General features: G+C 42.6%; 1 protein-coding gene across 2 annotated transcripts; it reads right to left on the bottom strand.

Moving 5' to 3' along the window:
* Nucleotides 1-38,930: 38,930 nt before the first annotated feature.
* Nucleotides 38,931-66,012, bottom strand: edn1 (endothelin 1). 2 transcript variants are annotated; one of them, XR_009507115.1, is made up of 5 exons: nt 65,288-66,012; nt 64,043-64,214; nt 62,651-62,806; nt 57,075-58,773; nt 38,931-42,036 (listed from the first exon to the last, which is right to left on the bottom strand). XR_009507115.1 is itself a non-coding variant. In XM_059945599.1 (4 exons), exons 1-4 carry the CDS (start codon nt 65,346-65,348, stop codon nt 58,635-58,637), a joined length of 528 nt encoding a protein of 175 aa, XP_059801582.1. In that variant the 5' UTR covers nt 65,349-66,012; the 3' UTR covers nt 57,029-58,634. The 2 variants fall into 2 exon arrangements, 1 of the variants encoding a protein (XP_059801582.1); XM_059945599.1 differs by lacking the exon at nt 38,931-42,036 and having other exon boundaries at nt 57,029-58,773.
* Between the last annotated feature and the right edge of the window lie 6,077 nt (nt 66,013-72,089).

The raw sequence follows: 72,089 nt of genomic DNA, 5'->3' as shown, positions 1-72,089 counted from the left end.
TGACTTGGCCTCCACAGCTGCTGTTGGCAACAAATTCCACAGCTTTACCACCCTCTGACTAAAGTAATTGCTCTGCATTTCTGTTCTAAATGTTTGTCCTTCAATCTTAAAGTTGTGCCCTCTTGTCCTAGACTCCCTTACCATGGGAAATAATTTTGTCATGTCTAATCTGTTCAGGCCTTTTAACATTCAGAGTGCTTCTGTGAGATCCCCCCTCATTCTCCTGACCTCCAGGGAATTCAGCCCAAAAGCTGCCAGACATTCCTCATACGGTAACCCTTTCATTCCTGGCATCATTCTCGTGGATCTTCTCTGAACTCTTTCCAATGATACTATATCCTTTTGAAAATAAGGAGCCCAAAACTGCACACAGAACTCCAAGTGTGGTCACACGAATACCTTATAGAGCCTCAACATCACGTCCCTTCTCTTATATTCTATACCTCTAGAAATGAATACCAACATTGCCTTCACCTTCCACTGACTCAACCTGGAGGTTAATCTTTAGGGACTCCGAAGTCCCTTTGCACCTCTGCATTGTGTATTCTCTCCCCATCTAAATAATAGTCTGCCCATTTATTTCTTCCACCAAATTGCATGACCATACACTTTCCAACATTGTATTTCATTTGCCACTTCTTTGCCCATTTCCCTAAACTATCTAAGTCTGTCTGCAGGCTCTCTTTTTTTCCTCAACACTACACACTCCTCCACCTATTTTTGTATCATCAACTCCATTAACCCCATAGTCCAAATTATTGACATATGTCGTAAAAAGCAGTGGTCCCAACACCGACCCCCATGGAACTCCACTGGTAACCAGCAGCCAGCCAGAATAGGAGCCTTTATTCCCACTCTCTGTTTTCTGCCAACCAGCCAATGCTCCACCCATGCTAGTAACCCATGCCTGTAATTCCATGGGATGATATCTTGCTAAGCAGCCTGATGTGCGGCACCTTGTAAAAGGCCTGAAAATCCAAGTACACCACATCTACTACACCTCCTTTGTTAACCCTGTTTTCTACAAAAAAAATTGCAGTAGGCTAGTCAGACAGGATTTTCCTTTCAGGAAACCTTCCTGGCTTTGGTCTATCTTGTCATATGCCTCCAGGTACTCTAATCTCATCCCTAACAATCGATTCCAACAACTTCCCAAACACTGACTGTTCCATATTTTCCTTTCTGCTGCCTCGCACCCTTCTTAACATTTGCGGTGTAACATTTGCAATTTTCCAGTCATCTGGTACAATGCCAGAATCTATCGATTCTTGAAAGATCATCATCAATGTCTCCGTAATCTCTCCAGCTACTTCCTTCAGAACCTAACACTAGTTGGTTCTTCACCTACCTTTGTATCATTGGCAAATTTAGCCACAATTCTATTAATCATTGAAATCACTGTGACCTGCCTTATGTTATTCGCTAATAGTAGATCCAGTATTGCACACTTTCTCATTGGGACTTCTATATACTGATTAAGCAACCTTTCTGGAACAAATTTGACAAATTCATCTGGAATAAAAAGCTGTGTTAATTTTCCATCATATGCATCATGATAGGGCTTTTTAACATTTGTTTTTTAATACAATGCTAACTGACAGTTTAACCCTCTCACTGGACTCGTATACAAACTCAGCTCATTAGTTAACTCTACTAACAACCACATAACTCAGCGATGAGAAGGCTGCCACAATATACGTCTAGTGTCCGTATGATCACGGGTTCAACCAAGCAGGAAAATTGGGATGTGCTGAGTAACAGAACCTTAATTTGAATGAATGCTGTGTAAATGCTGCCTGTACACTATTATCAGTAGCCCAGAAATGGCAGATCGAACACCAGCATAGGTTTATAAAGTAAGCATATAGACCAAATTTTCAACTTGAGAAGAAAAATAAAAGGGCTCATAACAATAAAACCAATCCAATGTGCACATAATGTTGGAACTCATACTGGAGTAATACAGAATTTAATGCATTCTTTAGATCTGTCTTCACCAGGGAGGACACAAGCAATCTCCCAGATGTATGGATGGGCCAGGGTCATAAGATATCAGAGGAATTGAGACAGATTGACATTAGGAAAGAAACTGTGATGAGTAGACTGGTAGGACTGAAGGCTAATAAATCCCCGGGTCCAGATGGTCTGCATCCGAGGGTTCTAAAAGAGGTGGCTCAGGAAATTGCGGATGCATTGGTAATCATTTTCCAATGTTCCTTAGATTCAGGATCAGTTCCTGAAGATTGGAGAGTGGCTAATGTTGTCCCACTTTTCAAGAAGGGAGGGAAGGAGAGTCGTGGGGAAGATGCTTGAGTCCATTATTAAGGACAAAATAGTGGCACATCTAGATGGCAGAAATAGGATTAGGCCGAGCCAGCATGGATTTACCAAGGGAAAATCATGCTTGACTAATCTGTTGGAGTTTTTTGAGGGTGTAACAAGGATGTTAGACGAGGGTAAGCCAGTAGATGTTGTGTACCTAGATTTTCAGAAGGCATTCGATAAGGTGCCACATAGGAGATTGGTGAGTAAAATCAGAGCTCATGGCATTGGGGGCAGGGTTTCAACATGGATAGAAAACTGGTTGGCAGATAGAAAGCAAAGGGTAGCAGTGAATGGGTGTTTCTCAGACTGGCTGGAGGTGACTAGTGGGGTACCACAGGGCTCTGTATTGGGACCACAGCTCTTTACGATTTATGTCAATGATTTAGATGAGGGCATTGAAAACTATATCAGCAAGTTTGCTGACGATACTAAACTGGGTGGCAGTGTGACATGCGAAGAGGACGTTTAGAGAATACAGGGAGACTTGGATAGGCTGAGTGAGTGGGCAGATACTTGGCAGATGTCATTCAATGTGAATAAATGTGAAGTTATCCACTTTGGAAGCAGGAACAAGAGGGCAGAGTATTGTCTGAACGGTGTCGAGTTAGGTAAGGGAGAAATGCAAAGAGACCTAGGAGTCCTAGTTCACCAGTCAATGAAGGTGAATGAGCAAGTGTAACAGGCAGTGAAGAGGGCAAATGGAATGTTGGCCTTTCTTACAAGGGGAATTGAATACAAGAGCAAGGATGTTCTTTTGCATTTGTACAGGGCCCTGGTGAGACCACACCTGGAATATTGTGTACAGTTTTGGTCTCCAGGTTTAAGGAAGGACATTCTGGCAATTGAGGAAGTGCAGCGTAGATTCACTAGGTTGATTCCTGGGATGGCAGAGCTGTCTTACACAGAGAGATTGGAGGGATTGGGCTTGTACACGCTGGAATTGAGGAGATTGAGAGGGGATCTGATTGAAACGTTTAAGATAATTAAAGGATTTGATAGGATTGAGGCAGGAAATATGTTCCAGATGTTGGGAGAGTCCAGTACCAGAGGGCATGGATTGAGAATAAGAGGTCAGTTATTTAAAACAGAGTTGAGGAAGAGCTTCTTCTCCCAGAGAGTTGTGGAGGTGTGGAATGCACTGCCTCGGAAGACGGTGGAGGCCAATTCTCTGGATGCTTTCAAGAAGGAGCTGGATAGATATCTGATGGATAGGGGAATCAAGGGATATGGGGACAAGGCAGGGACTGGGTATTGATAGTGAATGATCAGCCATGATCTCAGAATGGCGGTGCAGACTCGAGGGGCCGAATGGTCTACTTCTGCACCTATTGTCTATTGGAGTATCCTTTTATTCACACACTGGACCCACAGTCTGCATGAAAGCACCTGCCACATTCCAAACTCCCCTCGAAGTCCATCTCAAACGAAGTGACTGTCTCAGGAGTATTGGCACTTCCTCTTTGGAGCCATTCATCTGCACAAAGCACTTCTTACAATAGGGATGCTCCTTCCAACAGCATTCTGAGGCATCTACCCTTGAGCCCTTCTCTGCAGCTTCTGCTAAAAGACCACAAACCAGACAACTGTCCTTAGAAAACTGTTCCCCACAGTTCTCTAAAACCATCTCTCACATCCTACAATCCTGATTGGCTGACACACATTCCCAAGTTGGACAACATGGATCCTTATCTTAGCAAAAGCCAAAACACACTTTCCAGTAGGGCATACTGCTTTTACAGAAAACTGCAAATATAAACTACCTCACAGCATAACAGTAGAAATCTTAACCAGGGCATTACAATAATATAAAGTCTAATATTATATTTCAGTGAATCATTAAAGCTAACAGGAAAGATTAATGTTTAAATTAGTTAGGAGTTCACATGACAACAGATTTGTTTTCACATTTGGTTTCTGTGCTGTTCTCCTATTTTGTACAAGTTCAATGCTTTGATTTAAAGTGCATTGTTTACCAAAAAACATCTGGAAAATCCTTTCAAATATTTCAGACATTTTTGCATGAAATAAAACTGACAAACAATGTTTTCTCTTTTAATACAAAAATAAACCAAAATTTCCATGAGAATATTTTCTCTTTTGTAACCTTTGAACAGAAAATCCTACAAAAAGTAATGGCTACGGCCCAGCCCATCACAGGTAAAGCCCTCCCCACTAAAGAGCACAACTGCATAGAGTGTTGTCACAGGGAAGCATCATCAATCATTATGGACCTCCAACACCATAGTCATACTCTCTTCTTGCTTCTGCCATCAAGAAGAGGGTACAGGAGCCTCAGAACCCATACTACCAGGTTCAGGAACAGTTATTAACCCTCAATCATCAGGCCCTTGAACCAGAGGGGATAACTTCACACAACTTCATTAAACTCCATCACTAAACTTCCCACAATCTATGGTCTCACTTTCAAGGACTCTTCACCTCATGTTCTTGATATTTATTGTTTATTTATTAATTATTATTATTTCTCTTATTCTTTTGCTTTTGCACAGTCTGTTGTATTTTTCACATTCACTGTTGGGTACAGTCTTTCATTGATTCTATTATAGCTCTTGAATTTACTGAATACGTCTGCGAAAAAAAAATGAACCTCAGGGTTAAATATTGTGCCAGGTACATACCTTGAGAATAAATTTACTTTGAACTTTGGAGACTATTTCTCAGAGAGGAAATGGCTAATGCAAGAAGGCATAATTTGAAGATGATCGGACTAAGGTATGAGGGGGGTGGATGTCAAAGGCAGGTTTTGCAGATGGAATGTTGTGAGTGCAGAATTGGTGGTAGAGACAGAGATAATAGAGAATTTAAGAGATTATCACATAGTTGTAACTTTCCCCCTTGCTTGCTGCTGCTCCATCTCCTACTGGGTTTCATCAAAATAATTTGGTGTTGCATATGAACATACACAATGAGATCAGAGGACAGGTTGCTGAAGAGGGAGGGACTTCACAGCTCTACTCTATGGAAGCTTCAAACATGTATACCAATGATCCAGCAGGGGTTCCTACCTGCTCTATACCTCTATACTTCATATAGGAATATCATGATGAATTATAACACCTAATCTGATGTTTTGGCAGGGATATCAACTTTTATGCACTGGCAATCAAACCTCTATTCTGTTTTAGTTTGATGCTTCATCACATGGTACCCTTCCTTAAAGAATGGGAATTTCCTTGGAATGCTGATAACCTAATGCATGGGGATTGCTTTAAATTGTACAATACATGCATAATATGAAATTTTATCAAAGTTTTTAAATGGGTTCAAGTAAGAAATACAAATAAATTAAAAATTTATTGCAATCTCCAAAAATGACATGTATCTTAGGAAAATAGAAACATAGACACATAGAAAACCTACAGCAAAATGCAGGCCCTTTGGCCCACAATGCTGTGCTGAACATGTACTTACTTTAGAAATTATGTAGGGTTACTCATTGCCCTCTGTTTTTCTAAGCTCCATGTACCTACCCTATCATATCTGCTTCCACTACCGTTGCTCCTCCATCTGCTCCTCGATGTCTCTGTTACTATTGGGTGGTCTATAAATAAACCCAGTAGAGTTATTGACCCCTTCCTGTTTCTAACTTCCACCCACAGAGACTCAGCACACAATCCCTCCATGGCTTCCTCCTTTTCTGCAGCCATGACACTCTCTGATCAGCAGTGCCATGCCCCCACCTCTTTTCTCTCCTTCCTTGTCTTTTCAGAAACATCTAAAGCCTGGCACTCGAAGTAATCATTCTTACCTCTGAACCACCCAAGTCTCTGTAATGACCATAACGTCATAGCTCCAAGTATTGATCCATGCTCTAAGCTCATCCGCTTTGTTCATGATGCTTCTTGCATTAAAATAGACACATCTCAAGCCATCAGTCTGAGCACATCCCTTCTCTATCACCTGCCTATCCTCCCTCTCACACTGTCTCCAAGCTTTCTCTATTTGTGAGCCAACCTCCATCACTTCAGTTCGGTTCCCACCTCCCCAGCAATTCTAGTTTAAGCTCTCCCCAACAGCCTTAGCAAACCTCCCTGCCACGATATTGTTCCCCCTCAGATTCAATTGCAACCTGTCCTTTTTGTACAGGTCATGCCTGCCCCCAGAAAGGTCCCAATGATCCAGAATTCTGAATCCCTGCCCCTGCTCCAATCCCTCAGCCAAGCATTTATCCTCCACTTCACTCTATTCCTTTACTCATTGTCACGTGGCACAGACAGTAATCTTGAGATTACTACCTTTGAGGTCCTGCTTCTCAACTTCCTTCCTAACTCCCTGTAGTCTGTTTTCAGGACCTCCTCCCCTTTCCTACCTATGTCATTGGTACCAAAACGTGCCACAGCCTCTGGCTATTCACCTTCCCACCTCCGGATGTCATGGACGTGATCAGAAGCATTCCGGACCCTGGCACCTGGGAGGAAAACTACCATCTGTGTTTCTTTCCTGCATACACAGAGTCTCTCGGACTTCCCACATCTGACACCCAGTACAGAACACAGGCCTCACAGACATATTTCCTGTTTTTTTTCTTCGCAGGTAACTTACTTCATCTTGGCCCATTATCGCCGAAGCCCCATTGAGCCAAAGCCCTCCAACCCTGTCTATCTCTACTCTGTCGCTCACTCTATAAAGCTGTCTCCTTTTAAACTCTTCATGCTGATCTAACTCGCTGACATCCACGCACTTGCGCAGTCGTCACTTTGCATGAGTGAGGCTCCATATCTATAAATGTCTCCTACCTGGGTAAGAGCGGTCAATGAACAATCTAATTACTATTACACTGATCACCACAAGAAGGCTACAATGGGATATCGCCAGGATACAGAACGGGTGGAGAAGTTGTGGAGAAGTGGCAGATGAAGTTCAATCTGGAAAGACGAAGTGATACACTGTGTAAGATTGAACATGAAGGCAGAGCACAGGGTTCTTTCTTTAAAGGAGGGCATCTATGATGTATGAGGAGATATCTGAGACTTGCCACTAGTCCAACACAATACAACAGAACCCCTTTTGTTTTGGGTCCAAAATATTAACTCGGATTCTCTTTTCACAGATGCTGAGTGCGTTCAGTGTATTTTTAAAAAAATTTATTACAGGGTTTCAGAGTTTGCATTTTTTTGTGATTTCCACATCTTGCTATTCTCAGGCCAGACTGAGGTCGTAGAGTTTGAAATCAAGCCTTCAAATCAAGTAATGTTTAATACCATGTGAACAGGTGTGGTTATGTACAGGTACAAAGAAAACCCTGCAGCAGCATCATGGGCACATGCAGTAGGTACAACAAACCAGATACAGAAAATAAACTACACCCCAATTATGCATTGGGAAAGAGAAAAGGAATGGGCAAATGCAAGGTATGAGTACAAAGCAACCACAAACAGAGACAGGTCCATGGTGGTGTACCATTGCTGAGGTAGCATTATGATTTTGCAGCTTGTTTTGAGGATGGCGATAGTAGGAAAGTCACTGATCCTGAACCTGGTGGTGTGGGACTTCAGCATTCTGTACTTCCTGCTCTACGGTAGCAGTGAGAAGAGGGAAAGACCCAGATGGAAGGGATCTTTGATGATAGATGCTGCATCATTGAGGCTGAAGTCCTTGTAGATGCTGTTTATAGTGGTAAAGGCCCTATTGGACCACGCTATGTCCACTCCACTCTATAATCGCGATGTGCTGTGGAACTCCTGTACCAGCGGTACTGTTTATTAGGCTCCAAAGACACCAGCAGCCAAACATGGAATACATGGAAGGCCACAATGTGAGTGCTCTCTACTCCACAGCCAGACCACTGTGCCCATCACACTGTTCTCCCTCATGATTGATAAGCTTCTTCCCTCAGGATAGTATAGCGCAAAGCTCACTCTTACTGTGGGTTGCTCCTGGACGCTCCCATTTCCTCTCACATCCTGAAGAAATACATTCTGTTAAGTTAATTGGTTGTCCATAGTTTGTAGAATCTAAAAGGAGCCAAATGGAATGTAGTGTGAATATGAGAGGGAATATGAATAGAAATAGAATTACCCTGTAAACCAGTAGAAACTTCATGGACTGAAATGGCTTTCTTCTATATTGTGAAGAAATACAGAAAGCAGGTTGTCTGGGCAATGGGAATGTTGCTTGAAGAGCTGATGGAAGATTCTGTGGCTCCAATCCTCTGTGATGAGATTTGCCTTAGAAAGGACAAAAGAAGACTTGTGGAGATGACAGAAGTTCACAACTACCACCACACTGCTGCATGGAACAAGGGTTCTCTGCCGAACTTCTGCAAGGGATCAGGTGGCTTAGCCCCATACATGGTCCCATGGGCCTTCTTAGGAAGCAGGGCAATGGTGCATTACTGACAAGGCTGAAGGTATCAAAGTCTTAGCACAGAGGAGAACTTGGAGTTGGGATGACCAACACAGCATTCTCCAAGCCACTGAAGATCCCTTTACAGAATATTGTAGCCTTTGTGCCCAAGGAAAAGAAATTAATGGTTAGTTATTTAAGTAGCTCCTGTACATTGACTGATCATTTGACACAGTTGGTCATTGACTTTGAGTAGAGCATACATCCCTGTATGAATCAATGGTGCTGAGGTGGAGATGGTTGAGAGTTTCCAGTTCCTAGGGTGTAAACATTGCCTTTGCACTTTATTGTCCACCTGCACTGCACTTTCTCCAATTGTAAAACTATATTCTATATTCTGCTATTGCATTTTCCTTGCACTACCTCAAAGTACTGATGTTGTGAAATTATCTGCCTGGATTGCTTGCAAAACTAAACTTTTCACTGTACATGTGACAGTAATTAGAATAATCAATTACTGGTTTGGATACTAAGACAATATTCTAGGGGTGAGGAGGCAAATCGTTCTGACCGTGGAAAGTAGAATTTCTGATGTTTATAGTTGAGCCCTACGTTGTGAAGTAACACTCATAACCGAAGCAGAAACAACAGCACGTTTTTTCCAATATGGTCAGATGCTGCCTTGTCTAATGGAACAGGCTCCAACTGAATTATTTAACACAAATGTTCAGGTTAAAACAGGTCAGGCTGCAATTATGCAAAAGAGAAAAAAAAAATTGCTTCCCGCTTGCCTACTGTTGACTGCTGGTGTTAGCATGCAAGCTCAATACTTGGTCAAAATGTTATTGTAAAGCTTTTGGAATGTGCAGATAGACCTGTTGATTTAGAATTAAGGACCAGCTACTGTAGCTTGTAATGAGAAACATGATAATATTGTGTTACTTGGCTGCTACTTCCTTAGTTAACCATTCCAGTTGCTTAATATAGGGCTTTTATATTGTGGATCAGGTCTTGGGAGAGCACGGTTCTCCAGGTGGACGTAAAATACGAAATAACCTGTATGTATTACCAGAATGCTGTCTGGATTAGTGGGCATTATGTTATAAGGAGAGGTAGGACAAGCTTGAGTATTTTACTCTGGAGTGTTGGAGGCAGAGAGTTGACTTGATTAAAATTTATAAGACTATGAGAGGCATCAACCAAATGAACAGTAAGCAAAATGCTGGTGGAACACAGCAGGCCAGTGCCATGGGAGGGAAGGGTTAGATTGATCTTAGAATAGGTTAAAAGTTTGGCACAACATCATGGGCCAAAGGTTCTGTACTAGGCTCTAATGGTCTAAGTCCCATGTTCCATGTTCAATCTTCATTAAGAAAAGAAAACTTCCATTTCCTTCTACCATGTGGGTTGTAAGACTTGAACTGACAAAGAGCTGAAGCAATACAGCTCCCAAACTACAACTTGAGGAAAGATTTTTGTTTGTCCAAGCGAACCAATAGAAAAATGAATCTTTCTCCATTTTCCTTTAAACCAAATGAACATTATTTGATTATTATCAGTTTAAAATTCTGATGTTAAATGAGTTTAGAATATTGTTAGAATAAAATGGTGCAAACTTGGTTTAATCTCTTTACAAGTTACTTATTAATACATAGCAAACTTTTGTTGGAGAGGTATGAGTCACAGAATGTGAGTAAACAGAATGATTATAGGACAAAAGAATGCAAGGTTATCTTAAGACTTAAAGCTTTGCTTTGAGCTGGAATGCAACACCTTTGAAATGTGTCCTTTGAATAACTTGCAAATTTCTCATGATTATGTTATGACTGACTACAGGCAGGGACAATTTGTTTCACCTAACTTGTTAGGAGGTTCTCTAAAGAAACAAACTTCTCTAACCTGGTAATTTATTTTCCTTTCATCCTCCTTTTATCACTTTCTTCACCACCCCTGAAACATTCACCGATACAGTCCAAAGGAGAAAAGGCAAGGCAATGTCAATAACCTTACGTCTCTGGTCCATTTCAGTTGCACACAGTTATTTCATATAGATATATTGTTCTAATGACAGAAACTCAGCATGTAAAGTGACTTCAAAGAAACCGAGTTAACAGATGTAATGTCATTGAGTTAAAGCACTAATGCGTTTTTTCTCCTCATGGAAATTGCTCAACTAGATGAATATTTACAATTTTTATTTGTTTTCTAGTACCTGTATATTATTTTGCTTGACATGTACTAACAAAGCCATTTGTGGTGAAGATAGGAGTACTTTTAAATCTCTGCTTCATTTTTCCAAGCTTGCAGTCATTAACATAAGGAGCTTCTGAAGAGCAAACATGAGGAAATCTGCAGATGCTGGAAATTCAAACAACAACACACACAAAATGCTGGTGGAACACAGCAGGCCAGGCAGCAATTATAGGAAGAAGCGCTGTCGACGTTTCGTGCTGAGACCCTTCGTCAGGACTAACCAAAAGGGAAGATAGTAAGAGATTTGAAAGTAGTGTGGGGAGGGGGAAATGCAAAATGATAGGAGAAGACCGGAGGGGGTGGGATGAACTAAGAGCTGGAAAGGTGATTGGCGAAAGTGATACAGAGCTGGAGAAGGGAAAGGATCATGCGACGGGAGGCCTCGGGAGAAAGAAAGAGAGGGGGGAAACACCAGAGGGAGATGGAGAACAGGCAAACAACTAAATATGTCAGGGATGGGGTAAGAAGGGAAGGAGGGGCATTAACGGAAGTTAGAGAAGTCAATGTTCATGCCATCAGGTTGGAGGCTACCCAGCTGGTATATAAGGTGTTGTTCCTCCAACCTGAGTTTGGATTCATTTTGACAATAGAGGAGGCCATGGATAGACATATCAGAATGGGAATGGGACGTGGAATTAAAATGTGTGACCACTGGGAGATCCTGCTTTTTCTGGTGGACCGAGCGTAGGTGTTCAGCAAAATGGTCTCCCAGTCTGCGTCAGGTCTCACCAATTTATAAAAGGCCACACTGGGAGCACCAGACGCAGTATACCACACCAGCCGACTCACAGGTGAAGTGTCGCCTCACCTGGAAGGACTGTCTGGGGCCCTGAATGGTGGTGAGGGAGGAAGTGTAAGGGCAGGTGTAGTACTTGTTCCATTTACAAGGATAAGTGCCAGGAGGGAGATCGGTGGGAAGGGATGGGGGGGAACGAGTGGACAAGGGAGTCGTGCAGGGAGCGATCCCTGTGAAAAACAGTAAGGTGGGGGAGAGAATTATCTGGTCCATTTCCGACACCTCCCTCCCCTTTCTTGATCTTTCTGTCTCCACCTCTGGAGACGGCCTATCTACTGATATCTACTATAAGCCTACAGACTCTCACAGCTACCTGGACTATTCCTCTTCCCACCCTGTCTCTTGCAAAAATGCTATCTCTTTCTCACAATTACACCATCTCTGCCACATCTGCTCTCAGGATGAGGCTTTTCATTCCAGGACGAAGGAGATGTCTTCCTTTTTTAAACAAAGGGGCTTCCCTTTGTCCACCATCAACTCTGCTCTCAAACGCATCTCTCCCATTTCCCTCACATCTGCACTCACCCCATCCAAGTGCCACCCCACTCGGGATAGGGTTCCCCTTGTCCTCACCTACCACCCCACCAGCCTCCAGGTCCAACGTATTATTCTCCATAACTTCTGCCACCTTCAACAGGATCCCACTACCAAGCACATTTTTCCCTCCCCTCTCTTTCTGCTTTTCGCAGGGATCGCTCCCTACATGACTCCCTTGTCCAATTGTCACTCCCATCCCTTCCCACAGATCTCCCTCCTGGCACTTATCCTTGTAAACGGAACAAGTACTACATCTGCCCTTACACTTCCTCCCTCACCACCATTCAGGGCCCCAGAGAGTCCTTCCAGGTGAGGTGAGGCGACGCTTCACCTGTGAGTCGGCTGGTGTGATATACTGCGTCCAGTGCTCCCGGTGTGGCCTTTTATATATTGGTGAGACCCGACGCAGACTGGGAGACAGTTTTGCTGAACACCTACACTCGGTCCACCAGAAAAACCAGGATCTCCCAGTGGCTACACATTTTAATTCCACGTCCCATTCCCATTCTGATATTTCTATCCATGGCCTCCTCTATTGTCAAAGTGAATCCAAACTCAGGTTGGAGGAACAACACCTCATATACCGGCTGGGTAGCCTCCAACCTGATGGCATGAACATTGACTTCGTAACTTCCGTTAATGCCCCTGCTCCCCTTCTTACCCTAGCCCTGACATATTTAGTTGTTTGCCTGTTCTCCATCTCCCTCTGGTGTTCCCCCCCTCTTTCTTTCTCCCGAGGCCTCCCATCTCATGATCCTTTCCCTTCTCCAGCTCTGTATCACTTTCGCCAATCACCTTTCCAGTGCTTAGCTTCATCCCATCCCCTCCGGTCTTCTCCTATCATTTCACATTTCCCCCTCCCCACACTACTTTCAAATCTCTTACTATCTTCCCTTTCAGTTAGTCCTGACGAAGGGTCTTGGCACAAAACATCGACAGCGCTTCTCCCTATAGATGCTGCCTGGCCTGCTGTGTTCCACCAGCATTTTGTGTGAGCTCCTGAACTACCTGGGTGGACCTTGAAAAATGACAAGGATTGTTGAAGTTCCAAGGCAATCTGGAAGCTGAACAAAGATGTATGCAGTGATAACCTTTACACCGTTCACCCTTCAGCAGTTTCCAAGTGTTGGAATACTTATCTGCTAGCTGGAGTTGTAAGTGACTGGCCAAGATCCAGACACAACCTCACCTCACCATCAATTTTTTTCAGGTACAAAGCTTGACTCATTTTGTGGTTTAATTGTACTGTGTGTAAAGATCTAGGGAAACTAACCAAGGAAGTAGCAGTGGATCCAGGACTCGCTGATCATGGGACTCCAAACACTAGGCAATGAATTCTGGTCTCACCAATTTGTGAATGCAGAGAGCTATAGAATCTCATTCCTCCTGCGCACACAACTCCAGCAACAGAACCCACTACTGAATCATACAACTGAGACCATTCTTTTAATGTGAGTGCCTGTTCAGAAATGCATACACTTGTTAGGGTCTATCCCAGATTTTACCTCAAGCATTGTCCTTCACTCACTTCTGGCTTGAAAAGTTCATCAAAACAACATTTATTTGCAAGATTAATGGTTAAGTCTTGGTTTTCTGACCCTAAATAAGTACCTTCTTTTGTTATGATGGGCTTACTAGAATTTTTTAACTTGTAACCTTCCTTTGCATTTGGCTGGAGTGGCTGGAAGTCAGTTTATTGGATCCCCTACAGTAAACCAGTGCACACTATCTACTGAAGGCTATGAGACTCAGGACAGTTCTGGGAAGACAAAGGTTAACCATGTTGCACTTTATTAACACTGATCGCAAACATCACAGTCTTGGCCAAAAATGTATGGCACAAACACAGGAAAGAGCTGCTTGGCAACATTGTGAGGATCCAGTACTCTCAGCCCTCCCTCAGGTAGGTTCAAAGAATTGGGTCATTGATAATACTGGTCAGTGGACAAGGGTCATTTGTTGAACCCAGTGGTTAGGTTGAGTCCACCAATGGGATACGGTCATTTCCATTCATTACCAAATGCTTTATCTTCTTTACTATTGGTCCATCAGAGCCATCAGCCTTTCCATTGGTAGGCAGAATGGAGTTGGTGTACTACTTGAATGGCAACAACTGGATCACTGGTCAGAATGATTTCAGACTCTTGACATTCTGCTTACTGCCATGTCATGTTTATAAGCATCTGGAATAATTGCCAAGTATGTTTTTTTTTGTTATCATGATTAATGTAAAGAGGGATGATAGAGGACTTGCTGGCCAGCTCAAAGATCCTTTGCAGGGTCCAGAGTGAGCCCTTGAAATATTCCCCAGTCTTATGTATCAATTTATAATGAACATTGTGAGGCACTACCACCATGCCAAATGGGATAGGCTTCAAACAGATCTGGCAGCTCCAGACTAGGCATCTAAGAGGTACTGTCGGCCATCAGCAGCAGCAGAATTGTACTCAACTGCAATATGTAACCTTATGGCCCAGCATATCCCGCACTCTAACATTACAACTAGACAAGGAAATCAACCCTAGTTCAATGAAGAGTACAGGAGGGCATGCCCAGAACAACACCAGGCATACCTCAAGATCAGATGATTGGTACTATATTGGTACCAATGACATAGGAAGGAAAAACAACGAGGTCCTGAAAAGATAATTTAGAGAGCTAGATAGAAAGCTGAGAAGCAGGACCTCCCGGGTGGTAATTTCTGGATTGCTCCCTGTGTTAAGTGCCAATGAGGGTAGCAACAGGATGATTTGGCAGATAAATGTGTGGCTGAGAAGCAGGTGTAGGGGGCAGGGCTTCAGGTCTTGGATAATTGGGATCTCTTCTGGGGGAGGTATGACCTGTAAAAAGTGATGAGTTGTATAGGAACCCGAGGGGGACCAATATTCTCATGGACAGGTTAATTAGAGCTGTTGTGGAAGGTTTAAGCAAACTTGGTAGGGGGTGGGAACTGCAGTGAAGGGAATCAGGATAGGACAGATGGTAAAAAAGTAAAGATAGCATCCAGTCAGATTGTCAGGAAGGGCAGACAGGTGATGGGACTTAGTGACAGCCAACAGGTTGAGTTTCAAATCATTAGGGATGCAGAGTCAGAAAGGACAGCAAATATGGTACTCAAAGTGTTGGATCTAAATGCGTGTAGTATAAGAAATAAGGTGGATAATCTTACAGGTTGCCAGGTGTGGTGTTGTGGCCATCACTGAATCGTGGCTGAAGGATGGTTACAGTTGGGAGCTGAATGTCCAAGATTATATGTTGTATTGGAAGGGTAGGAAGTAGGCAGAGGGTCTGGTGTGGCTCTAATGGTAAAGAATGGTATCAAATCAGTAGAAAGATGTGACATAGGATTGGAAGATGTTGAATCCTTGTGAATTGAGTTAAGAATCTGCAAGGGTAAAAGGACATTGATGGCAATTATATACAAGCCTCCCAACAGTGGCTGGGAGGTGGACCACAGGAAATAGAAAAGGCGAGTCAAAAGGGCAATGTTATGGTAATCATGGGAGATTTTAACATGCAGGTGATTGGGAAAATAAAGTTGGTAATGAATCTCAAGGGAGTGAGTTTATTGAATGCCTAAGAGATAGCTTTTTAGAACAGTTTATCATTGACTCTACTGGGAGATCAGCTGTACTGGACTGGGTGTTATGTAATGAAACAGGCAATTAGGGAGCTTAAAGTAAAAGAACCCCAAGCAACCAATGATCACAATATGATGGTGCTCAACTTGAAATTTGATAGGGACAAAGTAAAAATTGATTCGACAGTATTTCAGTAGAGTAAGGGAAATTATAGTGATATGAGAGAGGTGTTGGCCAAAGTAAACTGGAAGGAGTTACTAGCAGGGATGTCAGCAGAGCAGCAATGGCTGTGTTTCTGGGAAAAATGAGGAAGGGGCAGGACATGTGAATTCCAAAAATGAAGAAATACTCAAATGGTAAAATAGTAAAACCGTGGCTGACAAGGGAAGTCAAAGTTATTGTAAAAGCAAAAGGAAGGGCATACAACAAAGCAAAGATTAGTGAAAAGGTAGAGGATTGGGAACATTTAAAAAACCTATTGAGCAACAAACAAAATCATTAGAAGGGAAAAGTTGAAATATGAAAGCAAGCTAGCAAATAATATCAAAGTAGATAGTAAAAAATGTTTCAAGTATTTTAAAAATAAAAGAGAAATGAGAGTGGATATAGGACCACCAGAAAATGAGGCAGGAGAAATAATAACAAGGGAGAAAGAGATGGCTGCTGAACAAATGAGTATTTTGCATCATGCTTCACTGTGGAAGACATTAGCAGTATGCCTGATGTTGTAGTGTGTGAAGGAAGAGAAGTGGGTGCAGTTACTGTTACAAAAGAGAAGATGATCAAGAAGTTTAAAGATCGAAAGTCACCCAGACCCAGATGAACTGTACCCCAGGGTTCTGAAAGATGTAACATTAGAGATTGTGGTGGCATTAGAAGTGATTTTTCAAAAATTGTTAGACTCTGGCATGGTGCCAGAGGCCTGGAAAATGGCCAACATTACTCCACTCTTTAAGAAAGGAGGAAGGCAGCAGTGAGGAAATTATAGACCTGTTAGCCTGACCTTAGTGTTAGAGATGTTAGAGTCAATTGTTAAGGATGAGGTGATGGAGTAGTTGGTGACACAGGACAAGATAGTACAAAGTCAGTATGGTTTCCTTCAGGGAAAATCCTGCCTGATGAACCTGTTGGAATTCTTTGAAGAGATTACAAGTAGGATAGATAAAGGGGATGCAGTGGATGTTGTGTATTTGGACTTCCAGAAGGCCTTTGACAAGGTGCCACACATGAGGCTGCTTACTAAGAGCCTATGGTTTTACAGGAAAGTTACTGGTTGCTGGTTGGTAGGAGGCAGCAAGTGTGAATAAAAGGAACACACACAAAATGCTGGTCGAACACAACAGTCCAGGCAGCATCTATAGTACAGTTGACATTTCGGGCCAAAACCCTTCATCAGGACTAACTGAAAGAAGAGATAGTAAGAGATTTGAAAGTGGGAGGGGGAGGGAGAGATCCGAAATGATAGAAGACAGAAGGGAGAGGGATGAAGCTGAGCTGGGAAGTTGATTGGCAAAAGGGATACAACACTAGAGAAGGGAGAGGATCATGGGATGGGAGGCCTAGGGAGAAAGAAAGGGGGAAGGGAGCACCAGAGGGAATTGGAGAGCAGGCAAAGAGTGATTGTGAGAGGGGCAGAGAGAGAAAAGAGAAAAAGGGAATAAATAAATAAACAAATAAATATATAAACAAACAAATAAATAGATAAATAAGGGATCGGGTAAGAAAGGGAGGGGGCATTATCAGAAATTAGAGTAATCAATGTTCATGCCATCAGTTTGGAAGCTACCTACTCAGAATATAAGGTTCCTTCAACCTGAGTGTGGCTTCATCTTGACAGTACAGGAGGCCATGGATAAACATATCACAATGAGAATGGGATGTGGAATTAAAATATGTGGCCACTAGGAGATCCTGCTTTCTCTTGTGGACACAGCGTAGGTGTTCAGTGAAACGGTCTCCCAGTTGGCGTCGGGTCTCACCAATATATAGAAGGCTGCACCAGGAGCACTGGATGCAGTATATCACACCAGCCGACATAGGTGAAGTGTCGCCTCACCTGGAAGGACTGTCTGGGACCCTGAATGGTGGTGAGGGAGGAAATGTAAGGGCAGTTGTAGCACTTGTTCTGCTTACAAGGATAAGTGCCAGGAGGGAGATCGGTGGGAAGGGATGGGGGGGACGAATGGACAAGGGAGTCACGTAGGGAGCGATCCCTGCAGAAAACAGAAAGTGGGGAGCGGGAAAGATATGCTTGGTGGTGGGATCCCGTTGGAGGTGATGGGAGTTACAGAGAATTATATGTTGGACCCGGAGGCTGGTGGGATGGTTGGTGAGGACAAGGGGAACCCTATCTTTAGTGGGGTGGTGGGAGGATGGGGTGAGAGCAGATGTACATGAAATGGGAGAGATGCTTTTGAAAGCAGAGCTGTTGGTGGAGGAAGGGAAGCCCCTTTCTTTAAAAAAGGAAGACATCTTCTTCATCCTGTAATGAAACTCCTCATTCTGAGAGCAGATGTGGCAGAGACAGAGGAATTGCAAGAAGGGGATGGCATTTTTGCAAGAGACAGGGTGGGAAGAGGAATAGTCCTGGTAGCTGTGAGAGTCTGTAGGCTTATAGTAGATATCAGTCAATGAGCTGTCTCCGGAGATAGAGACAGAAAGATCAAGAAAGGGGAGGGAGGTGTTGGAAATGGACCAGAAAAGGATCCTTTTCTGGTTGGGTGCTAGTGACTAATGATCAGACCATGATCTAAATGCCCATAGATCCTATCTCTAAGAATCCTTTCCAACAGCTTTCCCACCACAGACGTAAGGCTCACTAGTCTATAATTACCCGAACTGTCCCTACTACCTTTTTGAACAATCCCATCTAATCCTCTGGTACCATTCCCGTGGACAACGAGGACATAAAGATCCTAGCCAGAAGCTCAGCAATTTCTTCCCACGCCTCGTGGAGCAGCCTGGGGACTTATCCATCCTAATGTATTTTAACAACTCCAACTCTCCCTTAATATCAACATGCTCCAGAACATCAACCTCACTGATATTGTCCTCACCATCATCAAGTTCCCTCTCATTGGTGAATACTGAAGAAAAATATTCATTGAGGACCTCGCTCACTTCCACAGCCTCCAGGCACATCTTCCCACCTTTAACTCTAATAGGTCCTATCTTCACTCCTGTCAATCTTTTGTTCTTCACATAATTGAAGAATGCCTTGGGGTTTTCCTTTACCCTACTCGCCAAGGCCTTCTCATGCCCCCTTCTTGCATTATCGTTTCAGTTTCACTCCCAGTTTTTTCTGACATGTCCAATCCTGAATGCTTGATACTGCAGAGAGAAAAATAGTTCTAAATTGTTTTACTACTTATTTCTTCCTGAGTATCAGTAATAGAAATCACAGATTTTTGAACACAAGCACACACAATTGATGCTAATTAAAAATGTTCACTCTAAGCATTGTGTAGTCTAACAGCCACAAAATGCACACACCTGACACTAGTTAGTCTTCTGTCCCAATTAACAGGCTAAGAGGCTTTCTGTCCAAGTAAACAAAGGCTATCCCAGCTGTTTTCTTGATTAGTTTTTCTTCTTTAAGAGTTAGCCCAAATATATACATATAAATAAAAAAAAAATCTCAGTGATATACACATATGTACTTTGATAGTAAATTTACTTTGTACTTTGACTTAGTTTGGGTCCCTTCTTACCTCTCCTCTTCTCCTCACCTGCCCTGGTACTCCTCCTTCCCTTTCTCCCAAGGTTCACTCTCCTCTCCTATGAGATTCCAACATCACCAGCCATAGAACATTACAGCACAGAAACAGGTCTTTTGGCCCTTCTTGGCTGTGCCAAAACATTTTTCTGCCTAGTCCCACTGACCTGCAGCTGGACTATATCCATCCATACACCTCTCATCCATGTACCTGTCCAAGATTTTCTTAAATGATAAACGTGAGCTTGCATTTAACACTTCATCTGGTAGCTCATTCCACACTCCCACTACCCTCTGTGTGAAGAAACCCACCCCCCCAATGTTCCCTTTAAACTTTTCCCCCTTAACCCTTATCCTCTGTTTTTTGTCTCCCCTAGCCCTTTATCTTTTCTACTGACTACCTCTTAGCTTCTTAATCATCCTCCCTCCCCCACGCATCTGGCTTCAGCTATCACCTTCAAGCTTCCCTTCCTCCCAACTTCCTGTTCTGTCTTCTTCCCCTTTCCTTTCCAGTCTAGATAAAGTTCTCTCAGTCCAAAACATTGACTGTTTATTCATTTCAATAAATACTTCCTGACCTGCTGAGTTCTTCCAACATTTTGTGCATGTTACCAAGGATTCATTTTCCATGCTGTGTGATTCTGTGTCTTTGACTTGATGACTCTATAATTAGTTTATTATTGTCACATGTTTGTGTGCCACCCAGACTACACAAGTATACCAAGATACTAACAAAGGAAGCAAAAAAAAAGCATAGTATAGAATATAGTTACAGAGAAAATGTAGTGCAGGCAAAAGTGTAAAGTGGTAGATGAGGTAGACTCAGAGATTAAAAGTTCTTTTATATACTAACAGAGCTGTCCTTGAGTATTATAATAATACTCAAGCTTTCCTTGAGCCCAGTGGTGTGTGGTTTCAAACTTTAACTAATTCTATCTGATGGGAGGGGAGGATAAAAAAGAATGGCCAGAGTGGGAGGCATCCTCACTAATATTGGCTGCATTCCTTTTACATTGCATAACTTTGAAGAGCGCTTTAAGATAAAGACTCTAAACTTAGAAGAAAACTCAAAGCCTCCTGGGGAGCAATGATCCCTCGGAGTTATGGGCACACCTCAAACCATTAGAGAGATTCCGGTAATGTTGACTGTGCAAAATCCTCAGACCCACTGGCAGTAAAGGCAAACCAACATCAATGTCCTCTCTCTGGCTCATCCAGAGTGTGTCCTCTGCCCCAGCATCATTGCACTACTTAGTTGGCTCTGTTGGGTAGATGTCCATTATTAAAACAGACATTCTGTTTAACCCTTTGTGAAGTAAGATTACAAGGTCGATGGAGAGCACAATTATAAAGAGGACCCAGATGTGGGAGTAAACATACACTGAGGTAAATGTAAAACAAAATCGCAATGTTCTCAATGCTTCCATGAGAATGTCCAGTATCTTCATTGACTCCTGCGAATATCTGCCCCATTGTGGGAATGGAGCATTTGAGATAAGGTTCAGAAGCATCAGCCCATTTATTAGCAGTGCAGGAAGCCCAGTGTAAATGGTAGAAAGAGCACACCATCCTTCAAACTATCCACAGCCCAGTACTTCAGACACCTCCTACCCTACACTGACAGATCCCACAGGCCCCACTTTGGCCTCATCAGGAACAGAACTGGAGCGGACGCAAAGTTATCTTAGAGCAAAGAGGTGTCTGGCACCTGGTATTTGTGAAAACAAAATAGAAGCTGTGAATGCAATAATCCGTACAAGTATAATTGTTTTCATGTCATGTACAGCAGCAGATACTCGTTGCTTAGGTTACAGGCCCTCCTGTGGCCATAGGATAAATATGCAGCTGGTTCTAAGCAACATCACTGAAACCCACCAGATATACAGTATTCTTATCTTAATTTAAATCTGCTCAGTCTTAATTCAAGTACAAAACATGTTCTCTATCAGTGGAGTTCATGCCCCTCTCCAGCTAGCTAAGCAGGGATCAAGTACAACTTGGAGTGAAAACTATCATACCAATTATCTTAGGTAAACTTTGCTTTAGTTGTTGAGTGTTATAGCTTTGATCTGCTGATTAAACTTTTGTCATTATTTCAATCAATGCAATTATTTGGTCTGGATATATGAAAGAAAATGTGTTCCTAAATATCAGGTGGATTACCAGATCATACGATACTAGTTACCACAGAATCACCGACCATAAATCATATACTTAGCACTGTTTTCCCGAATAGCCAGGTTTAATCTGCCTCACAGTGTAAAAGGTTTTTCTTGTGCCAGTCTTGTTCTTTACCTTCATTCTACATTCCCTGTGACATCTTTCCATCAGTCTCTGCAAAAGCTCCTTCTGTCAGATCCCCAATTCAATGTTTCTTTCAATGCAAACCAACTGCACTCTGATCACTTACCTGAAGTCCTTTGCCCTTGGAATCTTGCTTGTATAGTAAATATCTTCTGAAACCTTTCCTGAAGTGCACTGCTGACAATGGACACAATACCCCAGTAGTGCCTGAACCAGCTTCTTATCAAAACTCATCATGACTTCCTTGCCTTTGAATTCTTAGACTCTGTCTATCCTCGCTGCCTCAGGAAAGCAACCATCAGAAACCCCACCCTTAATCTCTCTTTACTCCCTTCCCATCGGGCAGAAGATTCTGAAGTCTGAAAGCATGTATCACCAGTCTCAATAACAGCTTCAGTCCACAGTTAAAAGAGTATTGAACAGATCTCTTGATGATAATATGGACTCTTGACCTCACTTATACCTAATCAGGGCCTTACAGATAATTTTCTACCTACACCTCACTATCTTTCCAACTACAACACTTTATTCAGGACTGTGCTATTGCTTTTGCTATTGCTATTGCCTTGTACTACCTTGATGTACTGATGTGTTGAAATTATCTATATGGATGGAATGCAAAACAAAGTTTTTCACTGTACTTTACAACGCTACCGTTTCCTCTCATGGTCCAAAGATGTACCAGCTGGCTGGTTATTTGGTCATTGTAAATTGCCCCATGAATTAAATTGGGGGATTGCTGTGCAGTGTAGCTTGAAGGGCCAGAAGGGTCGATTCCGCACTGTATCTCACTAGATAGATAAATAAATAAAAGTGATAATAATAAACCATTACTACTTGTGTGAAACCCACCATGAAGACTATTAAGATCTGGCTGGAGGGTGCTGACTCCACTCTTCAGCACCAACTCCAGCACACAGACTGGAGTGCGTTTGCTGCACCACAGACTCTCAGATTAACATTGACTTATATACCAACTCTGTCCTTGAGCACATCAACAAGTGTGTAGATAGAGTAACATCACAAAAACAAATACAGTTTTCCTCAATCAGAAACCATGGATGAACAGAGAGGTTTGCCTCTTGCTCAAAGCCAGAGAATCAGCCTTCAGGTCTGGAGACCAGGAGGCTTACAGCTCAGCCAGGGCCAACCTGAGGAGGGGAATCTCTCAGGATAAACATACATACAAACAGAGAATCGAGGAGCATTTCAACTCTTCGGACCCCCGGCGCACATGGCATGGCATACAGATCATTACGGACTTCAAACCACCTAGTACTCCGCCCCCTTCCAGCTCTGCTTCCTCCCTGATGAACTCAATTACCTCAATGCTCGCTTTGACTGAGAGAACAGGGAGTTCACCCTCAAAGCGGATCTCCCACCTGGTGAACTGTCTCTCTCACTTTCCACCTCCGATGTTTGTGCCACCCTGAGCAGGGTGAACGTACGGAAGGCAGCTGGTCCGGATGGAATACCTGGCCGAGTGCTCAGAATCTATTCAGGGCAGTTGGCCGGGGTCTTCATGGACATTCTCAATCTGTCCTTGGCCCAGGCAGTTGTCTCCACAAGCTTCAGGATCACCACCAGCGTGCCAGTGCCAAAGCATTCCACTGCCACGGGCCTGAATGACTTCCGCCCAGTTGCACTCACCCCCACCATTGCAAAGTGCTTTGAGACACTGGTTCTATCACATCTAAAATCCTGTCTGCCCACTAACCTGGACCCCCATCAATTTGCCTATGGCACCAACAGGTCAACAGAGGATGTCATCTCCACGGCACCTCACTCTGCCCTGACCCACCTGGACAGCCCCGACTCTTATGTCAGAATGCTGTTCATTGACTTTAGTTCGGTATTCAATATTGTGACCCCCTCCAAGCTGACTGGCAAACTTTGCCAGCTTGTTATCAGCTCATCCCTCTGCAATTGGGCCGTGGACTTTCTGACTAACAGACTCCAATCTGTTAAGTGAGACAACCTCTCCTCCTCCACTCTCACCCTGAACACCAGCGTGCCTCAAGGCTGTGTGCTGAGCCCTCTTCTGTGCTCCCTTTTCACCTATGACTGCGTTCCTGTACATGGTTCTAACTCCATAATCAAGTTTGCAGATGATACCACAGTGATTGGCTTGATCAGAGGTGATGTTGAGATGGGCTACAGGGATGAGGTCCAGCACCTGGCCATGTGGTGTGCCGACAACAACCTGGCCCCTAACACCCAGAAGACTAAGGAAATAATTGTGGACTTCAGGCATGCTAGGAGCCACACTCACATCCCCATCTACATCAAAGGAGCTGTAGTGGAGCATGTATCAAGCTTCAAATTCCTTGGTGTCCACATTTCCAAGGATCTCACCTGGTCCCTGAACTCCTCCATCCTGATCAAAAAGGCACAACAGTGTCTTTATTTCCTGCGGAGCATCAAGAAAGCTCACCTCTGTCCCAGGATACTGACGGACCTTTACCGCTGTACCATTGAGAGCACACTCAACAACTGCATCTCAGTGTGGTATGGCAACTGTCCTGTATCAGACTGCAAAGCACTCCAGCGTGTGGTGAAAACTGCCCAGTGGATTACCGGCACCCAATTGCCCATCATTGAGAACACTTACCATAAACGCTGCCTGGGTAGGGCGAAAAGCATTATGAAGGATGCCTCTCCCCTCACCATGGACTTTTTACTCTCCTCCCATCTGGTAGGTGCTACAGGAGCCTCCACTCCCACACCAGTGGGCTCAGGAAGAGTCCTGACGAAGGGTCTCAGCCTGAAACGTTGACTGTTCATTTCAACCGATGCTGTCCGACCTGCTGAGTTCATCCAGCTTGTTTGTATCTGCTGATCAGGAAGAGCTTCTTCCCTGAGGCTGTGACCCTGCTGAACCTCACATCACAGCACTAAGCAGTATTGCACCCACATTGTACTTTCATATTTGTGTGCCGTAGCACTTAATTTTTATTCGCAGTTATTTTGTAAATAACACTATTCTTTGCATCACACACAAAATGCTGGTGAACGCAGCAGGCCAGGCAATATCTATAGGAAGAAGTACAGTCGATGTTTTGGGCCGAGTCCCTTCGTCAGGACTAACTGAAAGAAGAGATAGTAAGAGATTTGAAAGTGGGAGGGGGAGGGGGAGATCCAAAATGATAGGAGAAAGCAGGAGGGGGAGATCCGAAATGATAGGAGAAAGCAGGAGGGGGAGGGGGAGATCCGAAATGATAGGAGAAAGCAGGAGGGGGAGGGATGAAGCTAAGAGCCGGATAATTGATTGGCAAAAGGGATACACAACTGGAAAAGGGAGAGGATCATGGGACAAGGGGGCCTAGGGAGAAAGAAAGGGGGAGGGGAGCACCAGAGGGAGATGGAGAGCAGACAAGGAGTGATTGTGAGAGGGACAGAGAGAGAAAAAAGAGAGAAAAGAAAGAAAAAAAAGGAAAAAATAACAAACAAACAAATAAGGGATGGGGTAAGAAGGGGAGGGGGCATTAACGGAAGTTAGAGAACAATTCTTTGCATTTCTGGTTAGATACTAACTGCATTGTATCTGTACTCAGCACAATGACAATAAAATTGAATCTAATCTATTCTAGATTTCTTATCACTTTTTATCTACTTTCCGAATATGCCTTGACAGCTTCAATCAATCATTTGCGTTTATCTTTACTCTCTATTCCTGTACCTGGTTTTGAATTGTGCCTCTAGTTTCTACTACCTGTCCTTGTACTTCCTACTGAAATATAACTTCACGCCTTTCAGTTAAATTCCATCTTGCACTCATTCACCCAGTGTTGTCTGTAACCACTTGGAGTTGATCATTCATCATATTTCTAAGTGTTGTGACATCTGCAAATTCAGTAACTGTGCCTTGTACACCCAAGTTATTTATATATTTTTAAGAAATACAAGGATGTATTGCTTGTTAGGTATCAACCCTGGGGAACTCCACTGAACATATCCCTTCAGTCTTAGATTCTTGAATGATAAACATTGTTTCCTGCACCATAGCTGTTTGGTAAATCAGTGAATTGTTCATTATTGTCACATGTACATAGTGAAAAAAATTGTTTCAGTTGCAAAGGTAGTGCTGTGCAGGCAGACAATAAGGTGAAATGTAATGATGTAAATAAGGTTAAGAGTCAATCATATTGTACTAGGAAACTGTTGAACAGTCTTATAACAATGGAATAGAAACTGTCCTTGAACCTGGTGGTGAATGCTTTCAGGCATTTGTATCTTCTCGCCCAAGGGAAGGGAGAAAAGAGAGAATGGGGTAGGTGGAGACTTTGATTATGTTGGCTGCTTTGCTGAGGCAGCAAGAAGTGTGAACATAGTTCATGAAGGGGAGACAGTCTTCTGTGATGTTCCTAGTTGTCTCCACAACTCTCTGCTGTTTCTTGTAGTCACATGAAGAGCAGTTATCATATCAACACATGATATACTTGGATTGGATTATTTCCATATTTCTACAAAAATTGGTAAAGGTCAATGATATGATGCCAAACTTCTTCAGCTCCTAAGCAAGTGTCCATATAGTCCCTTTTATTCTAAAGCCTTCTTTCTAGATCACCTGCCTATCATATATCATTTGCTTTTGGAAAAAATCGACACATCAACCACATTTAACTCATTAGCCCTCTGTAACTTCAAACTAAACTGAATCAAGTTACTTATACACAATTTGCCTTGAATCTGTGCTGCCTCATTAATACATGTCCATGGGGCATTTAATTCTGTCCTGATGCATGGCCTCAACCTTAAACAGTGACCAGTCCTTTCACCCCACCCTCCTGTTGCTTGATCTGTTGAGTTCCTCTGGCTGTATTGTTTTCTGCTGTCTCATGAGTCTCTGACTGATTCTCTGCCTATTGTTACTGGTACTTTTTTACCTTTAACCAAGCTGACCTAGATTTACTGGAATTATCCCTGCACCTTTTTTTTTGACAAAGAGGTGCAACATCTGTAGCTAGCTCTTCAGTTTGTTGGCACCACTATTGCATTAATATGTGATGCGCTATCAATAATTCTAGGAGACTGGAAGTAGAGTACAAAATGATAGGCTTTTATTAACAGTGAAAACAGACGACCATGTTGAAGACTGAAGGAGGTGCAGTGCCCCAATCACCTTTATACAGGGGTCTGTGGGAGGAGCCACAGGAGCAGTCAGCAGAGGGGCTTGTCCAGACAGGTATACATGGTTTACCACATTCACCCCTCCTTTTTTTTAAAAGAGAGTCCCCACAGGGCCAAGTTCCTGACAAGTATATTTACAGGTCAAGTCTACCAGGTGGTTGAGTCCGTCACAGCAATCTACGTAGCACCGGTGACGGTGGTTGTGCTGGCTCCGGCCTGACTTGAGGTGCCAGCCCGTTAGGCATCAGTAACCCCTCATGCGTGTGCGTCTGCGTGGCGCCCGGTACGTGAGTGTCGTGAGGTGTCCGTGTAGGGCTTGGAGTGATTGGTGTCTCCTGGGTATATACATCGGAGGGTATGGGGTTCATAGTCACCGCGGAGTGTTCAGGGTAGGGGTCTGGTGTTTCTGTGGGCCCCAGGTCACGGATGGAGACCGTGTCCTCCCTCCCATCAGGTAAGCCCAAGTAGGCACACTGGGGGTTCGCATGAAGTAGGTGAACCTGCTCAACCGCCGGGGAGTATTTATTGCTCCTCACATGTTTCCGGAGCAGCACTGGCCCTGGGGACATCAACCAAGCTGGTAGGGTGGTCCTGGTAGTCGATTTTCTGGGAAAAGAAAAGAGTCGCTCATGAGGGGTGGCATTGGTGGATGTGCATAACAGGGAGCGGATGGAGTGGACTTCCTCGGGGAGGACCTCCGGCCAGTGTTAGACCGGCAGCCCCTTTGACCTAAGGGCTAAGAGTGTGGCATTCTCCCTCTCCACCTGTCCATTCCCCCAGGGATTATAGCTCGTGGTCCTACTAGTTGCAATACCCCAAGCCAGCAGGCATTGGCGCAGCTCGTCACTCATAAACGAGGACCCTCTGTCACTGTGGATATAGCAGGGATATCCAAACAGAGTGAACAGCTTGCGCAGGGCCTTTATGATGGACGTGGCAGTGGTATTGGGGCAGGGGATGGCAAAGGGGAACTGCAAGTACCAGTTGATTATGTTAAGAAAGTACACATTGTGGTCGGTGGAGGGAAGGGGGCCCTTAAAGTTGACACTCAGTCGCTCAAAGGGGCGGATGGCCTTGATTAGTTGTGGCTTTTCGGTCAGTAGAAGTGTGGTTTGCACTCAGCGCAGACTTGTCAGTCCCTGGTCATCGTCCTGATCTCCTCAAGAGAGTAAGGCAGGTTCCAGGATTTCATGAAATGGAAAAGCCGGGTGACCCCTGGGTGGCAAAGATCTGCATGGAGGGTGTATAGCAGGTCGATCTCTGCGCTGGCACATGTTCCCCAGGATAGGGCATCAGGGGGCTCATTGAGCCATCCAGGCCGGTACAGGATGTCATAGTTATAGGTGGAGAGTTCGATTCTCCATCTCAAAATTTTATCATTTTTGATTTTGCCCCGCTGTTGGTTGCTAAACATGAATGCAACTGAGCACTGGTCGGTCAGCAGGATGAACATTTTGCTGGTGAGGTAGTGCCTCCAGTGCTTAATAGCTTCCACTATGGCCTGGGCTTCTTTCTCCACCGCAGAGTGCCGAATTTTGGGGCCTTGAAGGGTATGGGAGAAGAATGCTACCGGCCTTCCTGCCTAATTGAGGGTAGCAGCCAGCGCGAAGTCAGAGGCGTCACTCTCTACTTGGAAGGGAATGGTTTCGTCTACTGCATGCATCGCTGCTTTGGCAATGTCCCCTTTAATGTGGCTGAAGGCCGTGCGGACCTCGGCAAAGAGGGGAAAGGTGGTGGACTTGACCAGGGGGCGGGCCTTGATGGCGTAGTGAGGGACCCATTGTGCATAATAGGAGAAGAAGCCCAGGCACCTTTTGAGGGATCTGAGGGTGTCAGGGCCAATATCTCCATTCTCCACGACATACCCAAGGATAGCGAGTCGGGTGGTTCCGAACACACACTTGTCCCTGTTATAGGTAAGGTTAAAAGCCTTGGCCACCTGGAAAAATTGTTGGAGGTTGGTGTTATGATCTTGCCATTTGTGACTGCAAATGGTGATGTTATCCAGATATGGGAATGTGGCCTTCAGTTGGCACTGATCCACCATCCTGTCCATTTCCCTCTGGAAGACAGAAACACCATTTGTGACACTGAAGGGGACACGCAGGAAGTGATAGAGCCTGCCGTCCACCTCGAAGGCAGTGTAGGGGCAATCCTCCAGGCGGATGGGGAGCTGATGGTAAGTGGATTTTAGGTCTATGGTCAAGTACACCTTGTACTGAGCTATCTGAGTGACCATATCCGTGATGTGGGGTAGAGGGTACCCGTCAAGCTGTGTGAACCTATTGATGGTCTGGCTGTAGTCCATGACCATCCTGTTTTTCTCCTCGTTCCGAACAACAACTACCTGGGCCCTCCAAGGACTTGTGCTTGCCTCAATGATCCCTTCCCTGAGTAGCCGCTGCACCTCCGACTTAATGAGGGCCCTGTCCCCCGCGCTGTACCTCCTGCTTTTAGTTGCCACAGGTTTACAGTCAGGGGTCAGGTTGGTAAACAGCGGTGGGTGAGGGATCTTGAGGTTGGAGAGGCTGCAAGTGGTGTCCGTAGTGTGGCTGTTGGCATGGTGTTGGGTGGGATGCGCAGGTACGGTGTGTGTGTGTGTGGTCAGTAGCGGGGTATGTGATGAAGTCCTACAGAACTGGGGATTTCTGACAGTGACTGGTGGGAGGGGCCCATCATACTCCATTGTCACACTTTTCAGGTGGCTCTGGAAGTCGAGCCCCAGTAGCACAGGGGCACACAGCTGAGGCATGACCAGTAACGCAAAGTCCCGATATTCTGTGCCCTGCACCACTAGTGTTGCTACACAACCCTCCCCCCAAAGTCTGTTGTATGCGACCCAGAAGCCATGGCGACCCTCTGGCTTACCGGCAGTGTCACAAGTCCGCAGCGTTGCACCGTGTCCAGGTGAATAAAACTCTTAGTGCTGCCCGTGTCAAACAGGCAACTAGTCCTGCGAGCTGGTGTGGAGCACTTTAGTCATCGTTGAATCATCGTCTTGGTCTGGCGCAGTGGGTGCCCGATAAGTACCATGGGTCGTAGGCGGTGCAAGGTTGCACCAACCAATATGGCTGCCCCCATGCTTTGCACGCGGTGGGCAGGCTAGATGGCAACCCCCATACCTCGCACATGGCGCTTGCGGTTTGGACTTACAGGCCTTGGCCAACTGGCCCTTCTTTCTGCAGCTGGGGCAGGTAGCTTCTCAGGCTGGGCAGTGTTTTCGGCGGTGCTTCTCGAGTCCGCAGAAATAACACTTCGCTGACTCGTGAGTGGCAGCAGCCGTGGTCAATTCACCGGCGGGTTGCAGGGTCTGCAGCATCCATGAGGCCGGCGGGAGATTGCGCGCCTGGAGAGCGTTAGAATTGTGCAGAGCGGCCTCCAGCGTGTCGGCCAGCTCAAATACTGAATCTAAGGTAAGATCAGTGTGCTCCAGCAGCCGCTGGTGCCCGTACACTGACCTGATCCCTGTGATTAAGGCATCTCTTACCAAGAGCTCCGCATGCTGTTCCACCGTCAGCCCCCTGCAGTCGCAGGGCTGCATGAGTGTCTGTAGGGCCCGGACAAACTCAGCGCTCGACTCTCCGGCCCACTGCTGCTGTGTCGCTAAGCGATGTCTTGCATAGACAGTGTTCACCAGCCGCAGGTATTGTTGTTTGAGGGCATCCATCGCGCCTTGGTAGCTCGGTTGGTCCCTGATCATCAAGTAGACCCATGGACTGACCCTGGAGAGGAGAACTCTATGAATCATGGCAGGCTCGGTCACTTGAATTTCCTCAAGGTATGATTCGAAGCAGAGTTCGAAAGCGTTGCCAGCCTCCTGGGATTGAGGGTCGATATCCAATTTGTCAGGTTGTAAAATGGATTCCATGTTTTAAAATCGCTGTTAATAAAATTGATGCGCTATCAATAACTCTAGGAGACTGGAAATAGAGTACAAAATGATAGGCTTTTATTAACAGTAAAAACAGACACGACCATGTTGAAGACTGTGGGTGGTGCAGTGCCCCAATCACCTTTATACCGGTGTCTGTGGGAGGAGCCACAGGAGCAGTCAGCAGAGGGGCGTGTCCAGACAGGTATACATGGTTTACCACAATATGCCTTTGGAAGTTAATGCCTGGGGTTTTTATAATCTCCTCCCTTTCTTCCACAGATAATGGTAGAGAGGAAAGGAGTACAAAAATCTGGCAGAGCATTGGAAGGTTGAGCCTGGTGGGGAGAGTGAATTGGTACTGAAGTGGATGGGGTGTTGAATGAGAAAACTGTGAAATGGACAGACTGCCACTGATGGAGACATCTCTAAAAGGTCAGACACGATCATTTTAAATGGTGGATCTAGTGTGAGTAGCTATATACTCTCCTTCTGCTCCTATCGTTTACATTCTTCTATTTCTAATAATAAAAGGGACGGGAGAATTCCTCTGAATCCTTCTCCCTCTCCTTTGTCTGTACCATTTCCCTTTAATTGCTTAATTTCTAATTCTTTCCAACCTTCTGAATTCCCCATCTCTGTCTGACACTTCTTTTTTTTCCCTTCTTTTCTTAATTAAAATGTCTATAGTACAAACATTTCCCAGTTTGGATAAAAGTTCATTGACCCAAAACATTACACGCATTAGCGAGAGCAGCATCTGCGGAGGCATCATTAAACTTAATAACACCCTGGGGGATGTGTCATGAGCTCTTGCAGTTTTTTTAGGCCAATATTATAAGTAAAATCTTGACTAATGTGTATGAGCGCATGAAAATTCCTTTCCCCACATGTCTTGCAAAATATAATCTGCATGATTTACTTTTAATTTTACTACTGAGTTGTAAGCTGGCCTTGCATTTAATGTCAGGAAGATATGGAGAAGGACTGTCAGTAGTAAAGCACAAACACAGAAGAGGTATACATAACATTTTCTTATTTTGATATTTACTACAGTGATACATAAACGGATAAAGAGATCATGGGTGATGATATCCCATGTGGCAGCCTATGAAGCTGTCTATCCAATAGTAGACAACCTTATTTTGCAGAGTTTAGGAGACTGAGTGGAAACCTCATTGTAACAGACAAGTCCAGTGAAGAGTCTTCCCAGCTGGATATGGAAGGGATGCTTCCTCTTATGGAAGAACAGGTGTGTCACAACTCCAGAGACAAATTCTGAACTTGGGTCCTATCTGTGTGGAGTTTGCAGATCTCCGTGTGCAAGTCTACCCCAGCTGCTCTGATTTGCTCCCACTTTGCAAAGTCAGGGGGTTATAAGTTGCCCCCTGTATGTAGGTGAGTGGCAAAGTCTGGGTGGGGCTGATAGAAACAGAATGAGAGTAACAAAAGACTTCACTAGGACTAGTGTAGGTTGGTGCTTAATAATCCAGATGGACGGTGGATCAAGGGATCTTTTTTGTGCTTCATATATTGAGGTTGCTGTTAACAATATTTAAGACAGAGATGAAATGATTTTTTTTTGCTGCCTCGAAGAACAGGCTATTGAGATGCTGAAACAATATTTCCACTCCTGGGATGGTTCTGGGCAGTCCCTGAACAGTTATTTGTCCTGGTATTAGTCTGAGATGTTCTATGTTGAACAGCGTGACTCTTGTCAGAGAAACTGAAGAGAGAGAATACAAAGAAAGGTGGGAAAGCAGGAGGTGAGAGGAGGAAGCAGAGTAGGACGAGCAGGTGAAGATGAGAAAATAGTGGAAGAAAGGAGGAGATTTAGCCAATGACACTGATGTTGTCAGAAAAGTCAAATATGGCATTAGCCATTAGCTTCACAGTCATAAATATGAAGTGAGTAGGGCAGAAGGCTAACCACTTAGCTTTGCGGTGCACTTGTTCTGATGGTGATTGTGGGGATGATGGGTTGCCAATCTGAACTGACTGAGGTCTGCAGATGAGAAAATCAAGGATCCAGTAGTACAAGAAGATTGTGGACTATGTCTTGGAACTTATTGATTAGTTTTGAGGGAATGAAAGCATTGAATCCAGAGCTGTAGTCAATGAAGAGCATCCTGATGTATGCATCTTCACTGTCCAGATGTTCTAGGTTTGAGTGAAGAGCCAATGAAATGGCATCTGCTGTTGACCTGTTCTGACAGTAGACAAAATGGAGCAGATCTAAGTCGCTCCTCAGACAGGAGATGACACATTGCATCAACAGCTTCTCATAGCACTTCATCACAGTGGATGTAAGTGTTACTGAACCATAATCATTCAGATATCCCTTCTGGACAGATGCTTTCCTTATATTCACCCCCGTGAAGGATACTTTCACGTCAGCCTCATAAACTGAAATCACTGGATAATCAGGGGCTGTGGGTGTTCATGAAGGTGCCTCCATATTTTGTCAGTCAAAGCAAGCATAAAAGGCTTTGAGCTCATCTGGGAGTGGAATCTTGTTGTCACATATGTTGCTTGGTTTTACTTTGTATGAGGACGTTCTTATGGCATGCAAACAGACTATTCAGTCCAACTCATCCATGCTGACTAGGTTGCCAAAGGAGCTAATTCCATCTACCTGCCTTTGTCCTGCAGCCCACTAAACCTCTTGTATCTATGGACTTCTTGAGATGGCTATTCAACAGTACTAATATGTCCTTCTCAACCACATGATGGTAAATTTCAAGCTGTTTTAACAAGTGCGAGAATTTCAAAAAATGGAACATAGTGACAAGATTAAGGAGCAGTTATTTAAAACTAAGGTTTGTGAAAACTTCTTTTTACAGAGAATGGTGAATCTCTGCAATTCTGAAGTATATACATTTTTGGAAGATCAAGGAATTGTGCCTATGGGGAACGAGAAGTACAGGACAAAAGTCCTGAGGCATAGTGTCAGGGTCATATTGAGTAGGGAGAAATTGTTGAGAGGCTGAATAGAGTACTCCTGCTCCTATTTAGCACATGTGTCCTTTGATGGTACCTCCTTCTGTACATCTCTATGCATAGTAAAGTTAACTAAGTCATCACAATGTAAAAATGAAAATACAATAATTTATTCAGTGAAGTGTTATTTCTTCAAAGGAGACTCTTGCCTGGAATTGGCAATTATTTAGATGCAGATACAGGGAAAAACTTTGCAAGCCAATTTACATTTTATTTGCAGGGTTACAGCAGCAAAGCTCTATGTGTTGTGGTCTGCCAAGCAAGACTCAGAGAAGCAGATCTTGCATTTGTGTCCTTTGCTTTTGATGATCACTCTAAGGGAAACAACTAATTCTGTCCCAAAATAGGGCTAGCTGAGGAGAGAAACTGGGGAGGGATGGAAGTCTATAGATGTCAGTTGGTTGCAGCCTGCCTATGTCTGCATGAGAGATCTATACCTTCAGCAGACCACACAGTGAAAATCTCTGGTGTTACGTTGACATTGGTGCCACTTCATATGACCATGTAGATGGATGACTTGATGAAATACTGTGGCTGTTGTGTACTGGGCAAGTAAATTGACAATTTGTCTGCCCTAGTTATTTCTCATTGAAACTAAATTGTGTTGTACATGATCCACTTTATAAGCATGTGATTTTCATGACTCCGAACTTAACCTGTTCCAGTGGCTGCTGGGAGCTTGCCGTTTGTGCTCTGTTTCAATTATTAAAATCTGCCCTACTGCTAAAGCAGACTTTATCCTGTCTTTTCAAGTGGTTTTCAATCTCCATTTAAAGGAAACATGCAAATTAGGCTTGTTTACTTGTTGGGAAAATATCACACTATTGCCGTTCACAATTCCACTACCTACTTTCACAGAGAGTGAAATAACTTAAGGATACAAACATTTATATCATATTGTGTTATGTTTATTTGATCCCAAGTATTACATAAAATAAATTATTTTGACAAACTAACTAAAAGTAAATTTACCTGATATTCAGTGAAATAAATATACATGGATTATACACAAGCATGGATTGATAAGAACAAAAATATTAAAAACATAATATTGTCAGGTAATGATTGTCTTCAACAAGTGAGAAAGTCTAACTATCTACTATTGATTACCTTCGATGATTTTCCCCCCATCTTCTGCCATCACCATTAACCAGATACTTAGTCTCACGCTGTCTCTCCTATGACTTCTATGGCATTTCAGAAGTACAACAGGAGCATAATGGAATACTCTCAATTTGCCATAGCACTAACAACTCCAAGAAACTCATCATCATCCAAGTTAAAGCAGTCCATATGACTGCCACCTCATCTATCTCCCTGAACATTTATTCTCTCCACCACCAGCACAGTACCATTGTAGGGCTGTCAATCCCTAAGCAATAAAATCCTTTGCAGCCATGACAAAAGAATCCCTGTATTATGTGCTGTGCTAATTAATAGTATTATTCCTATACCACTCACTTAGCGACTCCCACAAAGGAGGATTCACATACGATACAAGCAGGGTTATCAATAAAGTTCAGGAATATCCTGTATGCTGACATCTTGGTGTGCTCTGCACTTTCCCTCACTATCAAACGCAACACCATAAGCTCCCATGCTCCAACCTGAGGCTCTCTAAGGCTTTGTGATTTCCAATGACAAGACACAATAGCAATGTTGAGATATGGTGAGGTACAGTTATCAAATGAAAAACTTGCTTACAGCAGCCTCACAGGCCCATCAGTTCAGACAACACATAGATGTAAACTATACAAAAATTGTATAATATAATGAAGAGAGAATAAAAGAGACTGTAAAAAAGACATCCATGAAAAAAGAGATGATCTATAATAATGCAAGAGGAGGTCCATGGTGTTCCATTGCTGACATAAGTTTATAGTTGTGCAAATACCTGATGGTTGTAGGAAAGTCGGTGTTCCTGAAGCTGTTGATGGTACCACTTCAGGCTTCCGTACCTCCTACTAGATGGTAGCTGTAAAAAGAGGGAATGATCCAAATGGTGGAGATCCTTAATGATTGGTGCCAGCTTCTTGATGTAGTTACTTCCTGAAGATGCTGTCAGTGGAAAGGATGTCCATGCCTGTGATGAACAAGACTCTGATTATGACTTTCTACTTCTTTCTGTGGAAGACTGTTGCGCTGTGTACACGGTGCAAGTGTTTTAGAAGATTAAAGCAGAAAATGATGTCCACCAGCTAAAGGTTGTTAGTTTCCACAACTGTGCATGGAATATTGCCAGTGTGTTACATTCCAATGTTGCCTGTCCATCTCCCAGACAAGGATGCTCATGTTTAGGATTCTTCTCAAGTTCAGGCAAGATCGAAGCATGTCAGCTAAAGTCCTGTATCTGCCCATTTGTGCGCTCCTCCGAACAGCAATCAGACATGATTACTGGGTGCTATGTACAATAGAGAGAAAGTTGACAGCCCTATTCTTGCCTGTCTGAGTGCAGGTCACAACAGAAAAAAAAATCTGACTATTCTGCAAGATACCAAAAAAAACATTATAAATTCAGAATTTTGATCCAGAGTCTCAATCCAAAATGCTGACAATTCCTCCACTCCACCTCACCCCTACTCAATGTAGAGTTTTCCCAGCAGATAGTTTGTTTTGCCAGATTCAAGTGTCTGCAGACTCTTGTATCTCCTGTGATACCACTTGAGGTGGTTGATGACAAATTCACCAGCTACCTAAGCAGGAAATGCTAGAAGTAATCAGCAGATCAGATAGCACTTGAGGAAGAAGAAGCAGAATTGACATATGAGCTTGAGGACCCTTTGACATTAATGTATTTTCTATTCACAACTTTTCCACCATCTGTTGTTGAGGGCAAAGCCCCAGAACAGAAGAGCATCCATTCAAAATAGAGATGTAGAGAAATTTCTTTAGCCAAAGGGTAGTGAATTTGTGGAATTCGTAGCCAGATGCAGCTGTGGAGGTGTGGTGAACTATGTGCCTGTCGGGACACGCCCCTGCTGACTGCTCCTGTGGCTCCTCCCACATGCCCCTGTATAAAGGAGATCTGCGGCCTGACGCTCGGCCTCAGTCTCCAAGACCTTGTATGATAGACACTCACTCCTGGTTCCTTCTTCCAGTCAATAAAAGCCGATATCTCGCCTACGTCTCAGTGTGAGTTATTGATGGTGCATCAGGAGGCCAGGTCGCTGGGTGTATTTAGGGCAAAGATTGATAGGTTCTTGATTGGACATATGGGGAGATGGCTGGGAATTGAGGTTGAGGAGGAGGGAAAAAAAGGATCAGCCATGATTGAATGGCAGAGCTAATTCTGTTCCTTAAGTCTTATGGTTTTATAGTATGGTGGTAGAGTTAAACATAGTAGAGGCATGAAGAGATGTCTAGATAGGCACATAAATATGAGGAAGATGGAGATATGTGGACACTGTGTAGGTAGGAGTGATTCCTTCTTAACTGGTTCTGCACAACATTGCAGGCCAAAGGACCTGTTGCTGTGCTGTACTGTTCTATGTTCTAATCTGGAACATAGAACATAGAAGACAGGCCTGTTGTGGTTGAATTCAGATTTTTATAGCGGCACTCAAAGGACTTGGGCCTCCAGCTATGGGGTTGCTTGCTTTTCAGCCGCCAGGTGAGAGGCATCCGAACTGTCACGCTTTACCAGTGGTGGCACAGTGTAATTGTGGTCGACTGAAGATTTCAATTGTATTGAGGGGTCTGGCTTGGTCTGAAGGAATACTTGTGTCAAGCAAAATGGGCTTTGTCTTAATACAAGCATGCTGCTATTGCATAGAGAGCAAGTGGGCTATCACTGGACTCTGCATCAAGGTCCCTTTTGGAGGAGGGCTTTTGCTATTGCTTGCATGGTGGGGGTGTATGTGGGGTTGGTGCTTCTGCTGCTGTTTGTGGAAAGGAAATGGGGGCTTCAGGGCTTTGATGTTTCTATCATTTATTCTATGGGGCTTCTTGTGGATGTCTGTGAAGAGTAAGAATTTCAGGTTGTAAACTGTATACATTCTCTGATATTAAAATAAACCTTTGAACCTTTGAGTAAGCAAACTCAGCCTTTGTAATTTTTCCTCATAACTACTGTCCTTCAATCCAAGCAATGGTCCTTGAGCAAATTTTTTGCCTTTCACAAATACCACTTACATTGTTTCAAAAACCTCTTCTTGAGTGTTATATATCTAGTTTTGTCTCTCAATTTTCTTTTTTTAGTTTTCTTCTCAGTCACAAGGTGAACACTTTGGTTATCGTCTGCTTTAGATGATAATCTTCCTTTTGCCACAGGTTACTCAGTTTACCAGAGATGCTTTGATTCAAAGAGCAGCATCCCTTGATCTCATAAACAATTTAAATGTATCTGTAGAAAGATTTTGTCAAACACAGTGATTTACCACCATCAAAGACTAGGAACACCCATTCTGTTTTCGAGTTTGTTTTTAGTCGTTCAGGTTCAATAGCCTACAATGCAATGGTAATTGATGCTGGTAAAAGAAAATGCTAACACTGCAGCTCAGGTTGCTTGCTTGCTCGCGTTACCTCTGCTCACTTACATAGGAGACTGACAGCTGCAGTGAAAGATATTAACTGGTGAGGTGTGTTTTGCTAGGAGACAGGGACTCCAATCATCCTGGGAAAGTGGGATTCTTTTGACAAAGTGAAACACCCAAGGGTAATTTTTTTGTTAGAATTCAGTGAGCAGGTTTCTCAAATCTCTTCACAGATCTACACAGCAATGAATCATTGGGCTTTTGTTGGCAAGGGTATAGTTGATGAGGTCTCAAATATGGCACCCTTATAACCTAGAAGCCTGGAAGGAGATTGCCCAGCAATATATTTATGCTTGATCCTCAAAACTCTCTTGATTGTAAATTAATCCTCTTCAGCTACATGCAATTTAATAGGGGTTATAAAACATTTTCAGAGCATGTACCTAATCTAGTGATGATGTTCTTAAACAAATCTCTTGTGTCGTGGTAATTTTCAGCAGGGATTATTAATGAATAATGGAATAGTAACAATAATGATGAATTTTTTTAAAGAAATAGGTTGTTCTATTGCTCTTCCTTTGTTTCCTTATCAATAAAAGTATAACAGAGACAAAATGAAATAAATGAAGCACTTTGGAAAACCTGTTCCAAAATTATTAATATTCATCTTTTAAAAAGACAATTGATTTATAACATAATTTCTAAATAACATTATTAGTATAACTGTTTACTACCCAAATATTGATGTGTACAAAAGATCTGCAAGGATTTGAAAATATCTTGAAAATAAACTGTCACATATCTTGCAACTGTCTAACTCAAGATTCAAGATTGTTTAACGTCATTTTCTGTACACAAGTGTAAAGTAGAATGAAATAATTGTTACTCCAGATCCGATGCATCACAAGCAGCAACACAAAGGATAAAGAATACAATAATAATAATAAAAACACAATAAATATCAATAGAGAAGATAGCTTCTATACATACTGTAGATTGAGTGTATGTCCATAAAGACTGTACATAAATGAGTGACAGGAAACAATAAATTAGTGGTGGAGTAAGTGGGTGAAGGTGTTGATCAGCCTTATTTCTGGGGAAAGTAATTGTTTTTGAGTCTGGTGATCTTGATGTGGATGCTACGTAGCCTCCTCCCTGATGAGAGTGGGCAAACAGTCCATGAGCAGAGTGGGTGGGATCCTTCATGATGTTGCTGGCCCTTTTCCGTATATGTCCTTGATGGTGGGTAGGCTGGTGTGGTGACACGTTGAGCAGTTTTGACTACCCATTGTAAAGTCTTCCTGTGCTGTTTCCATACCAAGCAGTGATGCAGCTTGTTGGGATGCTTTCTACTGCACATCTGTAGAATTATGTAAGTATGAATGTGCAAAGTCCAACTTTCTTTAGCATCCTCAGGAAGTAGAGGCATTGGTGAATTTTCTTGACTATATAGAATGTGTTCTAGAACCATGAGAGGTTGTGTGTGATGTGCACTCCCAGAAGTTTGAAACTGCTTATAATTTGTGTTGCCAGTGTAAAGAGCGATTTGAGCTGTGCAACCATCAATAACCAACTCCTTTCTTTTATTAACATTAAGGAAAAGGTTATTTGCCTGGCACGAGGCCTTGAGCTCTTCCACCTTCTCTCTGTAGGCTCTCTATTTTGCTGCTCACCTAGCTGACACCAATCCAGCATGAGACAATTCCTGTGAAAATATCTTACTGCTCTTAGGTTGTAAAAAGGGCATTCATTGTTTCATTTGGCAGTAAAGATAATAATGGGGAGGGTCTGGAATCAAGGAGTAGCACTGTATGCCACATGCAAACAAAAATTTTGCACAAGTCATCTTAGTCACACCTGCTATACTTCTTGAAAGTTCCACTGCGCCTTCAGGTACTCTGTTCTGGACCCAAGCATCCAAGATGAAAATTATGCATCTTATTTCTGGTCTGGGTCTGTGTCCATCAGTGGTGGCTTAATAAGTCTCTGAAAGGATTTGATGGAGTAGAAGCAGAGAGAACATTTTTATGTGCTCAAGAGGAGATGGGTCAAGCACATGAAGAAGTAGAGCAAGGGACTGGTTTTTAGATGAAGGTAAGACAAGAAGTTTATAGTTGTTTAGAAGCTGTCACACACTGGTTAGGTCAGATTACTTGCATTTGGGCTCGATATACTGTGTACAGTAGATTCTGATGTATTGGGACATATTGGGACCAGTACATTGTGGCCCAATTTAGCGGCTACCCTAATTGGCTGGTTTCATGGGAATAGTTAAAAATGTATAAAAAAGACAAACTATTATTTAATTGAGTAATAAATTATGTGTTTAAATGGTGTCAGAGATTGATGAATGTAGGGCTGTGGATGTTGTCTAAATAACCTTTTCTCATTACTACCACAAGAGCATGAAGACCCACACTCATTGTTCTAAGAACAGCTTCTTCCCCTTCACCATCAGATAACTGAATTATTTGTCCCGCTACCTTCAGGGAGGAGACTACGTAGCAACCACACCAGATAACTGAACACTATCGGACTCCTCACAATACTGCATTATTTAGTTATAACTTATAATAAAGTTTTTTGTCTTGCAGTATATCACTGTCACAAAGCAACAAATTTAATGACATGCATCAGTGAAAATAAACTTGATTCTGAAATCTCCTTTTGCATTCTTAACTACTTATTGAACCTGCCTGTAAACCTCTTTGCACTTCAAGCACTGGAACACCTCGGTGTCTTTAGGTATCATTCATTTACACTTTCTCTCCATTTAGATAATAATCTACCTTCTGATTCTTCTTACCTAAGTGCATAGCCTCCCACCTTTACACATTGAACTCTATTTGTATCATTCAGTCATTCAATCTGGTTATATCCTGTCCCAGAATCACAATGTTATCTTCACAACCAGTCCTCCAATCTATTTTCAGATCTTTGGCTGACTTGGAGATTTTGCATTTTATTCCATCCTCTGGGAGATTAACATACAGGAAGTAGAAACATTTGTAAATGAAGGTGAAAATAAACAGAGTGGAATTCTTGCTGAGTTTCTTCACTGTGAGCATTCTTGGAAGAGCAGCAACTGTGAAAACTCTCTCTAGAAGTCAAAAGACTGAAGAATGCTGGAAAGTTGAAAGAAAACAAAAGTGCTAAGAATAACAGAAGTTCAGACAGCATCTGTGGAAGTGAGACAGAGTTATTATTTCAGTTTGCTGTTCCTTTGTCAGAACACAGAACCATATAGATTTTACTGATTCCTGTTCCCAAAGAGCACCTGTGCACATTAACAGTGCTTGCAATAAATTTCAATGCCCATGCCTGTGTTAACCACACATTCTAGGTCCTTCTCAAACCCATTTCCCTCATTTCCAAGTTTTGTAACATCTACTAATTTCAGCTTGATACTTCTTATACCAAAATAACAGTCTTTAAACTGACTCCACTTTACTCATCTCACTCTATTCTCTCTACTGGGTGAAGGAAAGATATAATAAAACAAAAAGAAAACTGGGAGATGAGAAAGAGGTAACATAAAATAGTTACAATAGGAAGTTTTAAAATGGAACAAGCAGTGAGTATTTTGAATCCACAAAGACTCAAATTGAGTTAAGCCTTTCTCTCTTCACCAATAGGATCTCAGCTCACATGCAACATTCAACAACTGAAGATCAAGACAATTGTAGATGCTGGAAATCTGAAGTAAAAACAGCAGCTGCTGGATTCACTCAGGAGGTCAAGCTCATCTGTGGAGACAGAAACAGAGTTAATGTTTCAGGCTGAAGACAGACATAAAAGTATGTACTATACACACATGCTTAAAAATAAAGCCAAAATTAAAAAACCTCTCAAAAATGCATGTTAACAAACACACAAACTATATACATATATACAAATCACATGAATACACACATACACAAAACAAAGGAATGCATACAGAAGTGTATGTGTACTAAACACGAGAAATTCTGCAGAAGGTGATAATACAAAGCAACACACAGAAAATGCTGGAGAAACTCAGCAGGTCAGGCAGCATTTATGGAAATGAATAAACAGACAGCATTTTAGGCTGAGACCCTTCTTCAGGACTCAACAGAATCAGAATCAGATTTAATATCATCGGCATCTGTTGTGAAATTTGTTGTCTTTGTGGCAGCAGTACAATGCAATACATAATAGAAAACACATGTATATATAGTGCAAAAATAGAAATAAAAAAGGAGTGAGGTTGTGTTCATGGGTTCAATGACCATTCAGAAATTGAATGGCAGAGGGGAAAATGCTCTTCCTAAATCACTGAGTGTGTGCCTTCAGGCTTCTGTACCTTCTTCCTGATGGTAGCAATGAGAATAAGGCATGAATACTCACAGACACATATACTTGTATAATATCAAAACATATATACACAAGCATACAGTACATATGCACATGGCATATATGATCACACACACATTTAAGCATACAGTACACTCACCTAGATATATATCTGAATACAGATGCATACACACATGCTTTGTCAACTAGAGAATTCAAACTGAAAGCTGAGTTGAGAGATAAGAGGAATTAAGTGAATGTGAAACAGTAAGATATAAGATTCTGTTCCTTTGGTAAAGATTTACATTGACAAACATTTAATACAGCAATGTGCCTATGGTGAACTACATATACCTGTCTGGACACCCAGCTGACTGCTCCTGTGGCTCCTCCCACTGACTGTGGCTCCTCCCACAGACCCCGGTATAAAGGTGATTGGGGCCTGAGCCCTGCCCTCAGTCTCCAGGATGTAACATGGTGGTCAATTGCTGCTTGTTCTTTCTTCCAGTCAATAAAAGCCGATAACTTGCCTCATGTCTCAGAGAGTTATTGATGGTGTATCAGTGCCTTTATTAATTTGGTGTCAATATCTCTGAGCCCACAGAATAAAAAGTGAGTACTATTTAATTTTAGGGTAAACCCATACACACACACACACACACACACACACACACACACACACACACACACACACATTCTCTCTCTCTCTCTCTCTCTCTCTCTCTCTCCTCCTCCTCCTCCTCCTCCTCCTCCTCCTCCTCCTCTCCCCCCCCTCTCGTCCGTCTCTCATTGTCACTCTCACCCACCCAACACCTCCCCACTTGTCTCTCCTTCTCATTTCAGAGCTCTAAGCAGAATTTCAATTTCTGAAGAGAAAACACTGGCAAGTTTTTGTAGCTGTGAATATGTTGAAAAGGAAGTATGAAATGGATGCTTGGAAAGGGAGAACCATTTCCAATATGGCAATGTTATTGGTCTGTGGAGTGTGTATGGGCGTTTAGGTTTTTAATAATCAGTGTTCTCATATCTCATGGAAATCTGTTAATGACCATTGAGAATTTATGGAATGAAAGATAAATCAAGATCGGCAGAAATAAATGATCAGACTGCTGAAAATGCACTTAGGAAGCTTTGTGCAAATTGCAATCATCTCCTGGAATGGGTTAACATGATTTTAATGACTCTGTTAAATTAAAGATGATGCCTGAGCTTACCATAATGCAAATTTAAAGTGCACGTGATCTCTATTCCTCTATTCCCTGCCTGTTAAAGTACCTGTATAATGCCTCCTAAGTATTGCTAACATGCCTGCTTCCATTCCTTCCTCTGCCATCCCATTCCAGGCATCTACCTCTTTCTGTGCAAAACAAAAACTTTCCTGGCATATCTCCCTTAAGCTCTCCCCCAACTCACAGTAAATCTATGCCCTCTAGTATTTGACATTTCCATGCTGAGAAAATTACTTACCATGCCTCTCATAATTTTACATACTCCTATCAGATTAACCCTCAGCCTCTGATCCTCCAAAGGAAACTTGCCAAATCTAAACAAGCTCTTGTTATAGTTAAATACGCTCTAATACAGGCAACATCCTGGTAAACCTCTTTCTTTACATTTTCCAAAACCAACATATCCTTCCTGTAATGTGGCAACCAGAACTGCACTCAATACTTCATATGAGGTCTATTGAAAGTTTTACACACCTGTAGCATAGCTTCCCATCTTTAAAAATCCAATGCCTTTATTAGAGAAGGCAAGGATCTTTTTCACCACCTTATTCAGTTGTGTTACCATTTTCAGGGAGCTATGGACTTGCACTGCAAGATTCCTCTGCTCAAATACTCCTAAAACTCCTGTCTTTTATTGCAATGTACAGTAGATAAGAACAGAACATTTTGTTAAGAATAATTAGATGGAGAAAATCAGCATGAATCCACATCATAGCTGAATAACGAACAGTAATTCTTTGAGGATGGGACTCAAAGAATACTTAGGAGAAAGCCAGTGGATGAGATTCAAGATGACTTGAAACTAGAATTACACAGGCATGGATTGAGAGTTGGGTAGTTATCAGGCAGAATGCAAAAAGATTATTCCTGGACTGTGGTGTATGGGCTAGCCAGGGATCAGTGCTTGGGCTTTCACAACCTAAATCAACAATTTGACCAAGGGAAGGAAAATATCACATTTCCAACCCTGCTAATGATGTCAAAATGAGTTAAATCATGCATAGGGGCTTCAGGGATACATAAACAAACTAAGCAACTTGGCAAGAATGACAGATAAAATATACAAGGGCATCACTTTGGGCACAAAACAGAACAGTGTGTTTTACTTAAAGGGCCAAAGTATGCTTGTACACAAGTCACTAAAAGGCTAATACATACTGTAAGTATAGCAGGCAATTAGAAATTATATTGGCCTTCTTTATGGTGGAGTTTGGTTACTACAGTAAGGAAGTTGGTGAAACTACACCAAGAAATATTTTGCATAATTTAGGCCCTATTATTTAAGGGAGCATATAGTTGCTACCAGGGACTGCAACAAAAAATCGCTAAGTGATTGCCAAGGATGACAGGTTTGTCATATAAGGAAAGGTTGAGTAGATTATGCCTGCCATCTGTAGCATTTAGAAGTTTAGTTTAGAGCAATAATCTCAGTGAAATTCATAAGACTTTTACGGGGGTTAACAGAGCCAGGGTTGGGGTGAGATAAGCAGAAAACTCTTCACTCAGTGGGTGGTGAATCTTAGGAATTATCTACCCTTGGTAATTGTGGAATCTCAGTGAATACATTGGAAACAGAGATCTGGATGTCAAGGACACAAGGGATGAAAGCATAATGATGAAAAATTTCTTGTTATGTTCTCTGTCCAGTTTTTTTTTCTGATGGATAAACCTTTGTGAAGCAGACTGCAACTTTGCACTTAGCGGAGTGCTAGCCCCAAGGCACCTGCTCCACTCTGCTGGTACCTTCTTCAGAGATCTGCAGTAGCACAACCTTGGCACACCCCCAACTGTCTCTCCAGGAAAAAGTTGACACACTTACAGCAGTCCACTTAGAACGAAGAAGGGAGGAACAGTCTGTCATTGGTTTAGAGCTGTTAAAAGCCTATAGTTGAAATTGTACGTGTCTGTTCGTGTGTGTGTTGGGTGTTGTCTGTGTGGCAGCTGGCAAGTTCGGAGCAAAAGATTAAGATTCTCTATGCATTCTCATTCTTTCACCTTTTTCTGGGAACCTCCTGAAGCCTTTAACTTTAATGACAGAGTCACAGAGTCATATACGTCAGATGTGGGAATTCAGAATACGTGACAGTTTCCCTAATGACTATATTTGCAGGAAGTTCACCCAGCTTCAGCACTTGACTGATGGGGTCATGGAGTTGGAGCTGGAGTTGGATGTACTCAGGATCATTCGGGAGGTTGAATATGATAGATGAGATTTTTGAAGAGATTTATGTTCTTGATTCATTGGAACCTTTTCTAAGGAATGGGTGTCCTGTACAAGAGGAACAAGTTGCACATGAACTGGAGAAGACCCAATATCCTGGCTGGGAGGTTTGCTGATGCTACTTCAGAAAGTTTAAACTAATTTTGCAGTGGGTGGGAACCAGAGCACCAGGTCAGTAAGTGAAGGATTGGACAGGAAGATAGATGTTAGGGAAAGTCTTGAAAAGCAAAATTGAAATAACAGGTATGTTGGGTGGGTCAGATAGTTTGACATGTGTATGTTTTAATGCTACTAGTATTATGGATTAGGGGGATGAACTTAGAGCATTGGTCAGTACATGGAACTATGACACTGTAGCCACTATTGAAACATAGTGAGAGAGGGGCAGGAATGGGTGATTAATGTGCCAGGTTTTTGAAGTTTTTGAAAAGATAGAGAGGAAGTAAAAGAGGAGTGGGGAAGTTGCAATACTAATCAGGGACAATACCATAGCTGCACTCAGGGGAGACATAATGGAGATGTCAGACTCCAGTCCATTTGGATAGAACTCAGGAATAGGAAGGGTACAATCACACTGATTTAATTGTACTATAGGTCCCCTAATAGCCACTGGAACATTGAGGAACAGATATGTAATCAGATACAGGAAATGTGTAAAAGTAATAGAGTTGTTGTCATGGAGGATTTCAACTTCCCTAATATAAATTGGGACCTTCCTAGTGCAAGGGCTTTAGATGGAGCAGAATTTATTAGGTATATCCAGGAGGGTTTCTTAAATCAATATGTGGACTGTCCCATGACAGGAAGGGCCATACTGGACCTGGTGATGGGTAATAAGCCTGGCCAGCTGACTGAAATTTCGGTGGGTGAATTGTTAGGGAGCACTGACCACAACTCCTTAACAGTCAGGATACCTATAGATAAGGATAGGTATGGTCCTTGCGGGACAGCTTTAAATTGGAGTACAGCAAATAATGAAGGCATTAAGCAGGAACTAAGAAGTGTTAATTGGGAATACCTTTTCTCAGGCAAGTTCACAGTAGACAAGTGGAGTGTGTTTAAAGATCAATTGTACAGAATATAGGAAATGTATGTTCCTGTTAGAAGGAAGGATGGGGATAAGAAGATAAGAAAACCTTGAATGTCCAGAGAGGTGATGAATACAATCACATAGAAAAAGGGAAAGTATGTAAAGCTTTGGAAGTTAGGATAAATGAAACACATGAAGCTTATGTGAAAAGAACTTAAGAAGGGAATTAGGAAAGCTAGAAGTTCTTGGCAAGTAGGATAAATATGAATCCCAAAGAATCTCAAGAGCAAGAGGATAACTAGGGAGAGGGTGGGATAACTCAAGGATAAAGGGGCCAACAACTGCTTGAATGTGGAGAATGTGAGAAAGTTACTTAACGAGTGTTTTGCTTTAGTATTTACCAAGGAAAATTATATGGAAAATGAGGAGTGTGTAAATATATTAGGACATTTAGAGTTCAAAAAGAGGAAGTGTTGGGCCTCCTAATGAGTATTAAGGTGGATAAATCCAAAGGGCTTGATGGGATTTACCCCAGGTTATTGAAGGAGGCAAGAGACGAGACTGCTGGGCCATTGACCAGTACTGTATCTTCATATCTTCTCTAGCCACAGGCAAAGTCCCAGAGGACTGGTGAGTGACTAATGTTGTAACTCTATTTAAGAAGGAAAAATCTTGGGAACTATAGATCAATGAGTTTCATATCAGTTGTAGAAAAATTGCCAGGGAAAATTCTTAGGGATAATGATATATGAGCATTTGGAAACCCATGACCTAATGAGAGAGATCCAGCATGGTTTTGTGCATGGCAGGTCGTGCCTTAACAACTTCATTGAGTATTTTGACAATGCGATGAGAGAGACTGATGAAGGCGGGTTAGTGGATGTTGTCTACATGGATTTTAGTAAGGCGTTTGATGAAGTCCCTCATGGAAGGCTAATAAATTAAGATGCTTAGGATCTGCGGATAATTGGCTGTTTGGATTCAGAGCTGGCTTGCACATAGAAGACAAAGGGTAGTGGTTGAAGGGACATACTCGAGCTAGAAGTCTATAATTAATGGAGTTCCGTGGGGACCTGGGTTTGGACCTCTGCTGTTTGTGACATATATAAATGACCTGGACGAAAATGTAAATGGGTGGGTGAGTAAGTTTGTGGATAATACCAAGATGGGTTGAGTTGTGGAGAGTGTAGAAGACTAGCAAAGAATACAGCATAATATAGATACAGGCAGAGAATTGGCAGATGGAGTTTAACCCAGATAAACGTGAGGTGTTGCACCTTGGTAGGGCAAATGCAAGGAGACACTACACTGTTAAAGACAAGATCCTTAACAGTGTTACTGAGCAGAAAGATCTTGGGATCCAAGTTCATAGCTCCTTGAAAGTGGCTACACAGTTCAATAAGGTGGCTAAGAAGTCTTATGGAATGCTTGCTTTTATTAGTCAAGGCACTGAGTTCAAAAGTCAGGAGGTTATGTTACAACTTTGTAGAACTTTGGTTAGGCCACATCTAGAGTATTGCATACAGTTTGTGTTGCCTCACCATAGGAAGGATGTTGAGGCTTTGGGGAGGGTGCAGAAGAGTTTTACTAGGATGCTGCCTGTTCTAGAGGGCATGTGCTGTTATGAAAGACTGGATAAACCTGGGCTGTTTTCTCTGGAGGATGAAGGGCTATCTGATAGACATTTCAAGATTATGAGAGGCATAGTTAGAGTGGACAGGGTTGAAATATTTAATACCAGAGGGCATGCATTGAAGGTGATGGGGATAGGTTCAAAAGGAGTGTGAGGGGTAAGTTTTTACTGAGAGGGCCATAGAATGCACTCTCTAGAGGCAAATACATTGGTGGCTTAAAAAAGATGTTTGGATAGACACATAGATGTAAGGAAGATACAGGGAAATGGACATGGTGTAGGTTGGATGGATTAGTGTTTGTGTTTTTTTAATTTGCTCTTTAGCTGATTTGGTACAACATTGTGGGCTGAATGACCTTTGCTATGTTCTATATTCTATGTTCTAAAAGTACAGCACAGAAACAAGCCCTTCTGCCTATCTAGCCCATGCCAAACTATTTGGTCCCTGTTGACCTGCACCCAGACCATAGCCCTGCATACGCCTGTTATCCATGTACCTATCGAAACATCTCTTAAATGCTGAAATCGAGCTCGTTTTTACCACTTGTGCTGGCAGCTCATTCCACACTCTCACAACCCTCTGAGTGAAGAAGTTTCCCCTCATGTTCCCCTTAAACTTTTCACCTTTCACCCTTAACCCATGAATTTTAATTGTAGTCTACCCAGCCCCAGTGGAAAAAACTTGCTTACATTCGCCCTATCTATACCCTTCATTGTCCAGGCTAAAATCAATGCGGAACAATCAAGTAATGTAAGAAACTTAAGATCTATCAAGTCCCCTCTCATTCTTCTACGCTCCAAAGAGAAAAGTCCAATTATGACTTGCTTCATATGACTTGTTCTCCAATCCAGGCAACATCCTGGTAAATCTCCTCTGCACCCTCTCCATAGCTTCCACATCCCTCCTATAATGAGGTGACCAGAACTGAACACAATACTCTAAGTGCTGTCTCACTAGAGATTTGTAGAGTTGCAACATGACCTCTCTACTCTTGAACTCAATCCCCCTGTTAATGAAGCTTAGCATCCCATAGGCCTTCTTAACTACCCTATCTGCCTGTGCAGCAACCTTGAAGGATCTATGGATTTGAACCCCAAGGTCCCATTGTTCATCCACACTCTTAAGTAACTGACCATTAATCCTGTACTCAGTCTTCTGGTTTGTCCTTCCAAAATGCATCATCTCACACTTGTCTGGATTGAACTCCATCTGCTATTTTTCTGCCCAACTCTGCAGCCTGTCTAGATCCTCTTGTAACCTTTGACCACCTACAGCTCCATCCACAACTCCTCCAATCTTCGTGTCATCCGCAAACTTACTTATCCATCCTTCCACCTCTACATCCAGGTCACTTATAAAAATCACAAATAGCAGGGGTCCCAGGACAGATCCCTGCGGCACTCCACTAGTCACTGACCTCCAGGCAGAATACTTTACTTCCACAACTACCCTCTGCTTTCTTCCTTTAAGTCAATTTTTTATCCAAACAGCCAAGGTTCCACTTATCACATGCCTCATGACTTTCTGGATGAGTCTCTCAAGGGGACCTTATCAAATGCTTTGCTAAAATCCATGTAGACCACATCTACTGCCCTACCCTCATCAATTTCTTTTGTTACCTCTTCAAAAAACTCAATCAGGCTCGTGAGGCATGACCTTCCCTTCACAAAGCCATGTTGACTATCCATGAGTAGACTGTACTTCTCCAAATGCTCATAGATCCTATACTTAAGAATCCTTTCCAGTAGTTTGTATACCACTGACGTAAGACTCACCGGTCTATAGTTCCCAGGTTTCTCCCTATTACCTTTTTTAAACAAGGGAACTACATTTGCCATTCTCCAGTCCTCCGGCACTTCCCCTGCAGCCAAAGAGGATTCAAAGATCATGGCTAATGCTCCTGCGATCTCTTCTCTCAATTCCCACAACAACCTGGGGTGTATCATATCCGGCCCTGTGGATTTATCAATCTTAATGTTTTTAAGAAGATCCAGCACTTCTTCTTCCCTAATCTCCACATTGTCCAGCACAAAGGCCCACTCTACTTCGACCTCATCCTGATCAAGATCCTTTTCACTTCTGAATACTGAAGCAAAGTATTCATTTAGGACCTCCCCAACCTCCTCCACCCCCAGGCACATGTTGCCCTCTTTATCCTTTAGCAGTCCCAGATTCGTTCTCATCATCCTCCTGTTCTTCACGTATGCATAGAATGCTTTGGGGTTCTCCTTAATCCTACATGACAAGGCCTTCTCATGCCCCCTTCGAGCTCTCCTAAGTCCTTTCTTTAACTCCTTCCTGGCTACCCTATATTTCTCATAAGCCCCTCCTACTTCCTGCTTCTTATATCTAACATATGCTTCCTTTTTCCTCTTGACGAGTTGCCTCACATGTTTCATCAGCCACGGTTCCCCTTTCCTACAATTTTTTCCTTGCCTCAGTGGGACAAACCTATCCTGAACCCAGCTCAAGTGGTCCCTTAACTTCTCCCACATTCTGTGTGTTCCCCTTTGAACATCTGTTTCCAATTTACTCTCGCTAGTTCCTGCCTCATCCCTTTAAAGTTAGCCCTTCCCCAACTAAGCAGTTTACTATTTTGTCTGATTTTATCCCTTTCCATAGCTATGCTGAAGCTAAGGGAGTTGTGGTCATTCTCACCAAAATGCACCCCACCACCAAGAGGTCTGTCACCTGACCAGGTTCATTACCCAGAACTAGATCCAGTATAGCCTCTCCTCTCATCGGCCGGTCCACATACTGTGTCAGGAATCCTTGAACACACCTGACAAATTCAGCCCCATATATCCCCCTTGCACCCAGGAGGTGCCAGTCAATATGAGGGAAGTTGAAATCACCCATAACTACTACCCTGTATTTCCTGCACCATTCTAAAATCTGCCTACTTATCTGTTCCTCGGTGTCCCGAGGGCTATTTGGGGGCCTATAGACTACTCCCAGCATAGTGATTGATCCCTTCCTATTTCTGACTTCCAGTCAGACTGACTCCGTGGACACTCCTTCTGCAGTGTCCTCCATTTCTATAGCCGTGATACTATCCCTGACCAGCAATGCCACTCCACCCCCTTTTCTACCTCCCATCCTATTCCTTTTAGAATACCTGAACCACGGGACCTGCATCATCCAATCCTGCCCTTCCTCCAACCAAGTTTCAGTAACGTCCACAACATCGTAGTTCCACATACTAATCCATGCTCTAAGTTCATCCTCCTTGTTCCTAATACTCGGAGCATTGAAATAGACACATTTCAACCCCTTTAACTAGCTACAATTATGTTCTGTCCCCGCCTGTTCTTCCTCATCAGCTCTGAACTCTTAGCATCATGCCCTTGTCCTTCTACCTTAATTCCTGCACTCACATTCTGATTCCCAACCCCCGCCAAACTAGTTTAAACCCTCCCCAATAGGTCTATCAAACCTGCCCACCAGAATACTGGTCCCATTGGGATTCAAGTGCAACCTGTCCTTTTTGTACAGGTCACACTCGCCCCAAAAGAGGTCCTAATGATCCAGAAATCTGAATCCCTGCCCCCTGCTCCAATCCCTCAGCCACGCATTTATCCTCCACCTCATCCTATTCCTATTCTCACTGTCGCATGGCACAGGCAGTAATCCCAAGATTACTACCTTTGAGGTCCTGCTTTTCAACTTCCTTCCTAACTCCCTGTAGTCTTCTTTCAGGACCTCTTTCATTTTCCTACCTATGTCATTGGTACCAATATGTACCACGACCTCTAGCTGTTCTCCCTCTCACCGCAGGATATCTTGAACACGATCAGAAACATCCCGGACCCTGGTACCTAGGAGGCAAACTACCATCTGAGTTTCTTTCCTACATCCACAGAATCGCCTGTCAGAACCTGACTATAGAGTCCCCTATCACTACTGTCTTCCTCTTTCTTTCCCTACCCTTCTGAGCCACAGGGCCAGACTCTGTCCCAGAGGCACAGCCACTGTCGCTTCACCCAGGTAGGCTGTCCCCCCAACAGTACTCAAACAGGAGTACTTATTGTCAAGGGGTACTCTCTAATACCTGACTTTTCCCCTTCCCTCTCCTGACTGTGACCCATTTCTCAGTCCCCCATGGCCCCGGAGTGACCACCTGTCAGTAACTCCTCTTTATCACCTCCTCACTCTCCCTGACCAGACAAAGGTCGTCGAGCTGCAGCTCCAGTTCCCTAACATAGTCCCTTAGGAGATGCATCTCGATGCACTGGGTGCAGATGTGGCCGTCCAGGATGCTGGGAGACTCCAGGACCTCCCACATCTGACACCGACCACAGAAAATTGGCCTTACACGCATACTACCTCCTTTTGCAATCAACAACTACCTCAGCTCTTCCTGTTACCACCAAAGCCCACTGAGCCAAAGCCCTCTCACTCCGCTGCCCGCTCCCAATGCTGCCTTCTTTTTAAACTGTTGGCACTCAACTGGCTGACATCATGCACCTGCGCAGTCTGGCCTCTCTCTTCCCCCAAGGATTCAAAATGTCTTCCTGCTGGAAATCCTTAGGTGCTCTCCCGCTGGCTTCTTTTTCCAAATCTTTCAACAGCACTTTCAACAAACTGTGAATCTGCATTTTCAGATCCCTTTGTTCAACTGTACTCATCAGTGCCCTACCATTCACTGTGTAAGACTCAGCTTGATTGGCCTGACTAAAGTGTAACACCTTACACATGTCTGGATTAAATTCCATCTGCCATTTTTCAGCCCATTTTTTCCAGATGATGCAGATCCCTCTGAAAGCTTTGATAGTCATCCCCACTATCCACTACACCCCCAATCTTGGTGTCATCTGCAAATCTGTTGATCCAATTAACTAGACTATCATCCAGATCATTGATATAGATGACAAACAACAGTAGACTCAGTATCGATCCCCGCAGAACTCCAATAGTCACAGGCCTCCAGTCAGAGAGGCAACCATCTACTACTACTCTTTGGCTTCTCCCACAAACCCAATGTCTAATCCAATTTACTACTTCATTTTGAATGCCAAGTGACTGAACCTTCTTGACTAACCTCCCATGTGGGACCTTACTAAAATCCACGTAGACAACATCCACTGGCTTGCCTTCATCAGCTTTTTTGATAACTTGCTCAAAAAACTCTATAAGATTGCTTAGACATGACCTACTATGCACAAAGCCAACCTGACTATTCTGAATCAATCCATGTCTATGCAGATGCTTACTCTTCTGCTCCCTTAGAACACCTTCCAATAACTTTTCCACCACTGATCACAGGCTCACAACCTATAATTTCTTGGTTTATACTTAGAGCCTTTCTTAAACAGCAGAACAACATTAGCTATCCTCCATTCCTCTGGTATCTCACCTGTCACTGAAGATGATTTAAATCTCTCTGCTAGGGCCTCTGCAATTTCTGCACTTGCATTCCAGATGGTCCAAGGAACACCTTGTTAGGCCCTGGGGATTTATCCCCTCTAATTTGCCTCAAGACAGCAAATACCTCCTCCTGCATAGTGTCCAAAACCCCAGCTGCTGTTTTGTCTCATGTCTGTGGACAGTGTCCATCTCACAAGTAAATACAGATGCAAATAATCCCTTTAAGATCTTTCCCACCTCTTTTGACTCCATGCATCGATTACCATTCTGATCTTCCAGAGAACTAATTTTGTCACTTGCAATATTTTTGCCCTCAACATATTTGTAGAATCCCTTAAGAATCTTCACCTTGTCTGCTAAAGCAACCTTATGCCTTATTTTAGCCCTCCTGATTTCTCACTTAAGTGTTCTCTGGTATCTCTTATACTCCCAACGTACCTCAATTGTTCCTTCCTGCTTATACCTGCTATAAACCTCTATTTTTTTCTTAACTAAGTACCCTAAACCTGTTATCTTTACTTTTTATTCTGACAGGCATATACAAATTTCGTATTCTCAAAATTTCACTTCTGAAGGCCACGCACTTAAAAATTACACCTTTGCCAGAAAACTGTCTGTCCCAGTCCATACTTGCCAGATCCTTTCTGATACCATCAAAATTAGTCTTTCTCCAATTTAGAATCTCAACCTGCGAACCAGATCTATCTTTTTCCATATTTACTTTAAAACTAATTGCATTATGACCACTAGTTGCAAAGAGTTTCCCTCCATGAACTTCTGTTACCTGCACTGTCTCATTCCCTCATAGGAGATCAAGTATTGCACACTCTCTCATTAGGACTTCTACATGGTGATAAAGGAAATTTTTCTGAACATATTTGTCAAGCTCGATCCCGTCTAGTCCTTTTACAGTAATGGAGTCCCAGTTAATATGTGGAAAGTTAAAATCACCCACTATAACAGCCTAATATTTCTTGCAGCAGTCTGTAATCTCTTAATAAATTTGTTCCCTCTAAATCTCTTGGTTGTTGGTGGTCTATAATATAGCCCCTTTAACATGCTCATACCTTTGTTATTCCTCAGTGCCACCCATTAAACCTCACTAGGTAAGTTCTCCAGTCTGTTCTGACTGAGCACTGCTGGGAAATTTTCCCTGACAAGTAACGCCACCCATTCCCCTTTAATCCCTCCCACTCTATCTTGTCTAAAACAGCAGAACTCCATAATATTGAGCTGCTAGTTCTGCCCCTCCTGAAATGAAGTTTCACTAATGCTACAATATCATAATTTTATGTATTGATCTATATTCTGAGCTCATCTGCTATTCCTACAATACATCATGCATTGAAATATACGCAGTTCAGGATACTAGTCGCAACATGCTTTTGATTCCTGACTTAGTCTGAGGACTTTACAACATCGGCCTCCACAACCCCTCCTCTATCTTCTCTGGCACCCTGGTTCCCATACCCCTGAAATTCTAGTTTAACCCCCTCCACCCCATGCAGCACTAGCAAACCATCCTAGTAGGATATTTTATTAGTCCTCCTGTATCCCTTCTGCACAGTTCCCAACTTCCCTGGAAGAAAGCCCAATAATCCAAAAATCTGACACCCTTACTCTTACACCAACTGTATTATCTTCCTATTTCTGACCTCATTAGCATGTGGAACAGTTAGCAATCCTGAGATCATAACCCTGGAGACCCTGTCCTTTAAGTTAGCATCTAACTCCCTGAACTCACTTTGCAGAACCTCTTCACTCGACCTACCCATGTCATTAGTATCTACATGGATCAAGACCTCTGGCTGTTCACCCTTCCATTTAAGAATGCTGAGGATTCAACCCAAGATGAACTGGACCCTGGCAACCGTGAGGCAAAATACCATATAGGAATCTCATTCTCATCCACAGAATGTCCTTTCTGTTCCCTTAACTAGCTAATCCCCTATCACCACAACTCTCATCTACTTCCCCCTTCACCACTGAGTCATAGAGCCAAACTCAGTGCAAGAGGCGTGACTACAGTGACTTTTCTCTGCTGGGCCATCCCTCCAACAGTATTCAAAGTGCTTTACCTTTTCTTGAGGAAGATGGCCAGAGAGGTACTCTGAACTGGCTTTTTAACCCCTATCCCCTTCCTGACAATCTCTTGCATCCTGCACTTTGTGTGCAACTACCTATCACCCCCCCCCCCCCACCCCCCAGCCTCACGAATGATCCAGTGTTCATCCAGTCACAGAGAGATTCAGCACCAAATCTGCACTGGCTATCATCACCCTTTATATTGATTTTACAATGATGTTATATTCTCCGCACATTCCCAATACTCCATTCCACATAGATTCTACTATGTATTTGTACATTAGGAAAAATTTACAGTCACCTATTGACCTCCCAAACTTTCACCTTTTTGGAATGTTGGAGGAAACCAGAGTACATGGAAAAAACACACATGGTCACAGAGCGATCATGCAAAGTCATCATGACAACAGCTGAAACCAGGTCTCTGTCCCTGTGATCAGCTGCCCCACTGACTAACATTTAGCATGGATTTGGTGGACTGAGAGGCCTGTTTCTGTGCTGTAGACTTCATGATTTTATCCTTAAATTTTTTTCTTTTCCATTTGCTGTTTGTTCTAATGCTCCTACTTTGGACCAATTTCCTGAGCATGAAAAGTAAGATAGAAATGTTGGGTAATATGGTGGAGACAGGCTGAATGTGTACAGTAGCAAACTAACAGTGAAAGGATTTAATTTGAAATTCTAGTACAAAGTGCATACTTTGCATTACTGTAATGCAATGTTTCCCAGTCTTTTCTCAGCCCAATGCCCCCCTGAAGCACTTTCATACTTGTCAACACCCCTCTTAGATGCAACATATTTTCTGGCGCCCCCGTAGTGTAAAAGCATGTCTGCCATATGCTAACATGAGAAAAATGATTCTGCTTTTATTTTTATTTGTCTTTATACCTAGCTTACAAAGTACCTGTGCACTGTACAGCAGCTTCAATGTGATCCTTGAGCTTGATGGTTTTTAGCAAGAGTTGAAATAATAATAATAATAATATTAATAATAAGCACTTTATTGATTCCGAGCAGGAAATTATTTTGAGTGGTTGTTGGATGCTGACTTCAATTATTCAAAATATCTGGTTCAAGTTGTGACAGCAAAAGCCGTAAAGTCCCTGCGCGTAACAATGTCCAAGCAGTTTCTGTTTTTTGTGAGTATGTGGTTCACTGCACTGAAGCTTCTTTCAACAAATTAGGAGGATGGAAATGCACTGAAGAGCAGTTTGGCTCCTCTCTAAATACTAAGAAACTTCGTATGACAGTGTTGCCACAAGAGCTGACATTTTTAAAAAGCATTTTTGCTTCTTCATCATTGAGTTTTGATCATTTCTTCTTGCAAGCTCTCCACCTTGCATAGAAATGGGTTAATTTTGCAGTACAGAATTTCCAGATTATTCAATTCCTTGAAATCGTTCTGGAAATCCTTCTTCAGTAACTGCAGGTGTAAGCAGTACTCTTGCAAATCACCATCTGTGAAAGAGAGTGTCATACTTTCCATGCAGGGAACTGTGAGAACATTCTTCTCCCAATGTTTTGCTTATGTATTTCTAATTTTCTGATAAAAGTGGACACTGCACTTTTTGCCTGCATTAAATTGAAATTCTCATCCTGGAGTTTCATATTTAGAATGTTCATCTTGTCATTCAAATCAGCTAGGTATGCCACATAACCACGTAGAAGTTCAATCTTGTTTCCCAAGCTCTTGTTGAATTTGACCAAAAATTCAATCACAGTGTTAAAAAGATCAAAGAAACATTATAAGCAGCAGCCTTTTGACAGCCAATGCACTTCAGTGTGAAGAAGCAAGCATTCAAACACTTCATCATTATCTTGGCATAACTGGTGGAATATTCTGCTATTTAGTAGATGAGCTTTAATTTTGTGGACAGCGTATATTACAAGAGTCATGCTTGAAAAAAGTCGCTAGCTGAATTTTTCACTATGAGATGTTTACGATGAATTACACAACTGATTGTAAACAGACTTGGAATTTCTTTTTTATAAATGTCACTAAACCAGTATGGTGACCTGTCACATACGGTACTCCATCTGTTGCAGAAGAAATCATGTTCTTAAATGGAATACATTTTGAGATCATCATAGATTGATTCTTCGTTGATATTGGTTTTTAACTTTTTACAAAAGAGCATCTCTTCATGAACTTCCTAGAATTGGCCAGTCTCCTTTGGTAGGTATAAACCTAGGCTGCAGTTTAGGAATGTCAATTTCTGAACTGTCCATCATAGCTTACTTTAAATCAAGCTTGCTTCATTTTGAAAATGCCATGCTATAGTTCCCAATCTGCTGTTCAGTACTTTTTGTTATAAGGCCAGGCTACAGCTCAGACTCCACCAGTTTTGACAAGCTCCTCAATGAAGTGTAAATCCCTCGTCCCTTGCCAGAACAGAATAGTAATCTGTTCTGTGGTAGCAGCCAACACGTGCTGTTTTCTTTCCCTCTGTTAACTAACAGCCTGTCAACGTTTGCAGTCCCTGCAGTGTGTCACAGAGCCACCCATAGAAAATGGTATATTCTTGTCTTCTTTTCTTGCTTTCCTCATTCTGTTTATCCATTTTGTCGATGTAGGTAAATGCTTGCTGCTGCCAGGCTTCAACCTTAAAAATCAAAGCATTAATAACATGAATATAATTCATGCTAACAGATTTATTGGGACAGTTGCACAAGATGTTTATTTGTTAACTATTTCATATTTATGTATTCATATTAATTTCACTTCTGAAAAAAGTTCTCTCACATGGAAATATATGAGTAAGTTTGACAAAGATAGGGTAAAATCAGGCAAGAACCGAGTGAATGTACAGTCTTTTTCATGAGAAAGAGAAACAAAAAATGAGAGGATGTAGGTTCGGGAGAGAGGTGAAAGAGGCCTGAAGGGCAACCTCTTCATGCAGATGGTGGTACATACTGTATATGGAACAAATTATCAGAGAAAGAGATTGAGGCAGGTACAATCATGACATTTAAAAACATAAATGGATAGGAAAAACAGTGTTATGGGACAAATGTGGGCAAATGGGACAAGCTCAGGTGGGCACCTTGGTTGGCATGGGATAAATTAAACCAAAGGGCTGTATAACTCTAAATGATCTAATCATACACTCCCAATTTAAAACCTAAACTATTAAAACTTTCAAATAAACAATTTGGATTTTAAAACTATTTTGAAGATTTCAGATCTCAAAGTAGGCAAGAAATTAATCTGGTTATTATTTTTCATGACATTTTCATTTTGCCCTTTTTAGTTTAAGGTGATTCTGTTGTAAAATCATTTCATTATTAATTTACTGTCATATATTTGCACAGAAGTCAGGTGTGCACAGTCCTGTTTGTTTTGGATCATTCTTTCTGATTTTGTCTCTTGTATGGACAACTTAATTCAAAACCTTCAAATTATATTCAGTTGTAATTTAACTTCACCATGAAATTTTCATACAGTTGATCTAGCATCACATGTAACAAATAAGATCACAGCCCTTTAAAGAATTATAGAACACAGAGATTATTCTAATATCCATAGAGCCATCAGCAGTCTTCCTTTGATAGTTCCTCTTGAGAGTAGCTTTTCCATTTAGATTTACTGTTCTCAGCACCTAATTCTAGTCTGTCCTACAGAAAGTAGGAGTTATGGATGGAGGGCTGGAAACTGAGGGAAGCAAATGAAGAGCAGAAAGTTAGGGGCTGTAAGTAAAGGTTATAAATTCAAGATGGGAAGTGAGGGTCACAAATTGAGGGTTGGAAAGTTAAAGGTAGAATTTAAGAGGCAGAAAGTGAAATTAATGTAAGAACTATGTTTGATATGGATTGGTAAGAAGTAACTTCCTGTGCAAATGCCCTAGTAATTTCTAAGGTAGGGACATGTTTGGCACAACTTTGCAGCCAAAGAGCCTGTGTTGTGGTGTAAAAAACAGTCACTGGTGGTGTACTTTGTTTTCCGAACACTTTGAATAATTTGAAATAAGCTTTCACTCAGATTGCCTGATCTTAATTCTAAATGTATCTTGCCTCTCCAGTGTCTAAAAAAAATCACGTATTTGCTTGGACAAAATGAGTGCTGGGGACAGTAATTCACAACAATGATGCAAAAATATTCATTGCTGGAAGATGTACATTTTAGAGCTCTGATTCAAGATGTCTTTTTGCAATTGATAGACCCATTTTTACGCATTCTTCAACAACTATATCAATTAAGCTTTGTAGTTCTTCCTCCGTACTTGCAATTAACACAGTGCCATTGTGGTGGTTCAGTCCGAAGTCCGTGGTCCGGTCTGCAGACTCCGGACTCCGGGTTTTCTGGCGGTCCCTTGCTGCGGTTGGAATTAACTAGAAACACCTGAGGCTCATATTGGAACTGGGAATATAAGTGACCCTGGTATTGCATGTGGTTGGGGGTTGTCTTGCCAAGATACTCATGGCACAGATGGTTAGTGGAAGGCTAGAATGGACATGCCATCCTTGAGGCTGTGTTGGAGAACCATGGCTTCTGGGAGCCTTGCTGGTAGTAGTCAGAGTGGCCATTGTGGTATGGATTCAGCTGTTTCCTGGGCCAGCTGGGTGGCCATCAGCCACTCTGAGCTAGGGAGGGATCTGGTTGCTTCTGTAGCCAGCCAAGGCTGCTAGCTGTAACGGCTACTCGGAGCTACCCCGATGTTGTTCCTTGGTGTTTGTCTCTTCCTGTCCTCGTGCCCCTGTGGGATAAGTCAGGCTGTTCTGCTGTTACCCTGTGGGGAGATCTGTCTTGTCTTGTCCTTGCCTCTGTGTGGTAAGTCTGGCTGTTCTGTTGCCCTGTGGGAGGATCTATCTTGTCTTGTCCTTGCCTCTGTGGGGTAAGTCAGGCTGTTCTGCTGTTACCCTGTGGGGAGATCTGTCTTGTCTTGTCCTTGCCTCTGTGTGGTAAGTCTGGCTGTTCTGTTGCCCTGTGGGAGGATCTGTCTTGTCTTGTCCTTGCCTCTGTGGGGTAAGTCAGGCTGTTCTGCTGTTGCCATGTGGGGGAATCTGGTCTTGTCTGCCTCTGTCAGGTAGGTCAGGCTGTTCTGCCAATACCTGATGGATGGTCCTGCCCCACCTTGGTGTGGAGTTATAGATGAGTCCTGGTTTGTTGGAGGATAAGTCACAGCTCTATGTTTGTGTACTGTCCTGTCTCATGTCAGTGTCCTGTAAAAGATGAGTCCTGGCTTGTTGGAGGATAAGTCCTGGCTCCATATTGATGTACAGTTGATGTAAAGCCTCGACACAGGCCTGCAGCCTCCAGCCTCAAGACCCCAAGTCCCTAGCCAAGCCTTGTCACGTCCTTGCCTGGGTTTGGGGGTCCAAGCCTGAGGCAAGATCCAGGTTCTGGGTCCTTGTCCAGTCTTGGGCTCGGAGTCCACCCCAGGCTCTTTGTTCCCAGTCCCTTATCCTGGTCCTGCTTCCCCTGCCTAGACTGCATCCCATTCCGTCCTTGGGTTCCTGTTTCCGGGACTCCAGTGTCTGTCCTGCAGTTGGGTCCTGATTCAACACCTGACTTATGACAGCCATCAGCATATCTGAAAGTATTGATGTTTTCACTGCCAACTTTGATTCCCAAGATGTCTCTTATTTTTTGTAATATAGTTTCACTGTACACATTAAACAAATCAGGGGAGAAAACACACCTTTGTGTAATGCTTCTCTTGATTTTCATAAACTGGCTCACTTCTCCATCTATTCTTACAACAGCAGTTTGTTCCCAGTACAGATTTCTGATTAGGTGGAGTCTAGGGAATGATCTTATGGGCATGATTTATATTTAACTATCTTTCACTTAATGCATTTTACTCTTTCAATGGGAGAACCTCTGGTGGCTTTTTTTCCCTTTAAAAGATAGCTGTTGAACAAATTGACTTTATTGCTGAACAATAAACAGGTTATGATTGCTCACATGCTCTGCCCTGACCAATGGTTCACTCCATCTTGGTATTTTTTGATAGTTCAGAAGAAATCACGAATGGTCATTGACCTGAAATATTAACCCCTTTTACACCTGCAGATAAGTTTCACATGTGAAACTTATCCAGTGTTTTCTGGATAACTTCCAGTGTTTTCCAATTTAAATTCAGATTGTCTGCATCCACAGCTCACAGTAGAGTAAGTTCTGATACATAATTAAAAGTTGAGCATGATGTATTGAAAAAAGGATTTAAGATAATATATTTAAGTGAATATGTTTCCATTGTGGTTTATTATAGGTGTGCTAAATTGTGGAATGATTACTTCCACCAAACATCGATGCAATTATATGATTGACATTATATAACAGCCAGAGAGAGAAGTTTAACATGGTGGATTTTCATGCCTTTTGGGCAGTTCCACAAAACATTCTTAAAAACCTCTCCACCCTGTTCAAAATGCTCAAATCTTCAAACCCAAATAATAAACGCACTACTTACTATTTATCAATGATGAATAATCATGCATGGTTATGTGAAAGTTAAGCGCTGTAGAGCGTACCCTTACCTGGCTACCTGCGGGCCATCTTCGCAGAACTGCTGACATACACCATCCTCTTGACTGCTGCACTCACATCTTGTCCTTGACCTTACCATTTCTGCCAAGTTGTGTTTTGCAGACCGCTTGACCCGAGAACTGTCGAGTCCATAGGGAACAATCTGCCTGAAGGGTAAAAGAAAGAAAAGACATGAGTTTAAGGAAGGAGGAAAGTATAGGGGAGATGTCAGAGGCAGGTTCTTTACACACGAAAAGTGGGTGCTTGGAACACACAGAGATGGTGGGATACTTAAAAGACTCTTAGATAGGCACATGGGTAAAAGAAAAGTGGAGGGCTATTTGGGAAGGAAGTGTTAAATTAATCTTGGAATATGTTAAATGGTCAGCACAACATTGCAGCCCAAGTGGCATGTACTATGCCAACTGTTCTGTGTTCTCTTTTCTAAAGTCCACTTGGTTTCAGTAAATGCAGCCATCTCTATGAACCTATTAAGGAGGTTCACAGCCACTTTTAAGCTTCATGTTGTTGAACAGATGAGCTTAACTCATGGCCAGGAGAAGATGGCATGCATCTAAAACATATACAGAATTTATTTCTAGCATAGAAGTACTTACTCCAAACTGTACCCTAAACTGCAGACCTTCCAACAACGCTAATGGAAATAAGAGATTTTCACTGTACCTCAGGGTACTTTAGATAATAATAAATAACAAGAATATTTTTTCAGCAAAGCACTCAGTGATTTCTATTTTAGATGAGCATTTAGAATGACCACAGTCTGTCGATGAAGGTGGGTCTCTTCACACAAAAGAAACATTTACATTCAGGCCCCATAACGTGCCTTGCCGAGTAATACGCTGCAGAATGACACTGGGAAGTTCACAGTGAGAGCGTCTTGGGCACCAGCACACCGTCAAAATCATGACTGGCTGATCTCAGCTAAAAGCTGATTCTTCTGGGGAAGAATGTAAAGCCGGGACACATTCTCAGGTAAGGTACCTGCCATCCAGGTATGAGGCTGTTTGGAATTCTAATACCCCAAAGACGTGTGATATTGGTGCTGGGGAGTGAGCGGTGATTGAATATATTCAAAGCTGGGGCAGATTTGGGGAAACAGGTTGAATCTGGACATTCAACGAACAGCGTACTCTCCCGACTAAGAATGATGGTGTATACTAAGAATGATAGAACAGTCAGCGGGTGGTGGCACGGAAGCGCCAGCGATCAGCGCTGTATCTTTATAGAGCCAGCGATCTTCGATCGGTGTTTAGTTCCCACCGTTATTCGTAAGGAGTTTACTTTCTCCTCCACCCCCTCCCCCCCCCCCCACCCCGTCCGCGTGTGTTTCCGCCGGGTGCTCTGGTTTTTCCCCCATCTTGGGCGCTCGGGAGTGTACGTACTCAGGAGTGTTAATCCAAATGACGTCCAAATGACAGAAGTAGATGCATTCTTTGTCCAAGAGAGATGAGCAAGAACAGCGCTTGGAACGGAAAAGCCGTCGGGGGATAGGTGAAGTCCGGCCGATGGTGGAGATGGGAGAAAAAGTCACTACACCTTCCGATAGCGGGGACCCTGCAAGACACACATACACAATTTTAGAACCCATTCTGAGTTTCTCGGGTACATTATTGATCAAAATCTGCTAAAGTACATCAACGAGTCTTGGCTACAAATGTTTGCCACGAGTTATCTTTGTGCGCTGGTTTTATTTTTTTTAAAACGAGAAGATGACTCGGTCGGGACAGTGTTGATCCCGAACACTGGGGTGTCTGGACATTGGTCGTCACCGGGACCGTGCGATCCCCGGACACTGGTCATCTCCCGAGATAGTGCCGCCTTTGGATATTGATAGTCTCCAGTGAGGGTACAATCCCCGTCACTAGTCATCACCAGCGACAGTGTGGTCTCTGGACTCAACCCATTTCAAGTGTGCGAGTGACGGAACTCACTCAAAACCACCGTTACATTTGAGAAAATTCCCATCTAACCGCGGTGTGCCGAGCATTGCACTTCGCCCTGAAAGCATGTTGCCCAGAGTTTTTTTCAGTCCCAATTGCGTCTCAGCACACCTGCTGAGCTCCAGCACGGGTCTGTGGCAACACACGCCATTGCTGGCTTTTATATATCTTCAGTTCCAACCCTATTCAAAATCTCCAGCCACCTCAGCTCTTTTCAAAATCAGGTATTTTCAACAGCCTTCGTCATCAGGTGTGTAAGATTCCTCGTCCGCGTCCTCCTGAAATTAAGAAAATCTTTGCACGGGGACACAGCAATAAATTCTGAGCTGGGTCATGGACAATGCGCTTTTTCCGAATTCCTGTATTCTGGATTAAAATTGATTTACGCGTTTTATTTTTAATTAAAATATTTAACATTTGAAATTGAATCTGAAAGTCGCAATATAGACGATGGGGTTAACAACACTATAAAATAAAAATAACCCACACTTTAATCGCCATGAAGAGAAATCTATACATGGTTCAATCTGTGTTTAATTTAAAGATGCTTAACCCAGTTGATGGGATAATTCCCACGGCGGTCATTTTATTTATTATTTTTGGCCATTGGTTAAATTAACAGATAACTACTTTTAGTAGATTATATCGTGAAAAACAATAGAAAGTTCTGGAGGGATTTTGACATACCTGTTGCAAAGGGTAGTCCCGACACCAGTGTTAGCAGGGAAAGTAATACGTTAAACGCCATGTTCGAAATTAAAACAAGATCTTCAAGGTGGGCAGTTTTTCTCGTCCTTTACTTTAGGATATTAAAGAGTACCCCTCTACAGTTCAAGGTTGAATGCACAGAGCTGTGAGCTGAGGTTAGTTATCAGTCCCGAGTGCAGTTGAGAAGAGCTGTGTGTTTTACCTCGGCCACGCTGCTCTCTGTACTGCCACACAGCAGAGCAGTCCTTTTATATATTCCGTCCTCGCCTGTAAACAGCTCAATGTGCTTTTATCCCAAGACAATGTTATTAGTCACCCAAAAGGAACTGCATGCTCTGATAAGCAGCACGCTGCCTACAAAATAAACCCCTCCACATACTGGGCGAGGCCAGCATTCTTTTCCTTGCCCTTTCTGCGTTCTTCTTGGGGGACTCCACTGAATAATACGGCACGCGCGCTTCGGCGAAGGTCCAGGAACCAATCAAAAGCTTTCGCTCGCAAGTGTGCTGGAGTTGTAAACTCAGAGGGCACATGGACAACCTGTTCACTTTAGACCCTACTACCCCTCGGTCGCTGGCATGGGACACAACTAATTCTCCACCAACCAAATGGTAGACAGTCCCAGTCCGGAACTCTGAAGCTCATACAACTCGTCATCGAGGATTGCGACTTTGAAATTTTTGTTGAACTTTGTAGGAAGAGGTGACGAACTGTTGGTCAAAACGGATTGTAGCATTGAAACCTAAAAACAAATGTAGGAAGAGCAACATATACAAAATGCTGGATGAACTCAGCAGTTCAGACAGTATCTGTGGAAGGCAATAAACAGTCGAGGTTTCGGGTTGAGATGTTTCAGCCCGAAACATCGACTGTTTATTGCCTTCCACAGAAGCTGCCTGATCTGCTGCTTTCCTCCAGCGGTTTGTGTATGTTTGCTGTGGATTTCCAGCACCTGCAGAATCTCTTGTATTTAAACATGGGAATTGGTTGTTTACAACACCGGGGAACGATCTCACTTGCGAATTAAGATCCTTAAGATCTCAAGAGCCGAGTCATTAAATAAACTCGCGGCTGAGACAGACGTTGGTCCGTGGAGAAGTCTAAGAGTAACAGATCAATTATTGAGGGTCTTCAATTAAGACCAGTCATCGTCTCATTAAATGAGGTTGGGGCTGAGGGGCCAAATTGCCCGTTCTTGATCCTACTTCTACTATATTATGTTCTTACACTCGATGTGGCAGTCGAAGGATACTATTGAACTCCACTGGTGACATTTGACCTTTCTCAATAGTTGACGATCTAATTTTGCAATCCTACTAATCCGTACAAAGCCCCTGGCGTGTCTCACTTCAACCGCAGATCTGGTGATTCTGATTTTAAGTGACGTTGATTCTACAAGCCACAACATCTGAAAAGGGGTGGGGGGGAGGGGAAAACGTTGGGCGCGGGAAGTTCTGCGTTGATTGAGTAAACTGGAGGTGCGACTGATTGTAAGAAAATCGCCAAATTTTGCTCCCGTCTTTTCAGATTAGATTAATCAAGAAAAAAACTGTCTCCTTGCAGTGCAGCCACAGACTTGCATGAAAATCCCGACCCCCAACGCGGAGTTAAACAAAGAAGATATCAGGACAAGGAAAGGTTCAAGCAGCGTTTGATAGCCGAACGGAATTGTCTAGGGATGGCACTTTATTGAATAATATCACCAGTTCCAATCAAAATAAAAGCGCCGAGTGGAGATTTTCTCTTTTTGAAAGTTGCGTATGAATCATTGCGTGATCGGGCGTGATCGGGCTTCAATGTGTTAAGAACGCAGTGTTTGCTTGTGTCTATTTTGTCAACAGGACTTACATCTGACCCGTGGCCTGGTGTGCAGCCCAGTGCTGTGTACTTCAGGAGATACGTACATGGGGTGAGACTCACCTGGCTTGTTCCCAGTAACGTCAGGAAATAGGAACAAGATCAGCCATCTCCTGTGGAATGAAGGATTGTGACAAAATACGCCTATTAAGCTGATTACATTTAAAAACCCGTTTTCGGCATTCGCGATTCGTGTTCTTTCAACCAAGTCCAATGTGACCGGTTTCCTTAATTCTGCGTATTTGTTGAAATTCTGCCACTGTTTGCCAACACACATGAAACTGCAGACACAAATCGTTCTCTAAATGCGGAGTTTTTTTTCTGTTCTTTGGTTCCATTTTTCTTTATGGAAATAAACTAATAAAGATCTACTTTTGGATTGCTCAAGCTTTACATCAGGATTCAGAAAACTCTATTTTTTCAACGGTGCAGTAATTCAGCAGAAACAAGATGAAGCAGGTAGATGTTTTAAATGGTCGGGAAACTAGGCGTTCTCGTCTGAATCAGTGTTGAAACTGAAATCAAAGTTTAACTTCAATAATTTATTGTTGCCGTTGAACTTAAGCGGTCAGATGCGAACCTCCCCGGTCTCTCTTCATTCATCCACCATAGATAGTTCCCAAAGACACTAATGATCCCACTATAGATACAGCCCCTTAAAACAAAATCTCATCGATAACTCAGCAATTTCCCAATGCAATTTTCGTCAACCATCCACCGCAAGCAATATGCGCCACTTGACGGATGCGAGAAGATTGTCGTTTGAACGCTAGATGTCACTATACAACAAGACGACGCCTTGAGCAGTTTGAGAGGCGGTGTGCAGGTTCATTTCATGCTGAGCTGTAACCAGCGATGCCAACATGAAAGTCCACAACTTCTACCAAGAATCCTGATATCTAAACTATTTTAGACAGGTCGGAAAGGAAAGATGGACTCATTTTCAAGGACTCCATCTCATGTTTTCGATATTTATTGCATATTTACTTATTATTATTTTGTTTGTTTTTTCTTATCTTTACACACATTTTTGCACATTGGTTGGTTGTCCCACTTGTGTATGCTTTAAATTAAATCTGTTGTGTTTCTTTGTATTTATTGTGAATGCTGGCAAGAAAATGAATCTCAGCTCAAGTATATGGTGACATATAGGTACCTTGATAATTAATTTACTTTGAACTCTGATTTTCCACAACATTGAAACAAGCTCTTCTGCCCACTGTATTCATACTTGCCATCTATATCATTCCAGCACTCGGTCTGTATCCAGCCACACCTTGGCAATTCAGGGGCTTGTCTAGATTCCTGTCAAACCTCGCAACAGCCTTGCCTCCAACACCCTCTCATGAAATAGAATCCAGATTCTAAACACCTTCTACTTTAGAATGTTCTCCCTCAGATACCCTCTACATTTCTTATTCCTCTCTCTCAATGTCGCAAAGACAAAGGAGCTGGTTGTGGGCCACAGGAGGAATGGAGATAGGCTAGCTGCTATCTGACAACAATGGATCTGGGGCTGAGAGTGTGAACAGCTTTAAATACCTCGGCAGACACATCATCGAGGATCTCATGTGGTCAGTACATACCGGTTATGTAGTGGAAAAACCACAACAGTGGCTCTTTCACCTCAGACAGCTGAAGAAGTTTGGTCTGGACCCACAAATACTGAGGACTTTCTACAGGACTTTCTACAACTGAGAGCATCCTAACTGGTTGCATCACTGCCGGCTATAGGAAATGTACTTCCCTCAAACGCAGGACTCTGGTGCGGACAGCGCAGTACATCTGTAGATGTGAACTTCCCACTATTCAGGACATTTACAAAGACAAATGTGTTAAAAGGGCACGAATGAATACATAGAGGTACCAACTAGAGAAGGGGCAGCGTTGGATCTCCTGTTAGGGAATGAAATAGGTCAGGTAACAGAGGTATGTGTAGGGGCGTACTTCGGGTCCAGTGATCACAAAGCAATTAGTTTCAATATAATTTTGGAGAAGGATAGGACTGGACCCAGGGTTGAGATTTTTGATTGGAGAAAGGCTAACTTTGAGCAGATGTGAAAGGATTTAGGAGTGAATTGGAAAAATCTGCTTTATGGGAAGGATGTAATAGAGAAATGGAGGTCATTTAAAGGTGAAATTTTGAGGGTACAAAATCTTTATGTTCCTGTTAGTTTTTTAAATTTTTTAATTAATTTATTAAATTTTTAAGAGAATTACATAAAATGAATAGAATATTAGAATAGTGAAAAATTAGTATTGGCCCTCCCTCTTCCCTTAACCCTCCCCCCTTAGATCCCTATCGGAAAACAAAGAAAAGAAAAAAGAAAAGATAATTGATATAGAGAAAAAAAACAAAGTAACCCCCCCACACTAATGTTGTGAATAAAAAGAAACACAACATTCCCCCCCTCCGTTTTACGGGTCATGGCAATCACCATGATTGCGCACGTGAATCCCGCAGCCATCGATCAGAAGCTCCTCCAGCTCCCCCACAAAAAAAAGAGAAAAAAATATATATATATGTGAAGAAGAGAAAAAAAGTTAATGTCAATTATTTTCTTTTTTCTTGTTCCCCTTCTATCATATAGTTAAAGTATATTTGTGTTCTTCTACTCATAAATGTCCATCAAATCCAATCTCTATCTCAATCTTCATCTTTAATCTATTTCATTTCTATAATTCTTTATAGCATCTCGCGAATATTAGGGAGCTCTTGTACGAACTTCTCCGCTTTCTGATGATCAGTAAAAAATCTTCTTTCTTCATCATCCAGAAAAATTATCAATGTTGCTGGGTAACGCAATATAAATTTATAACCCTTTTCCCATAAGGATTTTTTCACTGAATTAAATTCCTTCCGCCTCTTCAAAAGGTTGTAACTTATGTCAGGATAAGAAAGAACTCTTTTCCCTTCTATCATCAATGGGCCATTTCTCTTTCTAGCACCCTGAGCAGCTGCCTTCAAGATCTTTTCTTTATCTTGATATCTTAAACTTTATCAAGATTGAACGTTGATTTTGATCTTGTTGAGGTTTTGGTCTTAAAGCTCTGTGAGCCCTTTCAATTTAAATTAGCTGACTTCCCTCTTCCATTTCCAAAGTTTCTGGAATCCATTTTTGAAAGAATTTTATTGAATCTTCTCCCTCCATACCTTCTTTAAGACCAACAATTTTAATGTTGTTTCATCTGCTAAAATTTTCAAGCACATCTACTTTTTCCAACAACCATTTTCTTTCTGATGTCCAGGCGAGAATATTATCTTCCATCTTATCCATTCTTTCAGTGTTGTCTCCCATTTTTTCTTCCAACTTTTTAACTTTCATGTTCATCTTCTTATGTTTTTCCACCACTTTATCAAGCGTAATCTTCACATTTCTAATATCTGTTTTTATTACTTTTAATTCATGCATTATTTGTATCAGGACTTCTCTTATGTCTCCAGAAAATTTTCCACCTTTAATTTCCTCCTGTTCTTCTTCTTCTTCTTCATCATCTGTGTTTTCCAGAGAATCTGATTCTACTTCCAATTCACTTTCATTTTCACTTCCAGTTGCAGTTGGAACTTGTAGTTCTGTTTGCACCTGCTAGTGCATACTTGTTTCTTCACGCATGCGCCGTTCTCGCTGTTTCTTCTTAGAGACCATCGATATTGCCGCAGCTTCCTGCCCTGCACCATCGGAGGGGGCATGTACTTCACTGGGAGGAGATCTAACTTGAGTACAAGGCTCCGCCAAGATGGCCGGGCCTTCTTCCCCGCCGACTCGCGCTGTCTTCAAAGTAGTAGTTCTCTTCTGTTTCTGTTAAGGAGACATATCCAAAGATAATCCTGAGTTGTTTATAAGTAGTTTCTAGAAGGTATTAATTAACTCTTCTTCACTTAAACTTTGTTTTATTACTTTTTACGGGAGAGCTGGAATCCCACGTATCGATCCTACGTCATCACGTGATGTCCCCATGTTCCTGTTAGGCTGAAAGAAAAGGTTAAAAGTTTGAGAGAGCCATGATTTTCAAGGGATATTGGAAAATTGGTTCGGAAAAAGAGAGAAAAACCTACAGAAAGCAATTAGAAGAATCATTCGGAGGGAAAAGATGAAACATGGAAGCAAGCTAGCAAACAATATCAAGATGGATAGAAAAAAAAGCTTTTTCAAGTACATTATAATAAAAGAGAGATGAGAGAGGATATAGGCCCACTAGAAAATGAGGTCAGAGAAATAATAACGAGGAGGAATAACAACAAATATAGGCATCATGGAGTAAATGAGGTGCTCGAGGAATATAAAGAATGTAAAAAGAATCTTAAGAAATAAATTAGAAAAGCTAAAAGAAGATATGAGGTTGTTTTGGCAAGTAAGATGAAAATAAATCCAAAGGGTTTCTACAGTTATATTAATAGCAAAAGGAAGTGAGGGATAAAATTGGTCCCTTAAAGAATTAGAGTGGACAGCTATGTGTGGAACCAAAAGAGATGGGGGAGATTTTGAACAATTTCTTTTCTTCGGTGTTCACTAAGGAGAAGGATATTGAATTGTGTAAGGTAAGGGAAACAAGTAGGGAAGTTATATAAACTATGACAACTAAAGAGGAGGAATACTGCCACTTTTAAAGAATAAAAAAGTGGATAAAACTCCAGTTCCTGACAGGATATTCCCTAGGACCTTGAGGGAATTTAGTGTAGAAATAGCAGGGGCTCTGACAGAAATATTTCAAATGCCATTAGAAATGGGGATGATGCCAGAGGATTGGCGTATTGCTCATGTGGTTCCATTGTTTAAAAAGGGTTCTAAGATTATCGGCCATAATTTTGGCATCAGTGGTGGGTAAATTAATGGAAAGTATTCTTAGAGATTGTATATATAATTATCTGGGTAGACAGGGTCTGACTAGGAGCAGTCAATATGAATTTGTGCATGGAAGGTCA

Source organism: Hypanus sabinus, chromosome 20 (assembly GCF_030144855.1).
Source record: "Hypanus sabinus isolate sHypSab1 chromosome 20, sHypSab1.hap1, whole genome shotgun sequence".
Classification (NCBI taxonomy): Eukaryota; Metazoa; Chordata; class Chondrichthyes; order Myliobatiformes; family Dasyatidae; genus Hypanus; species Hypanus sabinus.
The sequence above is the reverse complement of the archived record's forward strand: the minus strand, read 5'-3'. Positions and strand labels throughout refer to the sequence as shown.

Bases quoted from the DNA above. Each gene is read 5' to 3' on its own strand.
- edn1 (XM_059945599.1), bottom strand. From the start codon at position 65,348: ATGGCGTTTAACGTATTACTTTCCCTGCTAACACTGGTGTCGGGACTA. The intron at 64,215-65,287 runs GTATGTCAAAAT...TGTGTCTTGCAG, and splicing joins GGGACTACCCTTTGCAACAG to GGTCCCCGCTATCGGAAGGT. The intron at 62,807-64,042 runs GTACGTACACTC...TTTACCCTTCAG, and splicing joins ATTTGGATTAACACTCCTGA to GCAGATTGTTCCCTATGGAC.